Source organism: Uloborus diversus, chromosome 10 (assembly GCF_026930045.1).
Source record: "Uloborus diversus isolate 005 chromosome 10, Udiv.v.3.1, whole genome shotgun sequence".
Classification (NCBI taxonomy): domain Eukaryota; kingdom Metazoa; phylum Arthropoda; class Arachnida; order Araneae; family Uloboridae; genus Uloborus; species Uloborus diversus.
In genome coordinates, this window is record NC_072740.1 from 101,893,276 (window position 1) to 101,965,364 (window position 72,089).

The 72,089-nt window shown below is 32.8% G+C and overlaps 1 protein-coding gene across 1 annotated transcript; it reads left to right on the top strand.

Annotated features, from left to right (window-relative positions):
* Positions 1-15,278: 15,278 nt before the first annotated feature.
* LOC129231454 (ankyrin repeat, SAM and basic leucine zipper domain-containing protein 1-like) lies at positions 15,279-50,386 on the top strand. The gene is made up of 9 exons (XM_054865772.1): positions 15,279-15,397; positions 19,447-19,651; positions 20,995-21,116; positions 22,722-22,803; positions 27,442-27,556; positions 33,529-33,679; positions 35,958-36,096; positions 43,487-43,629; positions 47,782-50,386. Exons 1-9 carry the CDS (start codon positions 15,285-15,287, stop codon positions 47,951-47,953), a joined length of 1,242 nt encoding a protein of 413 aa, XP_054721747.1. The 5' UTR covers positions 15,279-15,284; the 3' UTR covers positions 47,954-50,386.
* The last annotated feature ends 21,703 nt before the right edge of the window (positions 50,387-72,089 follow it).

The following is a 72,089-nucleotide window of genomic DNA, read 5'->3' on the forward strand; positions in this document are numbered from 1 at the left end:
AGTCGATGGTTTTTAATTCAGAGACTCGGATTTGGAATTAGTCATTTTCCCTTAAAGTCCGCCACTCTGCTAATGTTTGCGGAGTTGGAGTCAGACTTATTTTTGGATAAATGAGTCGGAGTTGAATCTCCAAGAGTCGGAGTCAGCCATTTTTCCTCCGTGTATAAATTTTTGCCAAAGCTACGAAGTCAGAGTTGAAGTCGGAGTCCGACTAATTTTCGGGCACAGGAGTCGGATTCAGAGTCATGTGCCCTAAAATTCTCGGCGTGGGAGTTGCGTGTTGGTAGTCAAGAGCAATTTCCAACGAAGTTTGTTTGAAGTAAATCCGCTTTTAAGTTCGTAATCAATATTTACTTTCAGTTTTCCCGTAGGCACTAATGTTAAGGGAATTGAACGGAAAATTGTTCAAATCAAAAAGACATTTTTTGTACGTGTTTTTCATCAAAAGCTTTTTCCTATAAAGTTTGTTTGGAACAAATTCACCTCTAAGTTTCGGATTTATATTTGCCTTGAATTTCCCCGTAGGCGTTAATGTTAATTTTCTCTGAACAGTTCAAAATTGAACGAAAAATTGTTCAAATCATAAATAAAGTATGAGAATGAAGTGTACTCGCCGAGGTCATTCAAAGAAAAAAAAAACTGATCAAATCGGAAGGTTCTCTCAAAAGTTATTGGGGAGGGGGCAGACAGACAGACATTTTCCCCCCATCTCAATACCCTACTTTCCAATTTTTAATTTTTCGATATTAATTCAGTTATTTTATTTATTTTTGACTTTTTCGCGATATTTTCCAGATGCATAACGCCTTCTTTCATGCTTTTTTCCTCTTTCTCTGACTTTTACTGGGAAAGTAGGCTAAAATAAGACTACTATAACTATGAAGGCTGCTTTTACAGGGGTTCTAGGCTTAAAAGAGTAGAGAAATTTCTATTTGCAAGGAGCTGACTATACGAACGAAGTCCCTCTTTAAGGTGGGGTTCATTAAATTGTAACAAGGGGGAGGAAATAAATGACAAGAGGAACACACAATGGGGATCCTTTTTTTGATAAGAACGTTTATGAAAAAGAGTATGAAATGTGGCGAAAGGAGCAGGGGGTATGGTGAAGTGTGAAACTTAGTGACAAAGGGGAGAGGGATCAAAAACTGTGAAAAGTGCATTAGTCAGTTATCCCCTAAACCGTAAACAAATCACAAAGACGATTTTTTAATGAAATTGTACTATTATTGCGACGTCCAGTGCTTTTGAACTGACAATTTTTAATGTAGCAAGTAGGATTCGTTCATTTGACTGTTTGAAATTTTATAGTTCTAAGGGCAGAGTTCAAAGCAACTTACTCAATAATATAAAACTTTTAAAAGAAATATTGTATACTCAGGGGCAAACGATAATATATCTTGCACATAGTTGTAAATAAATCTCCTGTGCTTTCTCAAGAACTGTGTCGTCATTTAAAGAATTTCTTGAAGTGGCTGGACTCGTAACAATATTATTATTTGCACTGATTCATCGAAAGTGTTTTCGTGCCGATAAATACCAAATTTCCTATAAATATGTAGCTGAAACATATTTGTATCAGAGTATAGAAGTAATTTAGCAAATTGAGCAATATATAACAACTCAGGGTCAGTTTCTCAAGTGGTTTATGTTTATTGATCATTCATTTAATTACGTAAAGATGATTTTGGCAATTTTTGACCCCCCCCCCCCCGTAAGGGTACGTAAGATTTTTCGAACACATTACATTCTTACGTAAGATTCCATTTCGTTTTTAAAATAATAAAATAACGGATTTTACAGCACTGAAATCGTTATTAAATTCATTATTAATAAAGTTTTTTTTTTTTTTTTGTGCAAAGAAATATATACTAAAAAGTTGAAATCTAGACTGAATGTTTTTTTCCACATTTTTTTCGTATATGATGTGATGCTAATTAAAAATAAAACATGCCATACATAACGCAATTCTTTTATTACTTTACGCTATTCATTATTTGTAAAACAAATAAAAAGCAGCTCATCCTAATACATTTTTACCTTCCAGACGAAATGGAATATCATTTTGCCAAACCGCGCGATTCCTAAATGTAAAATATCGACTTAGAAGATATTACATAAGAATCGGTTTGCCCCCCCCCCCCCAAAGTAAGGTTATGTAAAGATTTTCCCAACCCCCTCCCCCTCGAAACCCTTACGTAATTAATGAATGGCCCCTTATGTTGCAAAATATTTTCGTATTTCACATTGTCATACTTGGATGAGTAGGATGATTCTGAGTAGTATGAGTGATAAGAAAAGTTTTATTATGATGCTTTTTTCAAATTTATCAGAAAGATTAACGTTAAACATGAGTTTCTGCAAGTATAACAGCTTGAGAGCTTTTCATTCTTGTTCAATAAGTTAAAATATACGAATGACATTTTTTTCTTTTGCTTGAAAAAGTTTAACACACCGAAAAACGAGCAATCGCCATAGTTTTTTCCTATTTAGATTCTCTCGCCAGTTGGCATGTTGGTTACTTTCACTTATGGAGCTTTCACTTTCCACAACTGCAACCCATTTAAACTTTGGAGGTGGAGGCAAAGCCAATTTTTATCGTTTTCTGTTTGAATCAATCAATCAATCAATCGTTTTCTTACGTTCGGTTAGGGATCGACGGTGTCCGGGTGAAATAGTGCAATTACGGAATAGTGCAATCACTCTACCTCCCTGAGATCTTATCTTCGCATTTCTGCTTGATTTTCTTATCGCTCATGCTGCCATCTAGGGGATAGATGTATGAGTATCAACCAATACCCACAATAACGCAGTAGAGCTCAAAAATCCGAGTCTCAAAAGTTCGAGATTCCACCTAATCCGAGGTGCTTCATTTATATTTTAAAAATAAATTTTTAGTCGCTCAAAAATTATTTTCCATTAAAATCTGAAAATAGAAATTTTGCTTCTGTAAAACTAATTAACTTCCAACAGGAAATAAGGAAAAGTCATTGAGAAGTTTGTTTCAACAACTCCCAGAGAGACACGAAATATTCGACTAAAAGATATGTATTACGACTACAAGATGTGTATTCAAAGATGCCTTAGCGATAGTAACCTAAAGAACCACTCTGATAGATACAGAAAACTCACCGAAATAATGGTATCGGGCCCAGTCAAAAGGCATGTTTTGGCTGCTTAACCCTCTCGGCACCCTGAGCCTCATATGAGCCCCTACTTCTTACCTCATTTTTCGGGCAAGTAAATACGTAATTCTTTTTTTTTTTTTCGTCAGTGACTTCACTATTCATATAGATCACATATGAGGCTACTAAATGGTTTGAGAAATCGTTCTTAAATGGCAGCATGGAGTTTTTTTCCTCATAGTATTGATTTCAAGCTTTGCTGTCGTTGAAGATCAACTAAATCAGGATATTAGCTGCTGTGCAACATTTTCAATGGTAAGTAAATATTTTTTTTGTTTTAAAACCTTCCAATATTATGAGCATACCATTTAATTAGTTCTAAACCAAGTATTTTTTGCTAAAATGGAGTAAATGTAACGAGTCTCATATGAGGCTTAACGTTACTTACGGTTGCATTTGTGTGGCTTACATAGCAACTGTTCTGCGCTAGCCTTAGAAGAATAATATGTGTTATAGACGAGTATTATTGTGTTAAATCGGTCATACTTTGAGATTGTGAATCAAAATTTATGAAAAAAATTTTAAATGCATAAAAAAAATTAATTTTATGTGTTTTTATAGACAAATGGATGAAGATACTAATGCTGTACCTGGTACATCCAAGGACACTAATCAGAGAATCACACCAGTAAGTAATAGGTAAATGTTGAACCAGATTGATATTATTAGAATTTTTGATAGAAGTATTATATATAATATAACCGTTAGTTTCGCTTTTTGATCACATTTACTTTATAATTAATTCTTCAAATTTTCAGTAATTCAGCCTTCATTTCAGTATTTTTCATCAAACAACTAAGATTTGAAAAAAGTAAATAACAATCAATTGAAAAATTAGGTTCAGAATTCTAGCTTTTTGGTCATTTTGGCAGTTTTGTAATGTGTGTTTCTATGAATTTTCTATACAAGGTTCCCTATTTCTTTCAGAAAAAAGGCCGCTACACAAGAAGAAATAAATCAAATACTCTTCGGAAGTGACTCTGAAGATGATTTACTATCGGATTCAGAAGATGAGCTTTGGTTACCAGAAACCCAAAAGGTTTCAGAAGCATCGGAGAAGGTTACAGATGAGAGTGAAGAAGAAGACACTGATGATGAAATCAGAAGTACAACTACTCTATCTGTAAAACTAGCAATTCCAAACCAAAGTCGTAAAGTTTTGTGGTTTGCTGAGAAAGATAATGCTTTGAAGGAGAAAATTCCTGACTTTACAGAAAAGAAAAGAGTGAAAGTACAAGCAGCAGTCGAGCTGAGAAAGGATGGTAGCAACCATTACCCTGCAAAAACAGATAAAAAGTATGCAACCAAATGCCACTTGCATAGCTATTTGAAAAAAAACTAGATATATTTGTCAAAAATGTAAAGAGCCTCTATGCCCTGAATGCTTTGCAGCATTTCATTCCAGATAAAAAAAAAATATTTTTTGTTCAATTTTGTTCGATTTCTTTCTCTTTTTACTTGTAATTTTATTTAAGAATAAAAGAATTTTTTGAACCACAAAATATAGACTTTATTTCGAGGATGCAATCAAATTGCATCAGAGTACACATACAACCCTTGAGTACGTTAAGCCTCATATGAGGCTCGTAAAAATAACTAGGAAGGAGTGCAGGTAAGAAAAAAAAATTTTTCAAATTAAATATAGACGCATTTTGTATGTGTTGAGAAGAAGAAATTTTTTTTTTCCACTTTTATTATATTCTGGTGCTGAGAGGGTTAAAACGGAAACGGTAAAGAACATAAATACGCACTGATATCGTGAAAAACTAAAATCATAATTTGTTTAGACGCAATTAAAGCGAAAATTTATGTTGAAATTCGAGCAATAAATTTTGCGTGAAGAAAATACTTCTTTTTCGTTGCACAAGGAAGCAAAACGTGTCCCACCAATGTCGTCCGATTCATGTGAATTTTCAATCTGGAAGAATTTTCCGGACAATCCGAGCTCTCAGTAATCCGAGGTGACATGAGCCCCTTCGCTTTTTTTTTTTTTCGTATTCCTATTCCTTATAAATAGCAAAAATGTAAATATTTGAAAAATTACATAAATTAAATTTGTTGTTTAACGTGGAAAAAAATGAAAAAATAGACTTTTTCATTTACATAAAATTTTATTTACATTAGATAGCGCAATATTATAAAGGAAAGAGAAGAAGCGTGTATTGTAGTTGGTTACACTTGGTGTAAATGGATGAATAAATAAATTTTCAAATTGACTAATATATAAATATGATAGAATTCAAATTGCCTATGGTTGTTAGAAAAATAAAATTATTCAAAGAGACAAGAATAAGGTAGCAATATTAAACGTTTTTTCATTTTTGGGGTTGTTCTAAATAAATACATGGCGCATTCACATGAAATAGACTTGGTATATGTAAGAACTACGATTCTTGTAAGGAGCAATTAAAAATTGGACGAAATAAATAACAAACATTGAACTTTCTTGGGAATAGGTATTTGTTATATTTGGAGGATGTAAAATTGAACTCAAAACCTCCGGAGGACGTAAAAGTTGAAGTAACCTTGACTGAGGAAAGTGTTCATTCAACTTCGCTGAAAAATATTTTAGAAATAAATAAAAAAATGATAAGAGAATTACTTTCGCTTTATTCATTTACTTTTTACAATTAGCATTCATATCACTCAAAGCCAGATGAAAAACAATTAAATGCAATAGAATATAAGTTATTTAACTGGTTTGTTGATAATCATGTCTTTAAAAATTGAAAAGGGTGCTGAAAAATGTCAGTTAATTAAAAGTAATTATCATAAAGTTTTGATTTTTTTTTTTTTTTTTTGAAGTTCATTTACAACAAATTAATTGATGAACACAATAGTTGAAAGGAGGAAAAAATTCAATCTAAAAACAATTTAATTGGAATTTGTATCACATATTTTTTTTAATCTTCAAACATTTGTTGATAATTATTACTTTACATTTATAAACATAATATATTTCCCACAATAGACGAAAATCAATTTTTTAGCTATTTTCACTTAATGAGATTAACTATCCTCATATAAATAATAGCCGATGTTCGAGTAACCCGCGAGTTTCATCAATGAAACTCGCGCTACGGCATGATAATTCGATAATGTGTTTTGGTAACGTTTAACATGCAGGGAAAGGCTTTATTGTGACAAGGCTGAACTCGATCCGGTAACTTAACTGTTTTACTGGTAAGACTGTCATTTCAGGGAAATGAAGAGGAAAAGCGGTCAACTATGAACGCTATCTACTGAAGTTTAAGGTTAATGCACTGGAGTTAGGGTTAAAATTTCGACTATGAAAACATCACCAAACAGGTAATTGCTTCGTTAAAATGTAGAAGAAGAGAAGCAATTTTCACCTGTCATACCTTGACGGTTGACTTTTTAGTGTTTTAGTAATAGGTATATAAAAAACGCCGATAGAGGGCGCTATTGTTGCTGGGGAGAGTTTTTGCAGCTCCTGAGATAAAGTGATTTTTTACTGTAATTGTTTATTTTACTGCTTTAGTTTCAGTATTTTTATTGTATTTTATCATATAATTAAGTGTTTTTGTGCTTTTAAGTCTTATTTTTGATTTACTTGCTTTCTTAAAGTGTTTTTCTATTCTTTGTAGCTAAGCCTAAATTGTGCTGATTTCTTATTGTTAAGCCTGAGTGCTCTGTTAAATGTGTAACTTGTTTATTTTAATTTACTGCTTGTCTTAGGATTTAGTAATATTTGTACCTTTTACTTCCAATGCTTGCTAATTCTAATAATTAGCATTAATTCTTTAATTTTGCATTTTTGTATTGACTTTTTAAGTGCACCATTTTGAGCTAGAATGGGGGTTATATGTATAATGAAGGAGGTTAAAAGTGGTAAATGGGACAAGTGAATTTCTTGTGACTTATGTCAGATGTTCTGCTTGTTTAAGGGGAAGGATGAGTCTGAGAAGGATTTCATTTGCACTAAGTGTGTTGAACTCGCAGAAATCAGAATTAGAATGATTACTTTGGAGGGTGAATTAGCATTAGGATGTAGGATTGTAGATGAGCTAAACACTCCAGAGGGAAAGGGGAAGTTAGTAAAAAGCAGGTGGGCATTAGCTGTGTGTTAGATAGTGGGAATATTCCTGAGATAAAGGGGAAAGTTATTGCTGAGGCGACAGACTGGGAAACAAAGGTTATAATTTTGAGATATTCAGTGGTGCGTGAGGTGGGAAACTTAATAGGCAGAGTTAGACGTAAGGTGGCTAGATGTTGTTTGTCACGGGCTCGGGTGAGAGATGTGAATAATACAAATACAAAAGTGACGACCAGCAACAGGCTCTGGTCCCAGCTAGACTGGTCCTAGCCAATTTACAATCCCCAGTGAAGATCAATGGCCCTCTTAAAACTATCTACTCCCGTGCTCATTACCACCTCTTCCGGTAAGCTGTTCCAAGGTTCCACTATACCCTGCTATAATAATAATTTTTCCTAATATCCATGTTAGCCTGAGATTTAAGTAGCTTAAAACAATGACTCCTTGTCCTGTTTTCAGTGCTAAACTTCAGCCCCATAACATCTTTCATTTTAATAAATTTAAACAACTGAATCATGTCCCCTCGGTTCCCCTCGGTCTCTTCTTTGCTCAAGACCAGGGCCGTATCCAGAGGGGGGGGGGGGGGGCTGACGGGCCCGGCCCCCCCCCCCGAAACCCGAAATGTTTTGTACCGTAAAACAGAAGATTTTTTTTTTCTTTAAATTCCTAATGTCAGAAAAGGAAAATAACAAAGTTTTTTTTTATTCTTGATTTTGCTACTATTCAAAATTTATAATATTTTGCAGAAATGCAGAAAAAGCAGTTCTAGTTCTCATTAGCTGCAAGGCACACTTGTAATTTAGACCTTTAATTAGGACTTCCTGCTCTCTTTCCCAATTCAGTTCAGAGAAGTCCAGGGTTAAAGCAGGCCCTTTGTCAGTTCGGTAGACTTTTCAAGTCTACCGAACTGACTTCTGTGCACTTCTTCCTCCAGGGGCTTGCACAGAAATTTTGGGGCTGTCACAAATGCTTCTTTTGGGCCCCCTCCATATTGTTCACCCATATTTTCAACCCTAGGTTTAAAAATATTAGGCCCCATTTAAGCTCGGGCCCGGGCCAACAGGTGTCACTTCTCCCCTCTGTGCACGACCCTGCCCTCCTCCCCCTAAAACTCTTATAAAACTTACACTGTACAGATTTCGAGCCCCAAAGGCTGGGCCCCTAGTTTCCGATTAGGCGAGTATCATGTTACCAAGATGTGCCAAATTCAGCTCCTTGATACATCCTGAGTAAAAAATGCAAAAATCACGATTCTCGCGTTTTCGTAGCATAATTTTCAAGATCATTTTTGTGACTGATATGTTTCTTGTCTTGCATTTATTTAATGCCGAATTCAGTATCGTGGAAGTTCTTTTGTTATTGCTTGTTTTTTCTCTTACTTCTACTGCATACTGTTAATAGCCAGTTTACCTTTAGTATGAGGAAAAAAATAACGCTTACTCTACTCTCTTTCATTTTCTGCACTACTTGTGATTGAAAAAAAAAAGTTTGTTTCGAGAAATATTTCCTTGCATTTATTTTTAACTTAAAACTTACAAAGTTATAATCATTTTGTAAGACTGTGCAATCAACTTCTGAAAAGTGTAAATAAAGAGCTTCAAATAATTTCAACTGTTCGAGAGTCTTTGAAAATTATTTAAGTTTTTGAAATTCCTTGAAAAGTTCTTCTATTTTGTATCTTATCAAGAAAATAAAGTATGAATTGTCCAGATGGCCAGAATATTACTCTTCCGTTCTTATTTTCTGAATGTCTACACCATTTCTTTTAAACTATTTTGTACAATTTTCATACTGTATGGCATTTAATGAAAAAAAATGGGAGTAGGGTTAGTGATCAAAAACAAACTTCACTAAAAGCCGATATGAGCAGATGACTGGGTGCTTCTCTTTTCTCCTCTCTCATTTTTCCTCTCTGTCCATTAAGTTCCATGATTTGTCGAGCAAGCAATTTTTATTTTGTTTGATCTTTATTTGCAAAAGAATGTAACTTTTAAAAGACTTTGTATGCCTAGTTTTTTTCATATTTTTGTAGTCTCAATTACCTAATATAAGGCCTCAAAATACAGATTTTTTTTTCGAAAATTTCTCGGGGGAAAAACCCCCGGACCCCCTGAAATTATGGGTGTTCTACATCCGACTTAAAGGGACACTCTCCTGTTATCCTTACCACTAAAGGTGAATAAGAAAAATAATAAGAAATTAAAATAACAACGTCCAAACAGTGGAATCATTAAAAATCGGGACAAAAAGTCTTCTAAACATTTTTATGCGTTTGTTGTGTCTATATATACTATATGTGTGTGTGTTAGGGCAATGTGCTAATCCGGGCCCCTCCCAAAAACAATTTCTGGATACGGCCTTGCTCAAGACTACATTTTTAGCCTTCGAAGCCTGTACCTATCATAATTTAAGTGGCAAAGTCCATTTATTAGCCTTGTAGCCCGCCTTTGAACCTTTTCCAATACATTAATGTCTTTTTTAAGATAAGGAGACCAAAACTGAACAGCATACTCCAAATGGGGTCTCACCAAACTTCTATATAAGGGCAGAAGAACTTCTTTAGATTTGTTTGAAATAGATCTATTGATAAACCCAAGCATGTTATTGGCTTTGTTACTAGCTATGCTACACTGTTGGCTGAACTTTAAATCCTGACTTATTAAGACGCCCAAATCAGTAACTTTTTCTGCCTGACTAATGACTGAACCTTACAAATAATAACTTGTACACTTATTTCCATGCCCTAAATGTAGCACTTGACATTTCCCAACATTAACAGCCATACCCCATTTATCAGCCCACTCCGTAATAAGATCTAGATCCTCTTGCAGCTGATTTGCTTGTTCTTCATTTTCTACACTCCCCATAACTTTTACATCATCAGCAAAACAATTCATGTTCCCAGAAATATTTTTATAAATATCGTTCATAAAAACAATGAACAAAACAGGCCCTAACACTAATCCTTGAAGAACCCCGCTTAAAACCTCACTCCGATTAGAATAATTTCCCCTTACAACTACCCTTTGTTTCCTTCCGGGCAGCCAGTTTTTTACCCAAATGAAAGTTTTCCCTCCTATTCCTATATCAGCAAATTTTCCTTAGTAGAGCAACATGCGGTACCTTATCGAAAGCTTTTTGAAAATCAATGTAAATAACATTTACAGGCTTCTTATTGTCCAGAGCCATGGTAACTTTGTCATAGAAATGTAATAAATTAGTTGCACAAGATTTACCTTTCCTGAAACCGTACTGAAAACTAGTCAATAGATTATTAGTCTCTAAAAAATTTACTATCTTAATTTTTATCAATGTTTCAAAAATTTTGCAAACCACCGAAGTTAGACTCACAGGTCTATAATTTCCCGCACTCCCTTTAGGCCCTTTCTTGAAGAGCGGTGTAATGCTAGCCAGCTTCCAGTCCTCTGGCACTGTCCCCGAGTTATTAGACGCATTGAAAATATTTACAATTACATCTGCTAATTCCTTTGCACATTCAACTAAAATTTTTGGATAAATATTATCTGGTCCCGGAGCCTTATAGTCTCTTTAATTTTTTTCAACTGAGGTAAAACGTCATCCCTGGAAAATACAAAGTCCTCAAGCTGTACTATAGCTTGTGTCTTGTTGATGTCAACTGTTGAAATACAGTTATCGTTAAAAACACTCGAAAAAAAGTTATTAAGAGCATTAGCAATATCACTATCGTCCTGAATTAAAATTCCGTGCTCATCAACCAGTGGCCCAATATAACTATTTCGAACTTTCCCTGAATTAGCGTATGCAAAAAACCTCTTGGGATTCCTGTTTATGTTATCTGCCAGTCTTTGCCCCAGCTCTCTTTTCTGAATCCGTACCAAATACTTAAATTTACGCCTTGCCTTACAATATTGGAGCCTGTCTGCACTGTGACCAGTTTCTTTAAACCTATGAAAAGTGGGTTGCTTGTAATTTAGAGCGTCTTTAGTTTCCCTGGAGAACCACGTCGGCGAAATTTTATTGTTGATACCCTTTCTCCTAAAGGGAACAAGGTCCTTAACCGTTTTCGCTACATTTTCCTTAAACTCTCCTCACTGAAGATTCAAATCGCTACTGTCCAATCCGGAAGAAAAAACTGCTTTCAAACTCTGCCTAAGTGCCACAAAATCATTATTTCTGAAATTGGGCACAAACCTGAAATTAAATAGGGATAGAATAAATTGAGTAGGGTTGCTGAAAAGAAGGGGGTATTTACTAAAGAGGATGTAGTTACTTTGTGGGTGGGAATTAACGATGTAGGCCATAGTAACAACAATGAGTTTACAAAGGAATGGGATATGGATGGTCCCCGGAGGGGTTTTGCGAGTTGCTATTGCCCTCATGAGAGCGTCCCAAACATGTTCTATATGGTTGGAGTCTAGAGATATGCTTGCCAATCCATCGAGTGAATATCCTCCCCTTCCAGAAATTTGTCAACCAGAAGAGCTGTATGCGGCCTTGTGTTAACATCTATTAAAAATAACTCAAGGCTAACAGCACCCCTCAAGAGGTGAGCATAGAGCTCCAAGACTACATCCCTATACCTCAAAACTGTCACAGAGCCTCCTGTCAAAGACACAGAGAGGTGTGCGGCCATCCATCCAACATGATGACTGCCCAGACCGTCAAACCACCACCGCCATAATGCTCGATTTCGCCGATATTGGAGGGTAAGTAGCAGGTTCCTAATTCTATCCATGTAAACTTAGGACAAGAATAGCCGTTTAGAATGAAACGGGGATCGCTATTTGCCTTCCAATATCTGTGAAATCGACCATTATGGAGGAGGAAGTTTGACGGTCTGGACAGGAATCATGTTGGATGACCGCACACCCCTCCATGTCTTTGAGAGAGGCTCTGTGAATGTTGCGAGATATAGGGATGTGGTCTTGGAGCCCTATGATACACTCTTGAGGGGCGCTGTTAGCCCCGAGTAAGTTTTAATGGATGTTAACACAAGACCCCATACAGCTCTTCTGGTCGACGAATTTCTGGAAGGGGAGGATATTCACTGGATGGATTGGCCAAGCAGATCTCTAGACTCCAATCCTGTAGAACATGTCTGGAACGCTCTCAGGAGGGTAATAGCAACTCGCAACAAACCTCCGGGGACCATTCATAGCCTGAGAACGACGTTGTTAAACGAGTTGAAATAATTGCTTAAGGATACCATAAACTGCTTTATTTCAAGTATGGAGTCACACTGCGAGGCCTGTATGTCTGTTAGAGGGGAACGTACCCCTTATTAACCCATTTTTTCATTCAATTTTGCAACCGCTGTTTCATGCCATCCAACTTTAACGAGTGTTATTTATGATCATAATTGTGTATTTTAAATTTTAGATGGTCATTTGTTTTGTATTGTTTCAATGTATGTACATACCAAATTTCATTAAAATCGGTCCAGTAGCTCTGAAAATAATTGACAAAGCTGAAAATTCTCTTAATTTCTTACACCAGTGTATGTAATACTCAACGTGTACATAATTTGGAAACGTAGCCACTCTTTCGATTTTATTAATACTTATTGTAAACTGCTTGAGCATTTTACTTAATACTAAGCAGGGGTCGTTGATTTAAATCAGCTTGACTTAAACTATGATTAAAATCATGATTTAAATTAAGTGATTTAACAAAAAAATCACTGATTTGAATCAAATGATTTGTTTACCAAAATCATTGATTTAAATCAAGTGATTTGTTTAACAAAATCATTGATGAAACTCAGTTGATTTTATTTTTATAAGTTGAATATGAATATTTAGAATGTGTTGCTCTAAATTTAACTACACTGCATTATACAATCTTGACTTCAACTGGCTAAACTACATAGATACCTCTTTCTGTGTGTGAAACAGATTTTCAGACTCTTGCAACATTGCTTTTATTTCAAAATTACAGTCCAGAAAAAAAAATAGTAATAATAATAATAATTTGCATTTTTTCTTAGACATCATGATTAATATATTTAAAAAAAGTAATTGTTTAACATATAATTTTACACAAAAATGTACATGATGAAGGAAACTTTTTCATTAAGCAAAGCATAAAACAAAATCACATCTCATCTAAACATAACGTATTTATAAATATTAAGAATTTTTCGAATATTTAGAGAACTTATCCTAATTTTAAGAGTAATCTGAATGGTTCATTAGTTCAGATTAATTTATTATCAAGTTTTAAAAATTGCCTCTTTCACCCCAATGGAATCTATTTCAGAACTTTTGTCGACTCTAAGCTGATCAACATAGAAAACTGCCGAATTTTAAGAATTTTGCTTCTAAAAATTATGAAAAATATAATTTTGGGAAATATTGGTACCACTGTTTCCTAGAATTATATTGAAGGATTACTGCTAGTAGCTGGCGAGAAGGGGGTGGGGGTGGGGGGGGGGGGACTGAGCAGCTACGGCTGAAACCTGGTGGTTGTTTGTCAAAATTTGTACTCTAGCCTTTCCAATTGTCATTGTAAAACTTCTGCCAACATGCGTGATAAATTTCTTTTTATAAAAAGAGAAAATTTTGCTTGAAAATTCACAAAAAAAGGGGAGAAGGGGCTGGGGAAAAATGTAGATAGTTAAATTACTATGCGCATTGTACATACATTTTATGATAGAAATAAACTTTGGACTATCCCTCTGGATTTTCACTAAAAGATCAAAATAAAAATTCTATGAACCTTTTTTTTATTTTAAAAGTTGAATTTAATTTGAATCATGCATTATTTGTAGTAAATCTGGTCTATTTATACCTATCATTAGAACATAGTTATTGTCATTGAATGAAAATAGTTAAAAAAATTGCTTTTTCACCTATTGTGGGAAATATATTATGTTTATAAATGTTAAGTAATTAATATCTACAAATGTTTGAAGATTAAAAAAAATATGAATAAAAAAAATCCGAATTTTTTTATTTAAAATAAATTACAATTACACTGTTTTCATACAGAATTTTCCTATTTTTTTTATTTTTAACTATTGTGTTCATCAATTAATTTGTTGTAAACAAACTTGAAAAAAAAAAAAATTTCAAAATTTTTTGTTGATTACTTTTAATTAACTGCCATTTTTCAGCATCCTTTTCATTCGTTAAAGATATGATGATCAACAAGCTAGTTTTAAAACTTATATTCTATTGTATTTAATTGTTTTTCACCTGGCATAAGTCATGAATGCTAATTGTTAAAAAATAAATAAATAAGAAGAAAATATAATTATGTTAATACTTTTTTATCCATTTCTAAAATATTTTGTAGCGAAGTTGAATGAACACTTTCCTCAGTTGAGGTTTCTTTAACTTTTACGTCTAGAGGATTAATATTACATCCTCCAAATGTAACAAATATACCAATTCCCAAGAAAGTTCAATGTTTATTATTTATTTTGTCCAACTCCTTACTTGAATCGCAGCTCTTACATATCCTAAGTCTATTTCATGTGAATGGGCCATGTGTTTATTCAGAACAACCCAAATGAAAAAAAAAAAGCATTCAAAATTGCTACATTATTCTTGTCTCTTTGAATATTTTTTCCCTAACAGCTATGGGGAATTTGAATTTTATCATATTTATCTATTACTGAATTTGAAACTCAATTTATTCATCCATTTACACCAAGTGTAACCAACTATAATACACGCTTCTTCTCTTTCCTTTATAATATTGCGCTATCTAATGTAAATAATCATGTATGTAAATGAAAAAGTCTGTTTTTGAATTTTTTTTTTCGCAGTAAACAATAAATTTAACCTACGTAATTTTTCAAATATCTATATTTCTGCTAATAATAAAGAATAAATGAATACGAAAAAAAAGCGAACCTTCGTTAAGAGGGCTACGCAACATTATTTTTATAAAAATATTGTCGATTGATACTCATATATCTATCCACTAGATGGCAGCATGAACGATAAGAAAATCAAGCAGAAATGCGAAGATGTTGCACTATTTCACCTGGACACCTTCGGTCCTTAACCGAATGTGATTTCTTTGTCACAGTTTGTTTATGTTCATAATTATTTAAAATGGACCATCAGCAATTTTCTGATTTATTTCCAGACTGCGAAGAATATCTACTTGATTTACATACTTCTGCAAGTATTGGATGTGACGAACGAATTCAAGATATTATTGAAAGGTAAGCTAACATTACTTTTGACTGTGTCAAAATCGCATGAGAAACAAGTTTGTTGAAATATTTTTGTTTTGAAGAATTGTCTTGTATAGCATTAAGTCAGTAGAGTTGGTTTTTAATTTTTGTAATTTTTTCTTTTTTTTCTTGTTTTTTTTTTTTTTAAAGCTTAGAATTGGCTCTTTAGTTACTTTATTTATTTGGTTCAGGGGCGGATCCAGACTATGGATTTGGGAGGGGAACTTTTCTAGCAAGTATGTTTATGGGGGTGGGGGAGTTATATGAAATTACTCATTAAAAAATAACCATAAATATTGAGTTTTACAACGTATCTACTGCTTCTTAATGCCTCTTATGAAAAAAATGTATTCATTACAAATTCTAAAAGTACAATTCTTAAATAATTAGTTTAAAAAGTTCGTTCATTTTTCCATTTGTATGTGCTTAAAGGAAATAATATTTGCACCAGTGGTTCAACCACAAAAGTTTTATAGAGGGTGCACTTTTAAAATTTTCACCATCTGATAGGGCGGTTGTTGAAAAAAAATGTTGAAGTTTTAGTCTTAAGGACGCAGTTTTAGACGGCCTCTGGTGATGTTACGAAAAAGAAAGGTTCGGGGGCCGCCTGCGGAAATTAAAGTTTTAAAAACGCAATTATAGGCGATATTTATTGACGGTAGGGTCAGAGATGGGATTTTTTGGGGGGGCTGCTTCCGTTTTTTTGTAAAATAGATTTAAATCAAAAATCCCTCCGCTAAATTTTCTGAAGTTGAATTTCCAAAAACGCAGTTACAGACTAACTTTGACAATACCTCGAGCAGTACGGTTCTGGGGCTTTTCCCAAAAAATGTTTCGAAATTGAAGTCCTAGAAAACGAAGTTTTTGAGCGATATTCGGTGATAAAGGATTTAAACGCTTTCCTCATTAAATTTTTCAAAACCTTAATTTTTTAATGTTCAGATTTTCTACAGGAGCATTCAGACCCTTGTCCGGAAATTTTTTGTTAACGACATCTTAAAAAAATGACTGTAGACCATATTTGGTAACGTCAGGGTTTGGCAATTTTTCAAAATTGAAGCTCCAAAAAAGCAATTTTAAACGATTCTCGATGTTAATAGAATGCGAGGTGTTAGGTAGTTCTCCCCTTTAAAATTTTCAAAATTGAAGTCCTGAAAACAAGATTTGAGACGCGCTTTAAAGGTATTGGCAGAGGAAGCGGACTTCCGACATTATGAAGACTTTCTTATTTTTAGACCGACTAAAAAAGGCGACTGTTTCCAAGGTACGTTCTATTTTTCTCTTTAATTATAGGAAATGTTTTACAAAAACATTCTACTCGGCCTTCTGGGGGATCACGGATCCTGTCGCCCTGTGTCCCCCCCCCCCCTCCAGCCTCCACCTCTAATAGCGCCACTGAATTGCAGTAGCTTTAAATATAATGATCAATCCTTCACCAAATAAATGCAAAAAACAGTTTAAACAGGTTTGTCTTTATTTATTTATTTATTTTTATGCAGGGAAGAGGGGAACATTCCCCCGTTCTCCTCTTTAGATCCGCTTTTGCAATTATCTCCTATCTTTTTCTTGCACCTTTCTTCAAGCTAAAGTTCTATATAACTGGAGAACTTCGCTGTAATACGTTGTGAAAACTTTTAAGTACACATGAGAATTTAGCGGAAGGGGAACGTTCCCTCAGTTCCCTTCCAGGGATCCGCCTCTGCCATTGTTTGATCGAATTTTCTGGAGCTTCTCCTCGAGTTTAAGTTCTATAAAACAGAAGATTTTTTCTACACTTTATTGTGAAATTTTTTAGGTATATATGGGGGTTTTGAGGGGAGGAGAAGGTTCCCCCAGTTCCCTCCATGGATCCGTTTCTGTTGTTGCCTAATTGCTTTTCCTGTTGCCTTAGTTCACGTTCTAAAGTGTGTGTGTGTGTAGGGGGGGGGACATTCCAGCAGTTCCTCTTTTTAGATCCGCTTTTGAAATTCTCTCCTTACTTTTTCTGGCGCCTTTCTTATTGTTCAAGTTTTGAAAAACGGAATTATTTTCCCGTACTCTCTTTTGAAAATTTTTAGGTACACTTGGAATTTTGGAGGGGGAACGTTCCCCCAGTTCCCCTCCCGTGGATCCGCGCCTGATTTGGTTACCTAAGAAAAAAAAGTCATAAAAGTTGGATTACAAAATGTTTATAAAATGAATAATAGAAAATAAAAACATACAAATTTTGTTCATTCATCTCCACCCGTGGGTCTGAATAGGCCTTTGAAGGCAACGAATGAGCCACTAAATGAATTCAATAAAAGCATGTGGAATCTTTTAAAAAAATTCTCCCAAATAAATTTAAAAAAAGAAAAAAATGTTTATCAATTTCATTACAATTACTTTTGAATTTATACATTTTTTAATAATTAAAACTTTAATTGCTTTTGGTAAAATTTAATGCTATCATTGACAAAGTGTTAATAGTAAATAAGAATTATTATTTAGATTTTCAAATAGACAAGTAATTTTAAAATACATATATTTAAATATACACCAGCCTACAAAAGCAAACAATAGGACCTTTTCAATAAATCATATAAAATCAACAAAGCAAAAAGCATACTATTATACTCTAACCTATTTATTAAATACTGGATGGAATCACTCATATCAAATCCAAAAGGTAAAATACTGGTAGGTGTGGTCAATAACTGGAAAGTTCATCCTAATCTCATTTATAGAATTTCACTTATGTTTCTAAAAAACTGTAAATGTTTCTTACGGTTAAAATGTGCAAATTTTAGAAATTATAATAAACCTATTCTAACAAGACAATAATCTAAATCTATGACAGCTAGTTATATTTAATATTAAAGAGAAAACCAGAAAAAAAGGAAGAAAAATCATATTTTGGAAGCCCATCCATAACCATGAAATAAGTGGCCCATTCAACCCCACCTATACTTCTGGAATATAATCAGGTTTTTTTAATACATGAAATTGAAATAACATCGAAATGCATCTTAAAATTAGTTAACAAATGTGGAAAGACTTGCAAGCACACAGATGTGCAATGCAATAATAGATACTTTTTAGCTAGTAAGTATTTTACTGAAAAGGGAAAAAATTACTTTTCAATCAGATTCTTGATCATCCTACTCACTGGTGGAAAAATGGCTTCTCTCAAACAATTGAAAATTGGATGAGTTTAGTTGATAACAAATAGTTCTATCTCTTCTTGGCATCCAAAATAATTTTATGCAAATATTTTTTCATATTTTGTTAGTGGCCCATTTATCCCCATGGCCCATTCATTACTGCTCTTCCCTATATTCAAGTACTTTCAGTGTTAGCTGTCCAGTTAGGAAGCACAATGACAAATACAAAGTGTTGACAAATACAAAGTGTGTGACAAATACAAAGTGTAATGAAAATGCTCATGTCCATTCCTGTAGAATGAAACTGTTAGGTCTTTAAAAAAACTAGGGAAAGTGTTGCGCTGCAATGGATTCCGAGTCATTGTGACATTTTCGGAAATGAGCAGGCCAATCAACTGGCTAAGGCTGGATCTCTGATGATCCGACCAGATTTTCCTCTGGCTCTGCGCAACATTAAACAAATTGTTTTTAACAAACTGAAAAATAACAATATTTCCATATATTTTGATGCAACTGTGGGAAAAAGTTAAATTTTCTGCTCAATAAAAGTAATAAGACTCCCAATTCATTGCCTCAGTCTGTTGGAATGGCTTGTTTTTGTGTGATCACTGGACATGACTATTTGCATAAACATCTGCATAGAATTGGATTAAGGGATTCGCCATATTGTTCTCCGTGTCGCCAGGGGGAGATGGACAGTGATCTCACGATGGTGATCTCAAGAGCTGCCCCATTATTTGAAAGTTTTTAAACGACAACATTAAGGAAGCTAAATTTTGTTCTTCTTATTGTTCTACTTTTTCATCTTAATGGGCTGCTCGTGGATTAATGGCAGAAATGCTGCAGACTGGCGTTGGATAATTTTTTTTTGTTTTTGTTTTGTACTGTTTAATGTTGTATATATTTCTCTTCTAGTTGTGAAGATAAAGCAATTATTAATCAGCAGAACAAAGAAGGTTGGACACCATTAATGTATGCAACTTCTTGTGCTAACTTGAAAGTAGTTTTATTCTTATTGGAAGAAGGTGCCATTACAAGTACAAAAAATACTTTCGGCTTAACTGCTTTAATGCTTGCTTCCAAGTGTGGGAGTGTCGATGTTGTAAATCTACTTATTGATGTAAGTCTTGAAAACAATTTGCTGTAATTTCTTGTTATAATTTGAGACATGTTTATTAAACTACTTGTAAAACCTTTAAGTAGTTAGATGTCATGCACCAAGTATTCAGTTGGTGTTCAATACTAGAAAATCGCCCATCAAAGTTAATGACAGGTGAAAATTGCTTATACATTTGAACAAAGCGGTTGCCTGTTTGTGATATTTTGATAGTAGAAATTTTAACCGTAACTCTAGTGGATTAATCCTAAACTCCATTTGATAGCATTCATTGTTGACCACTTTTTCGTTTTTTCATTCTCCTTAAATTAGTTTAACCAGTAAAACAGTTAAACTACCAGATCCAGTTCAGTCTTGTCACAATAAAGCCTTTCTATGGAGGATAACGACGTCTAAGGATACATATTATCTGGTAATTTTCATAGAAAGATTCACTTCTTGGGTGAGTGAGAAACAAAAAAAAATAGGAACTAACACATTTTTGACCCTTAAATTTAGGAAAATTGAGTACTTCACAACTGATATAGACTTAATGACAGCAATAAAAAGGTAGCTAACTGGTGTAGAAGATGACATGGTGAAAATTTTCCCACTTTATGTAGAAACTGCAACTTCGGAGCTTAAGAAAGTCTTAGCATTTGTTTGTAAGTTAATGGAGAAAGTAAAACTGTTCTTATATGTGTCCAAATTTGAAAAGTCTTAATAAAACTAAAATATTAAAATGAAAACTGTCTGTGTTATTGCCGATTATGATGTAAAGTAAATTTGGTCTATAATTCTGTTTAAGATCAATGGAATTAAAAACCATAGTTGTATTTTTCTTCCAATTTTGCATACAGGCCCGGATCTGTGCACCAGCACTCCCTGCAGGGAAGGGGGGGGGGAGGACTATGTCCTTAGGGGTTCAACATCCCAAGAAGTTGGGAAAAAAAACATCATAAAAACTAGCAGTAATGCTTATTAACGTTGCAATTACATGCTGCTAGCCTCTGAGGAGGGGCCCCACAGATTTATTTGCTGGGGGGGGGGGGGAGGCAAAATTTATAGATCCAGACCTGGTTGCTTAGATTTTTAGAGCAGTAGACTTTAGTTTTTTTTCCTTAAGATCCAAAACCCAGTGCTTCAGTAAAGAGGGCTAAAAGAGAAAAAGGCTGCTCTTGCTGAATTTCAATTATATGAACATATGTAATGTATCTCATTACAATTTGGTTTTCCTTAATGTAAGTTGTGAAATCCTTGTAAAGATTCATTTTTTACAGACCTTCCAATATTCAATAAACATCATAAAATGTCAATGTGTAATTGTAGTTTTATTTTAATGTACTATCATGTTTTTTCAATTTTAGTTTGGAGCTACTGTTAATGAAAAAGATCAAAATGGTTGGACTGCACTTTTCCATGCTGTAGAATTAGGTCATAGAAGTGTTGTTCAACTCTTGATGGAAAAAGGGGCTAATGTCAATCTTTGGTAAATAGCTCATGTACTACTTTTTGTGATTTATAGTTTAAATTTTTTATTAATTATACATATGGTAAATGAGTAGTTATGGGCATGCTTAAAGTTTGTTTCTTCTTAAATTTAGATACAAATGTTATGTTTCTAGTGTCTGTAAACAGTTAATTGTAATGACTTATGACTTGGACATTGCTCTTTTATAGCTGTGATATTTTCATTAATTTTCAACTAGGATTTATATATATTTTTTGAAATTAATTGTAATACACTGCAGCCCTCAAAATTTACAGTGATCCGCTGGTCCAGAAACATCCATGAAACTAGTAAAGTTTAATTTCTTCCAGTAAGAATAAAAAAAAATGTTTGAATTTATTGAAAGTTTGTACTTTTATTTACAATGTTTAGTATTTTTTGCAAGAAAAGATATGTTAAGAAATTTCTACAGCATTATTATATATTGTTTCTAACTCTTACATTTTGTGTATTGAAAAACTGATAATTGCTTCCATGTATCATGTTTCTTTATTTTGGTTTCTTTTTTTTTGCTATTTGAAAACCAGAATACAAGAAGGGTCTACTAAAAGTTTGTAAGGACCAGTGAAATTTCATAGTTACTGGCCTACTGGACCAGTGTTGTATTTACCTTGATTTCTATCTTTGCACTGGTTTGACCAGTCGTGGTCCAGCTGACTTAGTTATGGTCATACTAAAAACTATTTATAATAGTAAAACTTAAGTTCTTGAGCAAATCCAATTTAAACTTGTTTATTACTTGTGTTACAAAACTAATAGTTGTAATTTTTTTTGACTTATTCTTACTCCAAATTGGGTAATATATATAATGTTCCCAGAATTTAGATATTTTCAATGTGTCATTGTATGATTTTAAGTCTAAATATTTTAACTATTTAAGGTTTAATTTGTTGTAATTGCTCCAGTCTTGTTTCTGCTTGCCACTGTGATAGGATTTTTTTCTATTGTATGCAACATTTCAAATAAATAAATAACGTAAATGAAAAACAACGTAACTAAGAATAAAACCACTATTTTTTTTACTGTTGTTATTTTTAACGTTAGTTTTGCTTTCTGTGTTCATACTTCTGCATCTATGAACTCCTTGCTTTAAAGAAAAGAAAGAAAGAAAAAACAAAAACGTAATAAAGCAAATATTTCTGATGTTTTACATCTTTTAATAATCATTATAAAACACCTTAAAAATCTAAATAGTTTTTTAAGGTGTATAAAATAACCCATTTGAAATATTTCAAAAGGGTTATTTTTTAAAAAGTTTCCAAGCCTCTTCTTCCTCCCTTTTTTAGACTGACTGTTAGCAACAGTATACTAATTGATATTCCAAAGTTTTAGCCATAACAAACATGTATGTTCTTAGCAAATAGTTGAGTATAAAGCATGAGCAGTGTAATTGATAGTTAGTAGCATACAATGTAAATTCTAGCTTTAGGAAATTTAAATGAAAGCAAATAAAATTATACATTATGCACAGAATTCAGTACTGAAAATCCTGTTTCAGCAAGCGTTTACTGTATATATCATTGTTTGTGTGTTTTATGCAGTACAATGCTTTCCAAGTTTTCAAACTACAACTTTTCACTCTAGTGAATATTCAGAAAAATTAACTCCACTGATGGTAGCAGTTTCTGCAGGCCATGAAGTGATTGCTAAAGATCTTTTGAGTTATGTAAGTGCATTTATTTATGTCTTAGATTATCTTGTTTGTTAAACATATTATTGGACACATTGATCTGCTAACAATGTAGAAGCAAAAATATGTAGCAAAAATATGTAAACATGTTGATGTAATTATGAAGTTAATTAAATGTATCTTTTTTACTCTATTTTTTTTTTCAATAATTTATTTGTGCTGTTTTAGAAACAATTAAAGTATTTTACCAATGTTAATGAGATCTTTGGATGCTCAATCTCATGCAAAACTTTGCATGCTTCAACAAAAGTAGGTAACTTTCATTCATTAATTAAAAAAATAAAAAATGTTTAACAACTTTGCTTCATTATGCACCCTTATTTATTCGTAAGCCTTAACAGGAGAGGTGCTGCCTCACAGACTGCTCAAAAGTTCATTTAATCATCCCTGCTTCATTTTCAGTCTGATTGAATGGTTTTTCCCAATAGCTTTTTGTTTTGTGACCTTGAACACCCCCCTTGCTTATCAGTATCTTTAGGCAAGTGCATATGGTTTAAATTTCATTGCATTTTTAGAAGTGATCTGTGAGACCGGACCTGCCCTTCAGTGTTACAATTTTCGGCAGTAGTAGACATGGTTCTTAACGTTAGAAACCGCAGATATAAGTTCATTTAATCTTATCTGCGTTATGTGGAAGAGATGCAAAGTATTCTAGATGAGGTTGAGAGTTGTTTGAAATATTTACAAGCGTTACGCAATGATGGTCTAGGGACAGTGAAGGCTGAAATATTCCTCGAAAGACTAACAAATAAAGATGTGTCAAAAATTTCCTGTAACGTGATCTACCCAATTTTCTGGTACTAAAATGTTCTGTATATATTAAAGAACTAAAATGAAATCATTAATAAATAATAGATTTGTTTTTATTACGAGTAGATATTATTTACTACAACATACGATTTTCTCGTAAAATCTTAATACTCTTGCAAATTTTCCTCCAGAAAGGTATATTTCGATTAAAAATTCGAAAGTATGTTTTCTCCTTGCTAATAAAAGTTCAAACAATGTCTGTGGGAAATTAGAGGAATATATCATAATTACACGATTTTTTAAAAATTTGCAAATAGAGCGGCCTCTGAGACCTCACCCCCCCTGTTACATCCTACTTTTTCACCTCCCCTGTTACGTGCTAATTCACTTCTACTGAAAGATCTGATATAAATAAAAGCAAAACAGTTTTTAAGATTTAGGTACTTGCTTGAAAATGTGTGGACCGAATGAAAAAAAACTTTTCTTAAGAAATTTGAAACTCTATGAAAATGTTATAAAATGTAATTCTTAAAAGTGTAAAAAAGCTTTTAAGAGTTAGTTATTTAATCATCACAGCCTGGATAGATTCATTCAGGCACAGCAAGTCATATTGCTAGATTTTTTTACGAATGAAGTCTTAAACTTAATCAAGAGGAGATATATATTTTCTTTCAATTTTTAACTACTTAGTTTGTTCTAATGTTAAATCTGAGGTCTTATTTTTGCCTGCTGGCATTTTTGGCCTACAACCATTGATCATAGCTAATCACAGTTTTAAAAGTTCCTCATCGATAGGAATTAACATTTTATTTAAACTAGAGATGCACTAAATACCATATTTTGCTGAATACCAAACATTTTGTCATACTTCCAATCAAGTATTCAACCGAATACCAAATCTCAGATTTTAAAAACTTGACTGTAAAATATTTGTATTTTGTGCCAATTTGAAATAGAAAATGCTTATATATTTTGTGTCTTTTGAGTATAATTATTAGTTGAAAAGAAAAAAAATATATAATAAATCATTCCAAAAGCAAATTAATATAGTAAAAGGCTAATTTGACATATTTTTATCTGAAATCCTGTATAAATTCATAATTAGTTTCTTTCCTCACATTGGTACATGAGTTAACTACTAATAAACATGCTAACATGTTCTAAATAAAAATTCTTGTGGAACACTTAATGTTCCATATAATTGGCTATTATTATACTTTGATTGCAATAATTATTTCAACTTCATTGTGTGTTCTAAGTATTAAATGTTTTGCAATGTGTAAAACTTCGAAAATTAAAGTACTGTTATATACACCCAAACCTGTTTTTGTGCATTCTTTTTTTTTTTTTTTTTTTTGCGATTTTTTTTTTTTTTTGCCGTATATGAACATTTCAGTCAGATTGGACTCCATTGAAGAAGTTATTTATAAAACAAGTGGGAGGTAGTATCTTCAAGTGACAACAAGGGCATCCCAATGAGAAGTCACTGTGACCTCCCAAACATTTCCTTATTTGGGAAATTTTGTCAGACTATTCGGCAAAATTATCATCACTTGGTTTATTTTGATTTTGTTTAAAGATAACTTTTTGGGTTATTTGCTATGTGAGACTTTTTTTAATGCTCTCCCTATCCACTGCATAAAAAGAAATATTTTTAAACTGTGTTGCAAAAAACAACTTTTTATAGCTACTCGTGAAGTTTCGAACAATTTTTTTTCATGAGATTTTTTTTATGCAGTCCCTATCCACCACACAAAAACAGATTTGGGTGTATCTATATTATTAATCACCTTTTTTTAAGAATTTGTGATATGAAACTTTTTTAAAGCAGTTTAGTTTTTAAACAATTATTATTTAATTGATTCTGCAAATTTTTGAACACTTAATATTATAACTTTTTTTCCCTGGTTCTTGCTTCATATTTACATGATTTTATGCCAGCAAGGTTAATGTAATGTGTCGTAAGACTCAAGAAAAATTTAAATTTAACATCAGGTATTTTCTCTTACATTAAAATTACTTTGAATGTGTAAATGCTAGTTGTACTTTATTACAACTTTCATTTATTGAGGAAAAGATTAAGTTTTTTCACCAGATGTTAAACATTTAAATTTGTTTACCATTTGGTTGCTGAAAAATAAAGCATTTGGCTAAACCGAATTTTCGGTTTGCCTGCCAGATAGGCAGTATACTGAATATTCGATGCATCTCTTATTTAAACTCTTCATTTGGAATTGGAATCTTAAATTATTATTTTTTTAAAAAGTACATTACAAAATTATTAACCTATAAATCTTGAGAAACTGAGTCGAATTGTGCTTTTAAATGTAATTATTGACTGAAACATTTGAAAAAGATACTAAAGGGTAAAAAAAAAGTGTTTAATAGATTAATACTTAAATATTTTAAGAACCAATTAAAAATGATAAAAATAAATTTTTTCACCCTCAATTAAAATTTTCACTGAAATGTATGATAATATTAAAATTTTTTCATTATTATGATTTACTTTTTTTAGTTTCACTTTTTAATAAACATTTGCACCATCAGCATATACAGTAGCTCTAGCAGCTGTGCTGATTTTAGCAGTGCCGTTGCTAGACTTGAAAAAATGATGCAACTTCCTGGGGCTTTGCTTTCGATGGAGTCATTCATTTTAACTAATCAGTGCTCTAAGCAGGGATGCATCCCAAAATTTCTCCTTATATGAATTCTCTTTTTTGCAATAATAAACCAAAGAGTGTAATAGAAGAAAATATTTCTTCATAAGGGATAACTTTTCGATATTCTCTCACAGAGACTTATAAAAATAGGAGCCAGGAAAAGTTTTACATCGCCAAAGTATCTAAACCCTGGCTTAAGGGCGGTAACTTGCTGCTTAATATTTTTCAAAGTTCATTGTAAAATTCAGTGTAACATATTTTCTAAAAAAATCCTATTCTAAAAGAACTTTTCGCCAAGTTTTCTCGGTTAGCCCAGATGACCTTGTACCCAAGATTTATCGCACCCTGTTCATTCATATAATCTATTATTTTAAAAATCAGGACCACCAAGAGTCAAGTATGACTCCTTGTCAGTTTGGTCACCAGGCTCTTCTCCAACCCTAAAACTTGCCAAATTTATACTACTATTCCGAGCCAGGACCTCATTAAGATCTCAATAAAGTTGAAAGTTCTTTAAGGGAAAATTTTGTATAATAATTTTTTTTAAAAAGCCTTGGTTGTGTGTACTAAATTTGTCCCTTGCTAAATTTTATTTATTTACTATACCATTGTTATAGTGATTCATGCATTAGCCTCAAATTATCACTATAATTAGATAAACTTTCTGGCTAAGATGTTTCTTTCAAGTCATATCTAACAGACTTGAAAGAACTGGAGGAACTCAAGGTAAATTTTTATTTCAAATAATGCACTGAAGAAAATTAAACCTATATTTTTATTCTAAACCAATAAAATAATTTATTAACTTTTATTTATGATTATTTTAAATTAAGTTCTTGGAAATAATTTTTCATGTGCTCAACATAAGACTATTTCTTTTTAATATTCTTGTGTTGTGACATTATGCTTTTTATAAAATTTTAAAGGAAAATTTTTTCTCACCTTTTTTTAAAATTAAAATACAATATTTTTTTGTGTTAAAATTTCATTTTTAAGTGCAATTTAAAAAAGAACAAAATACGCTATTTTCTTCAAAATTATAACCATGAATCGTAAATATTTTTAAGCTCCTCTTGACCAAAAAAGAAAAAATGGCATTTTTTTTTCATGTTCTATATTTCTGTAAGTTAACTTTTAAATTTTAATCAAGATTAAAGAATATTGGATTTGTAATGCATCTATACTTATTTTATTTAAATAGGGTGTAAATCCTGCTTCAGAATCAAAGAAGGGAGAAACTGCTAGTGTAATGGCGCAAAAACATGGCTTTTTCAAACTGAAAAATTTAATTGATGCTCATCTACACTCAAAAAATAGTAAGTAAAGTATTCGCAGGTAGGTTTAAAGGTGCATGATGTTTGCTGATGTGAGATCCATTTTTATCGTTGTGATTCTAATTGAATGTTTATTTATTAGCTGCTTGTAATTTACAAATAGTTCTTATTCTTTTTTCATTATTAACAATTCAGATAAAATTGTGAGAAAAACCAAACACATCAAGCATAAACATTTACAATGCAGAAATACATGGAAAGCTGTATTAGTTAAACAATATTCTGTTACTCTTGAGGGAAATAATTAAAATGTCTATTAGAAATTGCTAATGAATTTGAATTTATTTGAAAAACCACAATAGAGTGAAGCCGGGAATGTCAAAGAGCTAAGTGGTGAGGGACGACTGTATTGTGCACTGTTGAGAGAATAATAAAAAACATTGTTAATCAAATGCAGATGCTAAAAGACTGGTATACAGCAACAGCGAAATTTTCATGTTATGCATGTCACTTCATGTTCAAGGTTGTGGCCTACCTATGGGGACCAGTGCCCCAGATGAACTTGAGGGATCCTCCCCCCCCCCTGCTCACCACCATTTTATAGAAATTCAGTTAAACTTCAATTTGAAACATTAGTAGTGTTTGTTTATGAACAAAAGACAGAATACATTTTTTTCAGTTCTATTTATAACAATTGTTTTTTTACCTTTTTAGAGTATTCATTTCAGAATTGAAGCCCCAAAAAAGTAATTTTGACCAACTTTTTCTATGATGTTAGTGAAATTTTCAGGGGCTGTCTCTCAATTAGAAAATTTCGAAATTGATGCCACAACTTAAGATGGATCTTGAATGTTGTTATTGAGAGAAAGAGAGACGCTCCTCAAAAAATTCTTGAACTAAGTTGCTTTAAACTTGCAGTTTTAGATGATCTTTGGTAATATTTGTGGGAAGTAACGCCGTGATGGGGGGGGGGAGTTGTAGGGGTCAAACCTCTCCTATTGTGGAAAAATATACATATTTTTTTAAATGAAGAAAAGTGCACATCTGGCTTAAAACTAACTTGAATGTTGAAGTTTATGACAGCATTATTTTTTTAAACATTCTTTTTGAAGTCTCTCGGCTATTAACGATTGTCCTCCCTTTATCTATAAAATCATGTGTTGCCAATCTTTGGCTCCCCTCCCTCCATGTAAAGGTACATAAGATTTTCAATCTCCCCCCCTCCCCCCCCAATGCTATTCTTACGTACGATTCCATTTCGTTTTCAAAAATTATAAAATAACAAATCCATGAATCTTGTATCACTGGAATCGTTATTAAAATTCACAATTATTAAATTAAACCTTATGCATCAGGAAATAATTACTAAAAAGTTGAAATCTAGGCTACATGATTTTTCAACATTTTTTTGTGTATGATGTGGTACTAATTAAAAATAAAACATTCCACACATGGTGCAATTTTTTTAAATTTATTTCACACCATTCATTCTTTGTAAAACAAATAAAAAACAGCTCATCCTAATAAGTTTTTTACCTTCCAGATGCAAATGAAATATTATCCCTGCCAAACCACTTGACCGCGCAATTTCTAATGTGAAATATCGACTTGAAAAAGATTACGTAACAATGGGTTTGGAGCCCCCCTTCCCCCAAGTAAGGGCATGTAGAGATTTTTCCACCCCCTCCCTCTTGGGACCTTAGGTAATTAATGAATGTCCCCTTACACGTACTGTACAACCTCATTTATCTGGACTAACTGGGAGCTAAAAGGTGAAAAGGGGCCTTTGAAGGTGGGTGATCAGTGCAGAGTAAGAAATAATATTGAAATTGAGAATATCGTTAAAGGAAAAATATAGTTCGCTTTATAAAAGCCCGCTGTCTTTCATGGCTTGGTCACATTGAGCTAACAGACAATAATTTTAGACTGAAAAAGATCCTGAAATGGAAACCTCTAGGAGCCAGGACCAGAGGATGACCTAGAAAGAGATGGTTGGATGATGTTTTTGCAAACCTGGAAACAATGAAGATCCGCAGATGGAGGGTGAAGGTCAGTCAGAGGGCGGTCTGGAGCAAAATTGTGGATGAGGCCAAGGCCCATAACGGGCTGTTGTGCCACTTGAAGAAGAAGAGGAACTGGTACTTCAAGCAATCCGAATAAAAGAAAATTTCGGATTATTCAAGTAAAAATCAAAAACATTCTCAAATAAGCAGACTTATCTTTTATTACAGCAAAAAACATTACTTTCTCACAAAACTTCATAGTAGGGGAATGTAGGGCTAAGTGAAATCGTGAAATATTTACTCTGCTTTTAGCTCCATCTATCTAGCACTATTTTAATTATGTTGTAACACAGGTAGTCTATTCCAGTCAAGAAAAAATTACCTCTGAAGATCAAAGATATGATAATACAAGCAATTTTCAAAAATTGATACTCATATTGTAATATTTTGATGTAAGTCAATATTCGTTTTTGTTATTATTAAATGATAAAGTTCTTGTTTTTAGCATTTCAAATATTGATTGAGATCTACCAATACTCGGTGCTGTAATTATTCATTTAATATTAAGCATATTTGTATTTTGATTGCGTTGTACAGTTAAGCGCATTCAGGGCAAAGTGGATGGAGCAAAGTGAAATAGTTCATTTCATTTACTTATTCAATCCTTTATCAAATCGCTTACGTATTTCTTTATTAGTTATTTAATTTACATTTTTTTTTAAATTGAGTAATTTCTTTATTTACTCATTCATTCAATTATTTTCTTATTTGTTCAGTATTTCATTCACTCATTTATTTTTTCTCATATTAAACTATTAATTAATTAATTTATTTATTAGTTTATTGTTTTATTTCCTTTTCATGTTTTCACTCATTTTTTTCTTTACTCATTTATTTGATCAAAACTATCTTTAATAATCAAATTGAAAATATTACATTTCAGAAATATTGTATTTTTCTTTTGGCGACGCCCAAAGAAAAAAAAGGGAGCAAATTCCACTTTTTTTTAGAAGTACAAATTTATTGCTAAAAATGAAAAATAATGTTCCAATACAAGTGTTTCTATAAACTATATTGTTCTTTCTTTATATGCTGTAATTTTCAGAAAAAAAAATCCAATTGGTTCCATTCTTGCAATCATAGTTTAAAATAATTGTTTAAGTAAATATCTCTATAAATTTGATCCAGATAAACTAGGTTCTACTGCATAAAAATACAATCATAGAATTGGTAATCCTTTGTATTAACTGCCCCCCCTCCCCACACTAAATCACATATTGTGACCATTTATCAGAAATGAATTTTTTGACCCATTGTTGTATTTTTTTGACAATGCAGCAAAGAATGAAAAAATGTTAAAACCAAAACCCCTCCCTTTATAAAATCCTGGACACGGGCCTTGTGGGAGGAATTTTCTCCCTTTTGAATTGTAGAAGGTAATACATTATATCTTCTTTGAAAAATGCCTCAAAATATATCTTTTCCTATCAAGAGTTAAATTGCTGCCCTCCTACCATAAAAAAAAAAAAAAAAAAGAAAAAAGGAGGGATCATCTGGGACAGAAAGCATCCCAAACACCTCCCAGTTATACCACTGCAGTGTAGAAGCATTAAGATGACTCAGGGAATACGTCACACATTCCCTTATAGCTCTATTCTTACTAATATTTCTGTATAAAGATCTGTAAAGTATTTTTCACAAAAATCATAACATATTTTTGAAATACTCTGAGAAAAATTCCACCCCACTTGCCGTTGAGCCCCTGGGGAGTGCCACTGCCACCAACCCCTTGGTATGCAATTGTCAAAGAAATACCTTAAAATGAGCCGAAGATACAAAATGTTCAACATGTAAAATCCAACTAGGAATGGTTTGTAGTATTTAAATTTGCTACAAATGTTCTAAGTTCTGAAAATAAAAAAAATATAAAAAAAAAATTTTTTTTCTTCTCACAGTGGTGGTTGTTTCATTATTTCTAGAGCAATTATTAGTTTTAAAATATGTCTTTTTTTTTAAAGCAATCTTAGTTCTTGATTGTATCTCAACTTAAATACATAAATATTGATTGTTTTATTTTACTTTGAATATAGTTAACAACAGAAATAGATACACATATAGTACAAGCATGACCAATGTGTAAGGGTTGATAGGCAACCAGTTATCCAGAAAAATCAGCAGTCCAGAATGTGTCTAGCAAACTTTTCCGCATAACTGGTTCCATATCAGACTTTTTCTCTCTTTCGAAAAAAATTAGAACTGCTAGTTTTTTTGGATAATACTTGTTTCCTTTAACACTAGAATTACGGCAGTTTTTGTATACCTAGAAATAGGGCGGGGGTCATTTTGACCCCCGCTAAAGAAATCATTGTAGTTTCCTACATAATGTCATATATTTTTAAAAATGAAGTTAAAATAAACTAATTTATAATAATTACTATTTTTTTAAGGATAGAGAAGTTTTAAATCTGTATAATGAGATATTTAAAAAATATTTTTTTAAGTGAGATTGATATATCTAGCATTATTTCGGTTTCATTAAGAACATATTAGAAATCTACAGTAAATTAAGTGAATAATTTATCAAATTTTTCAGAAAACAGTTTAAAATCCAAATATTTAAGTAGATGAATGATTTTTTTTTTACTAAAAGTACAAATAACAAATAATTGTACTTACAAGGTTATTCTTCTGCGCAGCTTTTTTTGCACGAGCTAATCTTTTTAATTTTCTATGCACAAAATTGACATACAAATATCTTACAGTGACACGAAGTTCAGTTTTCTTTACCCTTACATTCCTTTGTTTGACATTTCTTTTTTTTATTCCACTAAATCTTGCACCTTCATAAATTTACTTACAGCTAGAAAAAGTTTGTTTATACTTGGTATATGTTCTTCTGTGAGTTCTCCTTTTGCTAAACATAATTAAAAAATACTTCCGCTGGTACTTTCTTTTGTGTATGTCCTGAACAAAATTCAGGCATTTAGTCCAAAATATTGTAGAAGATATATAATATACTGGCCAGAGGCATGAAGGAATATCAGGGAGTATATCCTTCCCATTTGATCTAGAGCATCTAGTTCTTGCATCTTTTTTACTATTTCGTCTTGTCTTAACTCTTTATTACAAGAGAAAAATATGCTTTTACAAAAACAAGTCACATAAATAAAACAAACTATTTCATCAAAAATGAATTAAAAAACAAATCATTTAGCTCTGGCAGAACCTACAGTCATTCATCTATGCCTAATATCTTTTCACTGTTCTCTTTCTTTTAGAAAGTATATTTCCAATATTACGAATCACGTGACAGGCTGGTGCAATGTAATGCAGACATCCTTTATTTATTTTTTGTTTTTTGCTTAGTTGGCAAAAACAAATATAGCTTACAGAACAAAAATATACTGCAATGAAATGCATTAGCATTTCTTTTTTCTCAATGGGGTCAAAATGACACTTCCCATAATTCTAGGTATAACATTCCAATTGAGGCTCAAAAAAAAACTTTGTTTTTTCGAATCTATATAGCATCACACAGCACACTGAGTTAGGAAAAATCAAGAAAGGATTAAGAATTTAATAAAAATATAGAAGAGCAGTTAGCAAAAAAAAAGTTTGCATGGGGTCAAAATGACCCCTTCCGTAATTCTAGTGTTAAAACTGCCTGTGTATTTATCTTTTCATGATAGACAGCCTACATATGTTTCTGGTATTTGATTTTCATTAATACATAGTACATATTTTTACTCTAATAGTACTATATATCTTTCAAATTAACAGAAATTTTATTTTATCTTATCAAATTCATATTTTTTTGCATGAACATTACTGTCAAAAACCAAAAATGTTTTAATATATTTACCAAGGATTTCTTTGCTTCACGTTTTATTTTTAATGAGTTTTTTTTTTGCAGTAAAAACTAATATATTCTTTCTGTCTAAGTAAGTTACTTCTTTGAGCATCTGCTACTTTGGCAAACTAGTTAAATTGTTTACATTTTGCATTTTTCAGATCATGTCAGCAGATTAGAATGTACAGATTTACAGACATTTCTTCAAAATCTTCAACTTTCAAAATATTACCATTATTTTGAAAAACAAGGTATTGATTTGAGCTCTTTTTGGATGCTCACAGAAGAAGAATTAAAAGCAATTGGAATTGAGTAAGTTTAAATTAATTTTTTTGACATATAATCTCTCATGTGTTATGAAATCACATGTGTACTCAACAATGTGTACTCAAAATTAATATTTTTGTATTAAAAATAGTAGAGTGAAAACGTTAGCTTAAGTTGGTTGGGTTAAATGTTTTGGTTTAAAAACCCTAACAAACTATTCTGTTTTATAAATTTTTTGAAGGCCTGAGTAGAACCAAGCATTGCAAGAAGTTTTTTAAAATGATGAAAATGCTTAAAAAGAAAATGATGTAATACATCTAGACAGAAAATTGCCAACGTATAGAATTAGAATGTTTTAAATTTTGATAGCAGTGGCTGCTAGATCTGCTGTTCTCAAGAGAATCTTCTCAAGTATCGCATTTGTGTATAATAAATTGAGAAATTGCTTATGTTTTGAAACTGCATCATAAGTAGAGAACAACGTAATATTGGAGTTAGAATGCTGGTCAGGTTGAAAATAATACGTACTTTACATAACATTTAAATGTTTTTCTTATTCATTATCAACACAAGTCAACAAAAAAAATTCTTTTTTCTGTGTTTCTGTTTATTGTATGAATTCTGATACTAACAATTGAAAAACTCTAAAATATCCATCCATAGCTTTTTTGTCTGTTGTTTTAAAGATTTTAACTGATTGGCATAGGAAAAAAAATTGATTTTTGGATCTGCTTTTTGTAAATTTATTAATTGCTGTGTTTTACATTTCATATGTATTTTTTATCGTCTGCAATATTTACATTTCTGTGCGTTATTTAATTTATTTATCATCTGCGATATCTATTATTTTTTGTAATGGAAATGAGTCATTGATGAAATTGTGTATTCCTAAGTTTTAAAATAGGACCCTGACATCTGTGGCTTTGATATGCATGTTTCAAAGTAGGATCATAACTTCTCTCTATTTCAAAAGATGCAACTTGCAGGATATTTTCTGTTGACTAAGTTTGCTCATACAGTAGCCCCTTGTTATATCTCACCTCCATATATCGCTCATTCGGATATATCGCTCTTCTTTTGTCTCCCAGAATGAAATATTAAAACCATTTAAAAAAAACCTTGCTTTTAGCTTGAAACCATTTATCAAAACATTTGTTATTACTCAGAAAAGGTCTCTTTCTTCTTTTTTTTCAATGAACAACACAAAGATTCTCCTAATCTTCTGAATTCTCTTGAAAAGCAGCGGGAATTCCTGTCATCCCAAATTTACATACCCGCAGTATATTTTAGTTTATGATCTAGTAGGGAAACTACTTGACATTTGCGTTTGTATTGACACTTAGCCCCTTACAATGAGAACGAGTGAGAAACAGCAGGCAAGTGTCATACTGGCCCAAGTAGAAAAGAACATACAACCACTTTGACTGTCTTTTAGTTCAGAAAAGATTTGTACTTGGTTGCGCAAATCGGGATTTGCATTGAAGAAAGGTGTGTTCTGTATGGGCGAAAAAGTTTCTGGAAACTATCTGGTTACTATTACTTTTCACATCCTTTCTACTGTAAATCGAAGGGATTAGAAAGTCTATTGGGAATAAGAGGGTATTGGAATGCGTACTCTTATCTCGCGGTAGCTAAGAAAGATCATCTTCATTCCCCAGTTGATATTTGTACCTCTCTAACACTAAAAATTTACTTAAGTTTAAATCTTGTTTAAATTTTAATACATGTGATAGTACATTCATGAATTATATCAAAACCATTTTAAAATCCTGTCAAAAAGAACTAATGCTAATTTACTTGTATGTTGGATGGATAACTATTTTTAATGACCTCGGTTATATCGCACTTTTTCTTTGTCCCCCGAAATGCGCAATATAACGAGGGGTTACTGGATTAATATTCAGTTGTAGCTGGTTATTGGTTTTACAGTCATGCTTGATTCAACTTTTAAAGAAATATTTTGCATATATTGATGTGTAGATTTAGAATATATTCATTTCCATTATGAAATAGGTAATAATTAGCCCAGATGTTAGCCAGTTTTCTAAAATACTATTCATAGTCAGAGGTTAAAATTATATTTTATGAAGTATGTCTTAAACAGAAAGGTATGTGTTCAACATAACAAATAATATAGACTTTAAAAAACCTTCACATATAACTTGAAATATTTTGTGTCATCACCCTTTTCTCCAGGTCCCTAAATATAAATTTTACTACCTTTATTATATGCTATTTTTCATGGTACCAACAGTTTTAGTTAGTTCATTTTTTACCAACATGAAATGTACTAAAATGCTAAAGTGTTTTACTTCTTTTGTAGGCTTCTTGGACCTCGGAAAAAAATGTGTAAATATATTTCACTTCATCAAAACCAAACCCTAAACAGAAATCCAGAAGGTGCAGCATATATTAATCAACTTCTATTTGAAAATAAGAAGCTTTGTGATGAATTATCAAAGGTATTTTAATATCTTACTTGTACTTATCATCATCAAATATATATATATATGCTATATATGCAACATGAGATACATATTTTAAATATGTATCACCTTCCATGTATCACCCATTTTGGGACCTTTACTCTTGCTAAACAGAAAGGGCCTTAAGAACTTAGGGACCAATCCTCTCCTTGAGAAAGTGTTGGTCCCTGGTTCACCTTTTTCATTTGTATGTTCTTGTGTTTTGCATCTTCAATTTTATTTAGATTGTTTATTCATAAATATATATATATATATATATATATATATATATACACAGTCCAGTCACATTAATGTGACCACCACGTACTTTCCACGTCAGAGTTAAATAACCAATCACAGAAGGCAGGTGGCAGCACAGTGCAGTTGAGCGTATATAAAGGGTGTGTGAGGGCTTCGGAAAACATTTTAATCGTTGGTGTAATGCAGAAACGAAGCGATTTATTCGACGTCCAAAAGGGCATGATCATTGGCTTTCGAGCCAAGGGTGGAAGCATTTCCGAAACGGCTGAGTTTGTGAACTGTTCGCGTGCCGCCGTGGTAAAGGTGTACCGTGCATGGCAAAATGAGACTGTCCAAAATCAGCGACATGGCAAATGTGGTGCACCACGGGCCATAGATGACGGTTGCAGAGATGCGTTCGGGCACATAGACGGGCTACCGTTGAGCAAAAGACCACCAAAATGAACCAAGGGGCTACCAAAAGTGTCTCCCAAACTACTATTCAGCGAACATTGCTGCGTCTGGGCCTCCGAAGCAGACGCCTGGTTCGTGCACCTATGCTGACTGCTGTTCATCGACGACGAAGGCTAGAATTTGCACGCCAGTACAGCAGCTGGAAGTCTACTGAGTGGCGACAGGTAGCGTTTTCAGATGAATCGCATTTTATGCTCCATCGGACAGATCGAGGTTGGCGTATAAGGCCTGAAACCTCTGAAAGGAACCACCCTGCAACCATTGCCGGAACCGTCCAAGCTGGAGGCGGGAGCATTATGGTCTGGGGAATGTTTTCCTGGCATTCTCTGGGTTCACTGATCATTGTGGAAGGCACGATGGATCAATTACAAGTACGCATCTGTCCTTGCGGACCATGTCCACCCCTACATGCGCATTGTTTTTCCTGAGGATGATGGCATCTTCCAGCAGGACAATGCGAAGTGCCATACAGCTGCCAATGTACGTGCGTGGTTCGAAGAGCACCAGGATGAGTTTACCCTCCTCCCCTGGCCAGCAAACTCACCTGACTTAAACCCAATCAAGCATCTGTGGGACCATCTCGATTGAGTTGTTCGCGCCTTGGATCCTCAACCCGTAATCTAGCGCAACTGGCCACAGCATTAGAGTCAGCATGGCTCAACATCCCAGAGAACACCTTCAGGGACCTAAGTGACTCTCTTTTTGCACATCTCGCAGCAGTCCGCTCTGCGAAAGGTGGTTATTCTGGCTTTTGACAGATGGTCATGTGTGACCGTGACATAATGTGACTGGACTGTGTGTATATATATATATATATATATATATATATATATATATATATATATATATATATATATATATATAAATATTATTTGAAATGCTATAATCATACTATTGGGTGGTAAGACTTTTCAATTAATGATGAGTTACACAATGTTGCCTATTTAGTGGGTCCATTTCACAGTCTGAGTAGAAGGTTATGTTTTTAAAGAACATGCTCCATAAAAATTTATGTACAGCATATTAAAAATAAAAAACCTCAAGAGATAAGAAAATTTTTAAATGCCAATGTGTTTCTTTGTAAAACAAATCCACACCTTGATCTTACTACTCTTTTTTTTTTTTTTTTTTTTTGTGTGTGTTTCACTGTTGTATGGGGAAAACTTTGAGCATGCTTCGAATGTAGAATCATGTTTTTATTTTTAGTACTATTTTTTCAACAACCTTTTTTTTTGTCAATTTTTCGGTATTTTTTGTTTTGCAGGTGCAACACTTTCCCCCTTGAAAGCTTTTCTGCTGAAAAAATGCCTCTTTAAGTTTTTAATGCTGCAGGTTTTTTTTTAATTTTTAATTCTTTTCAGTAGCACTTAAAACTATGCTAATTATCCAGAGGAATTAGAGGTTGTCCGCAAATTATGTCATGCTTTGAGGGGGAGTGTGTTTCATGAAATAGTAGGTTTTTGACAAAAGAGAGTGTGTGTGTGAGAGAGAGAAGGTAACAATAAGTGCTACATTCTTTCATAACAATACGCCTACGAGAAACTGCATGAGATGTGATGAGGAGAGAGGGTAAAACTGAAGTGTGACACAATGTGACAAAGGGGAAGAAGAGGGTCACATTTGTGGAAAAAAAGTAGTATGACTATTATTAGCCCATCAGCAAGTTCAATAATAATTCTTGACTATACATATAATCGACCCAAGGCTGTATTTGAGGGGTTGGTTTTTAAAGTTCAAACCCCCTCCGAAATTTTTCAAAACTTTTTAAAAAAATGCTTTTTACTGAAAAAAATCATTATTACTATTTTAATTTTTATTTATTTATTTTTCTATTTTACTTTAAAAATGAAATTGACTTGACTTGATTCTCTTAACGCCTAGTGGCGCATGAGGCTGCTAGCTGGCATTCCATTCCAACCGGTTTAATGCCACCTTCCTGCCACTCCTCCAGCTTGGCCAACCAAAGGCATTTCTTTCTGGTATGGCCATCTGATGCCAGGTTAGTTTTGGACGCCCTTGCTTCCTCTTGCCATCAGGGGCCCACGTCAGAGCAGTTCTTGTTGGGTCTATTGCCTGCATTTGAGAACATGTCCTATCCATGACCATCTGCTTTTTTACCAGTGTGGTTATCGGCTTGCACTTTGTACGTTTGTATAGGTCTGTATTCAGTATTTTATTTGGCCAGTATATGTTTAATATTTTTATCAGACTTTTAGTTTAAAAGGCATCAAGCTCTTTTTCTTGCTGTCTCATTAGCTTCCATGTATTGCTGTCATAGGGTAGGACTGCTCTAACTGTTGAATTGAAAATTTGTATTTTGAGTTTTGTGTGTATGTTGTTAGATCTCCATATATTATACAGAGATTTGAAGGTATATTGAGCTTTTTAAATTCTTATTTATGTATCATTATTTGTACCTCCCTCAGATGAAACATATGCCCCAAGTAAATAAATTGTCAATTTCATCTATTTCCTTTCCATTTATGCAAAATTTTTTCATTTTTGTTACTTTTGATTTTCATCATTTTCGTCTTGGCTTCATTTATTTTCAATCCAACTTTTCTTGCATTTTCTTCTAGCTTACTTGTTTTTGACTTCATAGTTTTTAGGTTTGATGACAATAGTAGGATATCATCTGCATAGTCTGAATCAAGATGATCGTGCAAAGTCCATCTTATTTCAGTTTACATTGTTTCAGGGTTTGTGTCTCATTATCCAGTCAATTACTATGTTGAATAACAGTTCTGACAACACGTATCCCAGTCTTACTCCAGTTTTTATTTCAAACTTTTCTAAACTATTTCCATTAATTAAAACGCTGCCCTTTCTTCCCTGGTGTTAGTTTTCAACCATATTAACTAATTTTTGCAAAAGTCTGTAGATCTGAAAAATTTTCTGAAGACACTCTCTATTTATACTATCAAAAGCTTTAGCAAATCAATAAAGTTAATATATAATGTTAAGTTGAATTCAATGCTTCACTCTACTATATTTCAAAGTATGAAGATTTGATTCATTGCACTTCTCTACCGGCTCTAAGGCCTGCCAGTTCGATTCTCAACCTGCCTTCAATACTTTCCTTCATTCTGTTCATTATAAACCTAGTAAAGATCTTACAAGGAACCGATAGGAGCCTAATAAAGATCACCTTTCTCAGGCATACAAACAATCTGGGCTTCTTTTCGCGATTCAGGAATAGTTTCATTTCTCCAGATGTAATTAAATAATTTGTACAGCATGTTTGCACTTGATTCACAATCCATTTTAAAAAGTTCTGCAGTTAAATTATCATTTCCGCTTGCTTTTCCATTCCTTTGCATTTTTATTTCTTTTTTAATATCTTATGTTACTTCATTTATATCCAAGTCCAGTTCATTGATCTCCTCATCAAAATGCAAATCAATGTTCAAACCATCTGAACCCTGATCCAAATTCAAAAATTCTTAGAAATGTTCTCTCCATCTATCCTGTATTTCTTTGTCTTGTGGAAGAAGCTCTCGGTTTTTATTTTTTACTCCGCAGTTACTTTTTCAAAAGCTTCCTCTTAACTGTTTAATAATTTTGTAAACCTCACCAGTGTTACCAACATGATTAGCTATCTGAGCCTCTTCCGCTCTTCTTCGGAAGCGAATTCTCTTGTCGTTTCTTGCAGTATATTTTACCTTACAGTGCGTTTCCCAGTAATTCTTCTGATAGTCAATGCACAACCTTTCAGATTTACAGTTATTAGTCTTTCCCTTCAGCTTCTTTTTTTCATCTATTAACTTTAAGGTATTTACAGTTATCCACTCCTTTTTAGCTGCTTTATCAGATTTTCCAAGTACTTCCTTCGCAGTTGCATTATAGGCTTCACAGCAACTTTGCCACATTGATTCTGTTTTGTCTTCTCTATCAGCCTTATCATCTGACTCTTCAAACACTGAAAACCTGTTTTTTAACTCAAGGACAAAATCCTTCCTATAGTTACTTTCCTTCAGTTTTGGGATATTATACCTGATCTTCTCATTTTTATTTTTTCTTACATTTCTTGCTAATTTTAGTTTGAACGCAGCTATTGCAAGAAAATATTCCATCGCTACATCAGTTCCTCTTTTAACTCTTATATCTTGTAAAGATCTTTTAAAAATTCCATTAATAGCATTATGGTCAATTTGATTCATTGTTTTCCCATTTGAACTGAACCACGTCACTTTATGTATTTATTTATGTTTCAAGTAGCTACCTCCTATAATGAGGTTGTTAATCTCAAAAAAAGATGCAAAAAGCTCGCCGTTTTCATTCCTCACTCCACTTGCCTTATGCCTAACAGCACGTTCCTCTTCAGTTACTCTCTCTCCCATTTTAGCATTCAGATCTCCCATTAAAATTAGGAGATTGTTTAGGGGTTTTATTATTGTTTCCTAAAGTTAATCATAAAATTCTATCTTTGTATCCTCTTCAGCATCATTAGTTGGTGCATAGGTTTGTATGACAGTCAACTTGGCAAATCTAGAATAAAAGTTTGCTTTGATAATGCAGTTGTTTACAGGTTGCCAGTCCAAAAGGCTTTTCTTTGCTTTTTCAGTCAGTATTATGGCAACGCTTTTTTCGTGTAAATTATTATAGTTGTCTGAGGTCCTTTCCTCCGCAAAGAATGTCCATTTTGACTCCGATACTCCTAGCATATCAATGTCATTGTTTCTCATTTCATTTAGTCTACTTGGTATTCTCAACTTGGAACATGGTTCTGACATTCCAGGTCCCAATCTTAAGTTTTATTTTTGGTTGGGTGAGTGTCCTCATCCATGTATGGGCTTCCTTTCAGCTTTACCTCGTATGCATCATGGCCAGTTTCTCAACATCAAATGAATATTCATCTGCTGGGAGACCGCAGGACCCAGTCCATCTCCGTCAAAAGAGAATTCTTTGCTAGCCATTTCTGTAAACATGGGTTTTTTACGTGGATGAGTGTTTAGCCCATCGCCCAACCTCCACTTTTATCCAGGCTTTGGACCGGCATAGGAACAAGACGAACTCCAGCCTATGGCAGAGTTAAAAAATAAATAAATAAATTGCTATTGAAGAATTAAACTCGGTGCTTTATCTGCAGTATAAATTTTTATTGTAGTTATTACAAACATCCTTTCTTACAAAACAATACAGTGTTTTTCTTCAAATTATTAAATACCTGACGCTAATAAAAACATCAAAATTCTTTTAATTTGAAAGTGCCTAACTCTTTATTAACAAATTTTATCACTGTCAAAATTTGAGTTAAAGAATTATTACTTCAAATGTGAGCATATGAGTACATGAATCTATCCTTTTGAGTTGTTGAGAAGACATCAATCATTCAACAGGGGTGAAGTTATTTCGATTTCTTTTCTTCATTTATACATCATTTTTCATATTCGCTCATTTCAATTTCCTTAAAGCAGCGCCCTCTGATTTATGAAGTTGTGTGGATTTATTTTCCAAATTCACGTCATTTTTTATATTTGCTCATTTTAATGTCCTTAAAGCAGTACCCTCTGATTTAAAAAGTCTGATTTTACAAAATCCATAGAATATACAAATGAAATCGAATTTTATTTATCATAAAGACTTAGCGAGAAATATGTTGGCAAAACTCTCCCTGAAATGAAAGTCTAGTTACGGCCGTGAATCCCTCTACATTTATCAAATTGTATTTTTTATTAACTACATAGGTTTCTATCATTTTATCGTAAATTTATATACATTGCTGAATTACATAACAGGATCTCAGTTTTTATTCTGAAAGTAACATTTGGCATTTCACTACCATAACTTCTTTGCCCTACATGCCTTTTTTGTTGCTAAAATTCATGTGTACTGCAAGTTGATGATTGACTGTGTTTCAGGAGACTTGAATTTCATGAAATTACCTACTTTGTGACTGCTGGGATAGCATTGTGATACTTGAACTTTTTGATTATACTAGTTTATTTATTTTGAAAGCTTCTGTGCTTGCTATGGAATTTGGAAAGATTGTGTGGAGTGCTAGGCAAGTGCTGCCTATCTATGTATTTGATTATTACTTGTACTTTTAGGCAGACTGTCATGGATGATAGTGTTTCAGTCAAAAAGTTTTTTTTTTATCTAAAGAAAAAATCTGAAACCTGAAATAACACCCAAGTTACTTGCTGGCATTTTTGTAGGGAATTATTCTAATAACCATGTTTAAGAAACTTAAATATATTACTTTATTTTGACATAATATGGACCTAACCCCAATTTCAAAGACTGGTGGGATAACTTTGTGATAGATAAATACTCACTCAGTGATTTGCTTTTTTTTTTTTTTTAAAGAAATTTTTTGTGAATAGTTGTCCAATCCCAATAAAGATGACTTCTTTGAATGAACAAACAATGAAAATCAAAAAACATTTTCAGCTTAATAATGTAATATCAGATAACTAAAAAGTGTAATAACAGATTCTTTAGTTTCAAAAATGCTATCATAACTTGTGAATATGATTTGTTAGATTTCAAATTACTGGAAATAGCTAGCAACATATCTTCGCCTCAGAGCAACAGTAAGACATCTGATCCCAGGAACAACACTAAGATATCCTACTGTTGTTCTGAGGCAATGATATATATTTTTTTCTTAAAAAGTATTTTGCTTAATTAACTGCATTTTATTCACTAAATAATCTGAATTTTACCATAGGTGAAAAGTATTCTGCATCAGGAAAAGGAATTAAAAGCAGCAGCTGAGAATAATCTTGGTAAAGGGATTCACACATTAAAAACCTTCACTTGTACGGTGAAACGTAGTTTATGCTATACTATGCTTTTGGAAGAAGAGTTAAGGTAAATCAAAGAGCAATTTTCTAAAGCACTATATTTATTTTTCTGGATATTCTTAATTAAATGTTTGTCAGCTTATATTTAAAGTAGTGAAATTTTCATTTTTAAAAATGTCTAAAATAATTATTTTTTGCTGTATTACTTGTTTTGAATATGCAGGTCTCTAAAAGATAAGAAGCTGGCGATATTTTGACAATAACATTTAATACAATTCAGATAAATTCAATAGAACTAAATCATGTACATCCAAACCTGTTTTATGCAGTCTTTTTTTATGCCATTTTTTTCTGTGCAATTTTTTCTGTGCAAATTTTTTTTGTACAGTATATTAAAATTTCAATCAGATTGGGATTCAATTGACAAAATTATTTTAACACTAGAGAGCCAGCGTTTTCCGTATACTTAGAACGACTAGCAGCGGTCATTTTGATCGCCATACTTAAAAGATTGGAAGTTTCTTCTTTTTGCGATTTTTAATCATAGAAATGTTTTATTTCAATGTGTCAGAAATTGATTTAACATTTTAGTCATAAGATAGTCTGCAAATCAGTCTCAGGCTGTTTTTTTTTTTTTTAAATGTTTGATCAAGTGAAATACACATGCTTTATAAAATTGGTATTGAGAAAGAGTAAATTTGTGCAAAATATAGGAACTTTTCCTATCATGTAATAATTAACAAGTATTTTCAACCATGCATGTGTTAGTTTTCAAAATTAGCTATATATCGTATGCAATATATCATACATTACTATCTTTTACAGTAATTTGAAATGCTCATCGTTATCACTTTGCCTGTATATGAGCCATAAACAGTTTCTTTGCAATCAGAAGAAATGTTCATAGATTTATTTCCTCATTCTTTCATTTGACCCTATTTTAACCTTTTTCTTGAGGTAGAATCTTAATTATATCTAGCAAAATTGATCATTGGAGGTGACTTGGAGGAAATAGGAGAAAATGGAGAGTTCTGTTTTTGAATTTTTCTCTTTTTTTTTCGGTTTCAAACCCTTTTCCCTTATTCATTTACTGGTTTTTATATCTTGCACATCAGTTTTTATTAGCGAGGTTTCTTCTGATTCAGACTTTGAAGAACAGTCTTTTTCTGCAAATCTGGGTTCCGAATGCATCCTATATTCAAGTGCTACGGCTAAAAAAAATTGTGATTATGAAGTGACTGAGCACTTCAATATCACCGAAGGAAAGAAAGATCAATGTTTCAAGCAAATCACATGTTTTGGTGCACAAAAGAATTTCAGCACAATTTTTTGGAATCCACCTGTTTATATTTATTTCTTTTCAGACCCAAAGTAATTTTATGTGTCCAGTCACATGTTTTTCAAATTTACCTTTAACAGCATTTCCCATTGTGCAGATAGCAGAAAAATGAAACCATTCAACCAGCAGGCATTTTGCATTTTCCTAACAGTTTACAGAAATAAACCTGACCAGCAGGTGCTACTCAAGCCCAAATGAACATTAGTCATCCTGACAGCTAACAATTACCCATAGTACACACATCTGATTATAGAAAAGTGAAAAAAAGCGGAAGCACAAATAACAGATCATTGAGCAGTCAAAATGACCGCCGTCAGTCTTTCTAGGTATAAACATTTATAGCGGCTGTAATAATGAGCCTAAGGAAATAAAATTTACTTTTGTGAGATCTTAATAAATAGTTATGAATAGTCAATGAAGGAATAAGAGCTTGAAAATTAATTACAGCAAATATGAGTATTTAAAAATAGTTAGCGGTCAAAATGACCGCTTCCGTCTTTCTAGTGTTAAGACGAGTGAGAGATAATATCTTCAAGTGACGACATAGGCACCCCGATGAGAAATCACTGCGACCTCCCAAAAATTTCCTTATTTGGATAATTTAGTACGACTACTCGGCAAAAACCATCATTTGGTTTATTTTGTTTTTTTTAAATATTGCAATTTTGTAAGTTTTTGGGGATTGTTCTATGTGAGACTTTTTTTATGCGGTCTCTATCCACGGCAAAAAAAAAAAAACTTTTATCTGTGTTGTGAAAAAAACTTTTTAAAGCTACTCGTGAAATTTCGAACAACTTTTTAAAGCTACTCAATGAAATTTGGAACAATTTTTGTAATGCGATTTTTTTTAAACATGGTCCCTACTCACCGCATAAAAACAGGTTTGGGTGTAGTATTATACATTTATTTCGTGTAATATGATTTTTTTAAAAATCTATGTCTCATTGAACTGCATATTAAAGATTTTTGGCCCTTGACCTTTAGATTAATTTACTTTTGTGTTGTTTAAATTAATAAAATTATTTTTAAAAATGTAGACTGCACTTTACTCGCTCACTTATCTCTAATCTACTTTTGAACACAAATATTTTTCCATTTTGAAACCTTTTGTTTTCTTTTTTTTAATTCTTACATGAAAGTGTTACCTACTAGAAGGAACCATAAACAATAGCCCAGCTAAGTTCCAATTATTTTACTTATAGATAAAAAAAAAGTTATAAAATGCTTTGTTCACTGAAAAAGAAAAAACTTTTAATATTTAAATATCAAGGCCAATTTAATATCAAAGTAGTAATTTTGTTAATTGTGCGAGCAATCAGCTATTTTAATGATTATGGGAATGTAATATTAAGCTCTGTTAATTAAAGTACAGCTTAATTAGTAGTTTCAAAAATATGTTTAAAAATAGTATATTTAGTAAATTTGAGGATATACTGGCAACTTATAATTTTGGTAGAATTCCTGTAATTGATGTATTTCCCCTCCATCGTTTATTTTCACCTCAGAAATAATGACATTGATAAGGTCTGTCCCGGGGGTGCAATCTGCACATGTTAAGCATATCAAAACATGTTCACTTCTTTTTTACATTAATTTACATCCCTGAAATTCAAGTTAACGGAGGTGAGAAGTCAGAATAACTACACTAAATTTTTTAAGCAAAATCTATCTTCTTGTTTTTCGACAAAAATCTCACAACTTCAACTATGGCCGAAAATATAAACAAGGGTATCCCTTTGTATCATGGAAAATAAAATTGAATGTCATTACTGCCACGTATCAATGAGGAATGGTATTTTGTGTTTAGGTAACGGAGGTGAGAATTTATTGTGTGACATTACTCCTTGTCCTATTAAAATGAACTAAAACACAATATTAAAAAATTAAATATACTTAAACAATTTGTATTTGAGACACTTGTGCAAGGAATAACAAATAAATAAGTATATACTTTTGATTAAGCAAGTTATTAAGCAGCATAAACAGTCAAGCAAGGTGTGTGATGCCACAGATGTGAGACTTCACATGTTGTGAACCAAAAATATACTAAAATAAAAAATTATTATTAAAAAACTGTTGACAGGTTTAAATAGATATATTTTTTTGATGAAATTAAAAATCATTTTTTACTGTAAAAGGCATGTGACAGAAAAGTTACACTTTTTGAAGAATGACCCATATTAGTGTGAGAAATAAGTAGTTTTTAGTCTCATTTTGAAACTAAAAATATTAATTTGATACCTTGATTTGCAAACCTAGGTGCTAAATCTGATGCCTAAAGTTTTGGATCGAACTAAAGCATTACTTAGTAAACTTCTTGTGATTGAGACCTGAATTACATTTGATGTGAAGAATTTTGTAAAGTAATTTCAAAATATAATCAATTTCGTCTTTAAAAAATCGTTCCTCTGCATATTTTAGATATTTTTAAATATTTTACTGAAATGTGTAACATTTCAATTTAATAAAGACATATCTATTTCATTCATCAAAAATGTCACCTAGATGGTTCATTTTGGTGCCTGGAAACTTATCTTAGGCATCTTCAAGATGCCTAAATTTTAATTCTTATTCTGAACACTAAATTATACTACCAAGGGCAGGTAAACGGCAGTAACTGCAGAAATAAGTTTTTGAGATGGTTGAAGAAACACATTTTGGATTCAATGCTAACAATAGGGAAACGTTGAAAGTACTTTTTTTTTCATAATTTTTTTCAGCCGAAACAAAATAAGCCAGATTGTACAATAAGGTTGACGTACTAGAGGTGACAGAAAAGCAAAAAATAAATAAATAAATAAATAAAATTTGCAGTTACTGTCTTTTACCTGCCCAAAGCAATTCTTATGTTTGTACTGATGTTTATTCTTATAAATATAGGAAAAACTTTACTACTCTGAAGACATTTCTTAACAATCTGCCTGGAAAGTACTTGGGAACAAAAAGCAAAACTGATTCACTCTATTTATTACTTGAAAGTATGGACAAATTGATCAATGATATTCAACACCAAACAACAATTGCTTTGAAGCAGACTGATTTCAGACATTAAGTATTGCTTTTTAACAACAATTGTCTTGCATTGATTTGGTATTGTTATATTGAAATACACCAAAGGAACTTTTATGTATGCTTGTGGCGTTTTATATATTTTAGTACTATTAAATAACTTATAAAAATCAATTGTTTAACTTTACCTTTTGAACAGTTGAAAAGGAATCTCACGTTTATAATATATTTTGTAAAGTGATGTGTAGTTGTGTACTATTTTATTATATATATAAGTAGTTATATACTACTAAAAGTATTCATTTCCTTTTGTTTTATAGACTAGCATTTTAAATGCTGCAAGATCAAATGTTTCAAAATAGCTACAGTATTTAAGACTCCCTAATAACCTTCCTACAAATCTTCATTCTGCTTACATTGAAAATGGTAAAATCTTTGTTAATCTCTAGTTTTCGATTTCAATTTCTTGCTTGCGTCCTAAACCATAATACAGCTCCCTCTCTTTAGATACCTCATTACATTTTCACCTTTTATCATACAAAATATTTGGGAGTTCTTTGTACTGTAGTTAAATGTTTAAATTTATTTTTATATACCTATAAGGACATAAGGCAAAAATAAATTCAAAAGTGTTTTTTGTGATTGAAAAATATATTTTATTAATTTTATATTAGTCAAAATTTTTTAGATCTTTTTATGTATTTTGTACATTAAACTTTTTATATTTTGTATAGCATTTATTAGAAATATGTATTTTTGTAGAAAAGAAAATATTTTTGTGCAATATGGAGTCAGAAAGCATAGAAGTTTTAACATGACAAACTAAACTTCAAATAAGTTTATTAACTATTTTAGGATGCTGAAAAAAGCTTGACTGGTCAACTCTTATTCAATTTCATGATTTGGGAAAGATAACGTTTTCCTACGGCTTTAGTACAACTATTGTACAAGTAGAAATTCAGCTTTTGTAACCATGGTGCCTTACTGAATAAATAAGGCATCAAAACAAATTTTCTTTAGAAATGTTAAAGATTTAGTTTTATTGAATATTAAAACTAAAGCCATACATGAACTACCATATAAATGCATGAAGGTGCACCAGCAATGCACTTGCTGCCTTAAGTGCCTGTCATACAGTGAAGGTTTGTATTGCTTAAGTGTTTTGTGAATTAATTTTATAATCTTATATGTAGTTCCAGAGCAAATTATGTTAGAATTGTTTGATGTACCATTGCATATTTTTGCATTTTGAAAATTCATTTAAATGAGCCAATAATTTTATTGTATTTCACATTCATACAATGTCATTGTGAAAATTCTTTACATTTAGTTCATCAAAATGTGAGATATATGTCAGCATTTATTTCAATCATGTTCATATTTGACATACTCTCTGTGATGAGTGATGAGTTATAAACAACAGAAGTCTGACAGTTTTTTGAAAATTGTTATTAGAATGCATGTGTTTAGTTAAATGTTAATTCTTTTATTTTTTTACAAACCTAAAATATTCAAGGAGGAAGCAAGGTTAATTTGATACAAAAAAGACATATTTTCAATAAAATGTTTTGGTGACATAGTTATTACATATCTATTTGTATAATTACTAAATAATAAAATAGTTGAGGAATATTCTAAAATTTTCATTAGTTTTTGGGATAAAATGAGCTATTATCAGCAACCGTCCTTGGACGTCTCAGAAAAAAAAAAAAAAAAAAAAAAAAATCATGGCAATACCCCTCATTACTGTATCATCCGAAATAAAAATTATTTATAAATAGATAAATAAATTTAAAAAAATATTATTTCTTAATAAGTTTCTGCAGGTTCCAATGTCGAATTTTTGTTCTCTTTCAAAATGTTGAAGTACTTCCAAGTAGTCAAATTTTCAGTTCTTTTAAATAAAAAATCAGTGTTTTTACTTCTAAGAACTGTAAAAAAATGGAAAATAAATTGGAAAAAAAAAACTTTTTTATATGACATCTTCCGAAAGTCACTGTCAATGGCTCATTTCTTCATAAAAATTCCACAGAATTTTCTTCAAACACTACTTGATTATGTAGTAATTTAAGAAATAAATATGATATTCACTGTGTTGTCCAAAAAATTAAAAAGATGCCTTTTTATGTCAAAATTATGTCCCCATTTTAAATGAGAAAAAAATGAACTAAATAATATAATTAAAAATTTCCCCTCTTTTTTCCTATCATTTCATCTTTTAAAGAAATAGAAATTCAATGATGTTTTATTTTCAACATAAAGTTATGACAGGCTTCAAAAGCTGTACTTAGGGCTCTTAGACCAGAAAATATACCAGCATTTTGCTTAACTTACTCTCTTCTTATCTTTTAGCTTGTTAAATGTTGTGTCTTTATTCATGGAAAAATGTGATTCATCATTATATGAACACTTGTTTGTGAATAACCTTGATTAAGAAAAAATGTATTGGTCTATTGAATAAAAATTTTAATTGCCTCTTTTAACATGCCATTTGTCTTTCTTTTTTGCAATCTTAAGATGTGGGCTTAAACAATTCTTGTATCTACAGTGGCTGACAAAAAAAAAAAAAAAAAACCTATCCCTTGTGGAAAATTGAAAATGTTTTCATGTTCAAGTTTTATGCAACGATGGTATTGTTTCTTTTAAATATAGTTGTAGGATTAATTTTAACCACATTTTCTTAGGATTAATAAGTTAATTACTCTCTTTTTTTTTCTAAGAATGAAGAAAGGTGAAAATAATGCAATCTCTCTCTCTCTCTCTTTCTTGAAGAAAAATTGGAACAAAGCAGTAGATGCACAAATTCCTGTTCTCAGTATGAATTCTACATAACTGCAATCATATTAAACACTCAGAAATGTAAGCATGTTAGAGATGGCATAAAGCTTTGGCCTGGCTGAATCATGAGCTGTGATTTGACTATTTCAGCCTGAAACAATGTTGCAAATTTTCTTTTACAATTATTCGTCTTTAAAATTCAAAATTTTACCTTATGATAAATCAGAACAGAAATGAATATTTAATTTTGAAATTTGTGTGTATTGAACCCATGGCTCCAGAATTCATTCAACAATTAATAAAATGTTTATTAGCAATATATTCTAATGGAGTTACATTGAACATTCTTCAAATATTTCTAGATTTGAAACTTATAACAATAGTGATATTATTTGTATATACAAAAGCAGATATGCAACTAAAGGGCATCCTTAAGTAACTTGTTTTAAAATTATATTTTATTTAATAGTATAGGTACAATATTTCAGTTTTTTAAATAGATACATTAATTTGTCAACATATTTTAACTTGTGACATAGCTAAATCCTTCTCAAAAATTATTAATAAATAATAAGACTAGTAAGAAAGAATGCATGATATTACTTTTATAAAATCATCAAAAATTGAAACATTTTGCATTAAGAATGTTTAGATATTTACATTAATAAAAAATGCATAACCTAAATAATAGATACTACTTTATTGTTGGATAATTCTATGATTTAATTTCTGATCATATCAGTTGGTTATGATAAACCTAATAGTAGAGCATGCCTTCAATATTCTGAACAATGCTTTACATTACTTATTCTAATGAAGAATTAGGAACATGTACTTTTCTGGTACTACCAGAGCATCGCAAAAGTTAACTGGCGTGCATTTAATGCTAAAACTAAACATACAGAGCAGCCGAAGCTTCTGTATTCGGGGTTTCCGCCGAAAAAAATTGCACTTTGTGCCATGTCTTCAATATTCAGTAGGACCTCTATAAGCTGCAAGAAGAGCTTTGAAGCTGTCCTACATTGAAGATATTGGCTTCTGAACGTACTCCTGATAACTTTAATGAAACTAGAGCCTAATAAAGCCTTCCTATAGTTTTATGCTAGTAGCAGGCTACTTAGCAGCAATTTTCTACCCATTGTATATCAAAAAGTTTCAAAGTCAGGACTGCTCTCAGCCTGATCCAAAACTTGAATGTCAGATCATGAAGATTAAATTTACAGTGCATATTTTAATGGTACTTTTATTTCTTATCTAACTTAAATGATAGGGATTAGTAATCTAGAAATTTTGTATTTAGATAAAGTTTTGCTTTTTAAGTTCATCTATGTTGGCGGTTTTATATTATACAAATACAAATGTGGCGACCAACAATATGCTCCGGGCCCAGCTAGGCTGGTCTTAGTCAATTGATTAGTCCTCAATGAAGATCAATGGCCCTCTTAAAGCTGTCCAACCCCTTGCGCATTACCACCTCTTCCGGTTAGCTGTTCCAATTGCCCACAACCCTACTAAAGTAGTAGTTTATCCTAATTCCCAGGTTAGCCTGAGATTTAAATAACTGAAAACAATGAACCCTCGACTTGCTTTCGGTGCAAAAATTTAATCCATTAACATCTTTCATTTTGATAAATTTAAACAACTGAATCATGTCCCCACTGACTCTCTTTTGCTCCAGGCTATACATATTAAGCCTATTAAGTCGGACATCTAAATCTGAAAGTCCCCTTACTAGTCTAGTTACCCTTCTTTGAACCCTTTCCAATACAGAAACATCTTTCTTCAGATAAGGCGATCGAAACTGAACAGCATATACCAAATGAGGTCTTAACTAAACTCCTATATAAAAAGGCAGAAGAACCTTCTTAGCTTTGTTTGAAAGAGATCTATTGATAAACCCAAGCATTCTGTTGGTTTTGTTACTTGCAATGCTGCACTGTTGACTAAATTTGAAGTCCTGATTTATTAAGGTACCTAGATCAATAACATTTTCTGCTTGACAAATGACTGAACCCTGTTAATGATAACTCGTACGCTTATTTCCGTGAAAAAGTAGCACTTGACCTTTCCCTGCATTGACTGCCATACCCCACCTATCAGCCCACTTCGTAATATGATCTAAATCCTCTTGAAGTTGTTTTACTTTTTCTTCATTTTCTAAAATCCCTATAACTTTTACATAGTCAGCAAAACAATTCATGCTTCCAGAAATATTTTCATTGATGTCATTCATAAAAATAATAAAAAAGCAGGCCCTAAACTGAACCCTGAGGAACCCCGCTTTAAACATCACTCAGTTTACAATGATTTCCCGTCAAAACTACTCTTTGTTTCCTTCCAGTCAGCAGTTTCAAACCCGAAGTAAAGTTTTTCCTCCTATTCCTATATCAGCTTTCGATTAAAGTGCAATTAAATCAATAATATAATTGAAGTGCATTTTTAATGTTTTTCACGTTTAAGGACACGAGCTTTGAAGTCTGAATAGCACAGTGATTAGGGCGTTCGACTTGAAATTAAGTGGTCCTGGGTTCGATACCCATTTCCGCCACATTTCTTTTCTACTAAATGTCAAACTCGAAACATTTTTTTTTTTTAATTATAGATTTATACAAGGAACCAAGTTCTAACATAACTTAATTTCGCTGTCTTTTGACAAAGTGCAATTAAATCCATAATATAATTGAGAAGCGTTTTTTGAATTTTTGAAGTTTAAGACACCGAGCTTCAAATCCCGAAAAGCGCGCTGGTTAGCCGGTCAACTGCAGAGCAACCGGTCTAGAGCTCAAGACCCGATTCGGCCAAATATCCTCTTAGGATAAAAATTCAAAAAACTTTTTTTTAGTCTCTTTTTTTCACAAAATTATAGATTTATACAAGGAACAAAGTTCTAATATAACTTAATTTTGATGTCTTTTGATTAAAGTGCAAATTAAATCAATAATATAATTAAAATATAGTTTTTGAATTTTAAGACCGCGAGCTTCGAAGCCGGAATAGCGCGCTGGTGAGCACGTTCGACTGCAGAGCAAGTGGTCCAGGCATCGATACCCGCTCTTCCACATTATCACTTTCTCTGGTCTGCGCAATGCACTGATTTGTGTTAAAATCGAGCATATCTGGGACCATTTGAGACAGTAAATTGGACAGCCTGTAAGTTTGATTGAATTAGTGGCGCGTTTACAGCAACTGTGGTACGAAAGGACGTAGGACATCGTACTAAACTGCTGTACCTCAATGCCCTACCGTATCGATTCTTACATTCCAGCTAGAGGTTGCGCAACAGGGTACTTAAACCTCCATTCATGTGAGATTTTTCCAGTAATAAATGATCATTTTGTAATTGTTTTCTAGGGTCAATATTGTCATCCCGTGTGCAAAATTTGGTTCCATTCTGACAACTCCTTCATGGTGTAGCAATTTTAATGGCCAGTAGTGTATGTACACTGCTCAAAACGAATAGAGGAGCACATGGTTTTAACAAAATCACGCAAAGATGTATACTAATAAGTAGCATAAAATGAATCATCCATAATTTTAAGTCTACCAGGAAACGGAAGAAGAAAAGTTTATATGCAAATCAGTGTTCATAACGTCAAAAACCAGAAAAAAGAGATAAGGGCAGACATCGGGATGTTGCTGAAACGTCTCTGTTATTGCCGTAACTGTGAAATTTGATTGCGCAGTTTTTTTTTCTTTCTTTTTTTTTTTTGAGACAAGGGTTACTTGAGAATGTCTCAACAACGTGATTTGCCGGAATCCATGACATGGCGTGTTATAGGCAGATTGGAATCCGGGCAAATATAACGTAGTGGCGCGGATGCTGTTGGAATCTCCAGAAGTGTTGTTGCAAGGCTGTGGAATCGATTCCAAGAGGCAGGAAATGCTAGATGTTAACCAGGGCAAGGTCAGCCACACCCACTACAGCAACTGATGACCGGTATATATTGTTAACTAACAGCCCGTAAAAACAGAACAGAGAATGCTACGCAGCTGCAAAGACAGTTACTCTTGGCAACTGGACGAAGGGTGTCCAGACAAACAGAACATAATCGGCTTCGTGAGGGACGGTCGAACCCCGTCACCGTGCGGTCCGAAGAAGATGGGCTGCTGAACATCGAGATTGGGAGCAACATGATTGGAGCCAAGTGCTGCTTACAGACGAGTCTGGAGTGTGACACCCGACGTGTTCTGCTATGGAGGGACAGGGGCACTCGAAATAACCCCGCATTCATTCGTGAAAGGTCACAATACAGATGAGTTGGTTGGATGGTATGGGGTGGAATCAGCGTAGGCGGACGTACGGACCTGCATATCGTTCGGAATGGCACTTTGACGGGCCGAAGGTATGCAGACCAGATACTGCGACCTCATGTCATCCCTTACGCTGGGAGCCATTGGAGATTCCTTTGTTTTCCAGGATGATATTGCCCGACCGCATAGAGCTCGTCTGGTGGAGAACATACTTGAAGCTAAAACAATACAGCGTATAGAAGAGCCAGCGTGCTCTCCTAACCAGAATCCAATCGAACATGTTTGGGACATGCTCGGACGACGCATTGCTGCGCGACCAAGGCCACCTGTTACCGTTCGAGACTACAATATGCAACTTTTAAAAAGCAAAAACAGTTTAAAACTCGTATTGTCCGGATATTTGTATTTCACTATCATGTATCTCATTTTTTCACCGCAGCCTAAAAGACAAGGCGTAATTCTTATTTATATGTAGTATGTATATTCGCGTCTACGAAAATAGTGGTAGTCAACAAGTCATGAATGTCAAAAATGGTTACAACCAGAGGCGCACCCGTAACAAAAGAGGGATAGGGGAGCTTATTTCCCGCAATCAACACCACTTTCAAATTAGAGTCAGAGGCAATTGAATTAAATCAAAAGAAAAATAAAGCGAGAATTTTAAAAATTCCAAGTTTTTTTTGTTTTTTTTCAACAGTAATTATATTTTAAAGCGTTTTTTGTTTTTGTTTTTTTTTGCGAAGGAAAACACACGTGGCTTACAATCTTCGCGGAATAAATAGCTAAAAAGTTTTACTGAAATGTATTTTTGATAATGTATTTTGAAAGGTGAACTTAAAGTTGATGGAAAGAATGTGCTGCCATCTATTGCAAACGTAGTGTACTTAAAGTATTATATTTTTTATGTGACGTTTGACTTTTTATAGCTCGGGCTGGCATCAGAGCTGGCCAGGTCCGTGTCCTGGATTTTATAAAGGGAGAGTTTTTGGTTTCTATGTTTTTTCATCATTTCCTGTATCGTCAGGAAAACACAACATTGTTCCAAATAATTCATTTATATTTAATGGCCACAATGAAGGCAGCGGTGTATCTGGGGGGGGGGGGGGGGGAGAAGATGGTCCAAATTCCCAGAAACCTTGGTTTTAAGTAATATAACCAATTATATTATTTTATTTCATGAATATGTCAGCACCGTTACGAGCCTCATCTCCCAAATGGTAAATTCTGGCTGCTCTATTCATTATACTGCTTCCCAGTAAGCAAAATATCTTGCCTCAGTATTGCATAAAGGTTGACGTGCAAGAAAAATCATCTTGCATTAATGCTGCCTCAATGTTGTTATGTTACTCCATTTATGCTGTCAGCAGGCTGCCACAATATTGACTGACAAGGTGTATGCAGCATAATATCAGGAAAATATCAAGGTATGCTGCTTTTGTAATGTTGCATACGTATTGATATGACAAGATAATATCAAGATGTTGTCATGACAGCATAAAAGCAAGGTCTAGGCAAGATGATCTTGCTTTTGTAATCTTGCATACGTATTGATATGACAGGATAATATCAAGATGTTGTCATGACAGCATGAAATCAAGGTCTATGCAAGATGATCTTGCTTTTGTAACATTGCATACGTATTGATATGACAGGAAAATGTCAGGATACATTGTCATGACAGTATGAAATCAGCACGTTTGCAAGGTGTTTTATCTATTTATTTTATTTATTTATTTTATTTTATTTTTTGTATTATTTTCACTTTAAAGTCGGGAATTAAGTTTCATTCTTTAATTATTTCTGTTATTCTTCAATTTAGTTTTCTAGCCTAAGAATATTTTCTTAAAGCTGACATCTGATCGGAAATTCATATAAATGTATTAATAGTACTCGCAATTTAATTTAAAAAATGAAAGTTTCTTCGTTTTGCGTAATAATTGACTTATTTTTTAAATTCATGCTTCTAATTGTATTATAAATACATAAAATGCCTAGTTAGGAATAATTGCGGAAGTTTTTATAACACATTTAGGAGTAAAGAAAGCAAAATAATAAATAAGTAAATAAATACAATAAAGTACATTTCCAAATGGATGTCAGCATTGAAAATATCCCATGGACAAAACACATGAATTTATCTTAAAGTATAACATAAATAACCATTGAATAAAATTAATCTTACTCATGAGATTGAAGTGATAATACGAAATTCTCGGCTTCATGTCCTTTGTTTCAAAGTCTAGGGACGAAAAAAGTTATTTTCGGCCATTTTTAACATTGATCGCACATCGTCTGCTATATGATTTGTTTAGTACTATATTAATAAACAAATGCAGTTATCAGTCATTCATAAGTTATTCCTAAAACAATACGATTCCACACTAATAACTAAGCCACCAACTTAACGAAGCCTAAAGAAATGCAACGCCACGTGCAGCTCCTCTGAACCGACTGAATCGATCGAATTAGAAAGATGTGCCAGCAAGCAATGCGAGGGACGCTGGGTAGAAAGAACTGTGCGCATGCGCAAGTATCAACGAAGGTCCACCTGTTCTATTGTGTACTAATTACCTTGACGGCGACAGCATGAAATCAATATCATCTTGACGCGTTAACATGTATGCAATGTTGTTATTGTAAGGTAATATCAATATTGATATTTTAAGATGAATGCAATGTTGCATACGTGTTGTTATTTTAAGGTAATATCAATATTGATATTTTAAGATGAATGCAATGTTGCATATGTGTTGTTATTGTAATATTGCTTTTTAATCTTTATGCAAGCTTTATGCAGTATGAAACATGTCAATATTGACGCCGTCAGTATAATATCAAGATCTGTCAAGGTTGATGCAAGAAATTTTGCTAGTAGGGTTGTGTCGATTCAATCCTCATTGTATGGTTGTGCAGTACACTGTAACAAATTCTAAAATAATTCTACAAATTCTTTTATGACATATGTTTTCAGGTTTTGTATCCTATATTTATCTGAAGGTTGTTCATTGCAGATGCAAATTAAATTATTAAACACTATGACTATGCACGTTCATGGCGGTAACACTATTCTCATTTTGTGAAACGCCGAAATCAAGTCAATAGTCATCATAACCTCCTTATAAGACGTAAAACGCAGTGAATGATTTGTATTGATAGCCCATTCAGCGGTTTCAGCACCACTGTTTTTCCAAACTTCAAAGAAAATGGGTTTTTTTTTTAAATTATTTTTTTAAATGCTGTACACAAACTTCAACATTAAAGTTAATGAAATTCAAATGTGCATATCACTTTTTATTATTTTTGCCCAATGGAAGGGTTTTGTTTAACCCCTACAAACCTCCCCTTTCTAACTCTCGTATAATAATCAAATTCACAATAAAACAATTTTTGTTTGATCGGTATAAGTTGGACATTGAGAAGGGGAGGGAAAACGCCAAAATACTTTTAGAAGTAAGGTGTGTTTGTCCTCTTTCGAGCTTGGACGAGCCACCAATGCTAAAATTTAATATTTTATTGATATGTTTCTATAAACCCACTTTCAGAGTTGATACAGAATTTATATGATTCTCTTCTTGAATTTTTTTTTATTTAAATAAAAATTATTAAAAGATAAGTGAAAGGTTTCATACAAGGTCTCCTAAAATAGACTGATTGCTTCGAAAAATTTATAACTACTTACTAAATTTACTAAAAAAAAATTCTTGCAAAAATTCGCGTGATGAGCTTTAGATTCCCCCTTCCCCCCTTGAGTTACAAATTTTAGTTTAAAAGTTTCTCAACAGATGGCGCTTCAGATAGTAAGCCCGTGAATCAAAAATAAAACTGAAATCCATCGAATTTTTCTCCGATTGCGACAAGTGATTGTAGCCAACGGTAGTCATTTTTTAAATATTTTTGTGTAATTTTGTTCATTAAGATCATTTTTTGAAAAAGAATGATGAAAACTTTTATCTTTTATTAATATTTATAGGTTTGTATATATTGTTTATAGGTTGACATTTCAAGCAAGGGGTCAGTCATTATAATGGGAGATTTTAATTTTCCAGGAATTGATTGGAATAATTTTGACTATAGTAATAGCAGAGAAGAGGAATTTTTGAAAGTAATTGGTGACTGTTTTTTAGATCAAATTGTAACTCAGGGTACTCGACAGGACGTGATTTTGGATCTAGTTTTCTGTGATATTGAAGGTTCTGTTCAGGGGTTATGTGTAGGGGAACACATTGGAGACAGTGACCACAACAGTATTAGGTTTGGGATTAAATTTGATACGCACAAAGTAGAGAATTTTAGGTTTGTGCCCAATTTCAGAAATACTGATTTTGTGGCACTTAGGCAGAGTTTGAAAGCAGTTTTTTCTTCTGGATTGGACAATAGCGATGTGAATCTTCAGTGGGCAGAGTTTAAGGAAAAGCTAGCGAAAACGGTTGGGGATCATGTTCCTTTTAGGAGAAAGGATGTCAACACTAAAATTTGGCCAATGTGGTTCTCCAGGCAGTGGCGGATCATGTGATTGTGAGGCCCCAGGCGCAGCCTGATTCTGAGGCCCTCACAACAAAAACGATAGAGTCTTACTAATATTAAGAATGCTGGAAATCATAACTTTTTTTATTTTTTGAATAAACGAACAAGCTTGGGGGGGAGGGACAGTTACATTCTTATATAAAAGGGAAAAAACGACATTTCTGACCCCCCCCCCCCAAAAAAAAAAAACATTACAGTGAAAGATTTTGCTTCCTATCGTAATTTAGTCAGCACAGAGGGAGAGATCCTCCGAGCCCCGCTTTCTGGCATTTACAGGGGTCGGAGTGGTGATTTCAAAAAATTTAGGATAGAATTTCGATAAAATTTTAGGACAACAGATATCAAGTTTTTTTTTTAAACTTAAACGTAATGTATAAGCTTGATTTTCGCAGTGGATGATAAAACGTTTCAAATTCAATCTTGAAATTACAATGCAAGGTATTCAATCTTTTATTCTTTTACACAGTGATTAGTATGAAATGAAGTAAAAATAAATGTACATATTTCCAATTGCGTCTGTCAACTCGCTTTGTTGTTGTTGAAAAAATGTCCTTAAGAAGGAGGGATTTAAAGTAGAGTGCAAGGTGCAAGTCCAAAATTTATTGCATTTTTCTTTTTATCAGATAATCTGATACTTTTTGGTATCTCAGAATCATCAAAAATACCCCTGTAAATTCCAGATAAATCATTTAAAGACGCAAATGAATAATTGTTTTTTATGGCAACTAAAACTATAAGAAAACCTCCGTTTACGAAATTTTTTCTTGGAGTGAATTTGAAACAAAAGCTTTGGATTGCTTCATTATAACCAATATGTTTTCAGTAAAAGACAAAGAACATGGAATTAAAAATACAGCTTGATTTTTCAAGCTACTTGTCAACCTCTTTGTCTCGTCGCATCAGCATGAGACAATACCTGTGAAAATAAAATGCTTTAAATTTATCCCTGTCTGCATGGCACCATGTGCTAATTTTGCATCTATTTCTCTCTGCCTTTTCAACTACAGGGAAGAGAATTTCGTTTCCATGGCATTTAAATATAACAAACTGTTATTCACATTTTTAAAGCAAAAAGTTAGTGACTAAATTTAAAAATTATATGTGCAAGAAATAATCCAACTTCACTGAACAGAAACACAAATAAAAGCAAACTGAGTCTTTGTATTGGAAGAACAAGCTAATGTTCAGACTACAACGCAAGATAAGCATTATAAAAATAAATATTACTTCCCACCTGGGAACAAACCATTTAACTTTTGTTCAAAATAAGCTTTTTGAACCAAGTGCTTACATTTGGGTTCTTATTTTGTTGTACAGCTTTTTTGTAGAAGAGGAATGACTGCAAGATTTAGAAAGTATAGATAAAACAGTTTTATATTGAGCATTTGTTTTTGTTAACTGCACCCCCCCCCCCTTCTCTAGAAAAAAAGTAGCAGCAGATTAGGCTTTTCACTTTCTTAAAAAAAATCTTAAGGTCGACGAAGTTGATTTTGTCTTAAAATACAGGCATATCAGCATGAAAAGTTTTATTTTTCTGCACAAGTAGGGAACATAGTGTGAACATTATAGAAATTTTAGGAATTTTAGGACAATTCCTAACCTTGGGCATTTAGCAAAATCCCAGCTTTCCTCAGTTTACCAATGCAAGTATAATTCAGTTGTGCAATCAGAAAAAAGTCCAAGGAGGACGATGCACTTAGCAAAAAGAAGAGAGAGAAAACTTGTGATCTGATAAGAAAAGGGGGATCCGGGGGCTCTCCCCCGGAAAATTTTTGAAACTTGAAGGTTTAAAAACGCCATTTTAGACTTCCTTTGCTGATGTTTATGGACAAAAAGGTGAACTTGTCTCAGCGGAAAGTGGTAGAAATTGAAACCTTAAAAACGCGATTATAGGCCATTTTATTAACGTTAGGGTAAAGGATGGAGCCCAGGGAGTGCCCCCAATATTTAAAAAAAAAAAAAAAAAAAATCGAAATCAATTCCCTCCCTCCTTCCTAATTTCGAAATTGAACTTTTAAAGAAAAATTTGGAGACAAAATTTACACGATAAACAGTTTTACGGGATAGAGGTGCTGGGGCTCTTCCATGAAATTTTTTTCTCAAAATTATGGTCCTAAAAACTTCAATAACATTTTATATTCAGGGGCTATACCATTTAAATTTTTTCTAAGTGTAGTTTAAAAAACTTTATTTTTTATGGTATTAAAGAAAGTCTGTTCAGGGACCTTTGCTCGAGTATTTTCTGAAATTCAAAGAGTTCATCGGCTTTCGGAGTCCTGGGTGGTAGGTAATCCTAAGGCGTACGCTAAGAAGTGGGGTGATGAGGAGAAAAGTATAATGAGTTCGCAACTATGAACGAATCCAAGTGAAATTCTTACTCTCATATTTTTACTTTTCCTGAAATTAATTACATATTTATGAAATTCAAAATTCGTAATTTAATTTCCTTTAATATTTGAAAATTCTGATTCTTCAGAGGTTTTCAAGCAAATCTTAAAGCATATGTTTTTTATAATCATTACCATCATTTTTTTTTAAAACAGTAAAACATGTTCTTTAGTACATGGCAAATATTGATGTACACTCCTGAAAATAAAACTGAAACACTTCAATAGTTGGGGAGAAACTAACCTGGCAGCATTAAGAAAGCTACGCAGATCTTAATTATAGCATTACGACGCTGTCAGGTTAGGTTTGCCGTTGTTTTTATATAAAGCGTTTGTCTTTAATTAGTAAATCAATCTTAATGAAATTGAAATTGTAAAATATATTACAACAAATGGCACCAGTGAAAGAAGGAGAACACTCAAAATCAACTACTTTCGCAGCAGAGGCATTTAAAATTTTTATTCTAATTTTATAAAGCGTATTTGTAATGAATTGACAAATGGTTCTTTTCTCTGTAATGGAAATATAATTTAAAGAAGAATTAACAGTATATTCTTTTTTTTCAAAAGCAATACCTTTGTACCACTTTGATTGTAGCCTATTATATTTCAAAATTTATCATTTAACACTAAGATTGCAGCATAATTCTAAAGAAAAGTAAAGAAAGAAAACACAGGAAAACACAGCTGTGCGCTGTGCCCAGCGTGTGAAAACGACTTCGATCTGGACCCCCCACAGATCTGTCTTTTCTCCCTTCAGCATTCTAGATAAGGAAAGGGAATATAATTGTCAGTCAAGAAGAGTGACCATTCCAAGAGGTCGAGTTTTACAATCCATGTTGTAAATCCTGCTGCCTGTTCCCCTTATTTAGAAAAACACCGATTCGGGCATAATCGCACAAAGGACGATTGGTATATTTTGAGGACTGATATAATACTGACACAAAAATGACGACTGGTTATCATTTGTTTGTGAAGAGGGGGGGGGGGGTCTCACCCCACTCTATCCCCTCTCGACACTTCCTAGCTATACGGCTATTCCAATTAAAGTAAGTATCTTCATGTGTATATCAATGGTACTTTTTTTTGCATTCTCCTTACTCAGACGAAGGCGACTTGTAAGTGGTCAAAGAACTCATTGGAACGGGAAAAGTTCTTCTGGCAAGTAGGCCCGGATGTATAAATTTTGGGGCCCCCTGCAAAAACTCTGTAGGGCCACTCCCCAGAGACCAACAGTGTGTACATTCGTACAGTTAATAAGAACTTAGTGCTAGTGTTTTTTTATTTATTACTATTTTTCAATTTCTTGGGACATTGGGCCCTTTCAAGTCGTGCCCCCCCCCTGCACTGCGTGGTTTGCGGGTACGCAGATCCGGGCCTGCTGGCAAGACTAACTGTGTATTTTATCAGAATAATTTTGTCGAGTATTTTACAAAGACAATTTTATGCTGAAATTGTGGGAAGAAAAAAGAAAATCCAAACTCTAGGGAAAATCCAAACAAAGGCACCTGAAGCCAGGGGCCCTCTAAGACTCAGGGGGCCCTATTGAAAGCAATCAGCCTGCGCCTTAAATTCATAATTAAATATCAATTTTCATGAGTTTTGAACATTTTCCACTCAAAATTATGATTTTCCACGACAAATTCTCAACACAAAAATTTAGGTTTTGAGGATAGGCCAGTTCGCAGCTCCGAGGCCCCCTGCTTTTCTGGAGGCCCCAGCTAGCACCTCATGCGCCTATGCGGTGATCCGCCACTGTCTCCAGGGAAACTAAAGACGCTCTAAATTACAAGCAAGCTGCTTTTCATAGGTTTAGAGAAACTGGTCACAGTGCAGATAGGCTCCAATATTGTAAGGCAAGGCGTAAATTTAAGTATTTGGTACGGATTCAGAAAAGAGAGTTGGAGCAAAGACTGGCAGATAACATAAACAGGAATCCCAAGAGGTTTTTTGCATACGCTAATTCGGGGAAAGTTCGAAATAGTCATATTGGGCCACTGGTTGATGAGCACGGAATTTTAATTCAGGATGATAGTGATATTGCTAATCTTCTTAATAACTTTTTTTCGAGTGTTTTTAACGATAACTGTATCTCAACAGTTGACACCAACAAGACACAAGCTATAGTACAGCTTGAGGACTTTGTATTTTCCAGGGATGACGTTTTACTTCATTTGAAAAAAATTAAAGAGACTAAGGCTCCGGGACCTGATAATATTTATCCAAAAATTTTAGTTGAATGTGCGGAGGAATTAGCAGATGTAATCGTAAATATTTTCAATGCTTCTTATAACTCGGGGACAGTGCCAGAGGACTGGAAGCTGGCTAACATTACACCGCTCTTCAAGAAAGGGTCTAAAGGGAGTGTGGGAAATTATACCCTACTAGCAAAATTTCTTGCATCAACCTTGACAGATCTTGATATTATACTGACGGCGTCAATATTGACGTGTTTCATACTGCATAAAGCTTGCATAAAGATTAAAAAGCAATATTACAATAACAACACGTATGCAACATTGCATTCATCTTAAAATATCAACTGATATTACCTTAAAATAACAACACGTATGCAACATTGCATTCATCTTAAAATAGCAATATTGATATTACCTTAAAATAACAACACGTATGCAACATTGCATTCATCTTAAAATATCAATATTGATATTACCTTACAATAACAACATTGCATACATGTTGACGCCATCAAGATGATATTGATTTCATGCTGTCGCCGTCAAGGTAATTAGTACACAATAGAACAGGTGGAGCTTCGTTGATACTTGCGCATGCGCACAGTTCTTTCTACTCAGCGTCCCTCGCATTGCTTGGTGGCACATCTTTCTAATTTGATTCAGTCGGTTCAGAGGAGCTGCACGTGGCGTTGCATTTCTTTAGGCTTCGTTAAGTTGGTTGCTTAGTTATTAGTGTGGAATCGTATAGTTTTAGGAATAACTTATGAATGACTTATAACTGCATTTGTTTATTAATATAGTACTAAACAAATCATATCGCAGACGATGTGTGATCAACGTTAAAAATGGCCGAAAATAACTTTTTTCGTCCCTAGACTTTGAAACAAAGGACATGAAGCCCAGAATTTCGTATTATCACTTCAATCTCATGAGTAAGATTAATTTTATTCAATGGTTATTTATGTTATTCTTTAAGATAAATTCATGTGTTTTGTCCATGGTATGTTTTCAATGCTGACATCCATTTGGAAATGTACTTTATTGTATTTATTTACTTATTTATTATTTTGCTTTATATACTCCTAAATGTGTTAAAAAACTTCCGCAATTATTCCTAACTAGGCATTTTATGTCTTTATAATACAATTAGAAGCATGAATTTAAAAAATAAGTCAAGTATTACGCAAAACGAAGAAACTTTCATTTTTTAAATTAAATTGCGAGTACTATTAATACATTTTTATGAATTTCCGATCAGATGTCAGCTTTAAGAAAATATTCTTAGGCTAGAACACTAAATTGAAGAATAACAGAAATAATTAAAGAATGAAATTTAATTCTGGACTTCAAAGTGAAAATAATACAAAAAATAAAATAAAATAAATAAATAAAATAAATAGATAAAACACCTTGCAAACGTGCTGATTTCATACTGTCATGACAATGTATCCTGACATTTTCCTGTCATATCAATACGTATGCAATGTTACAAAAGCAAGATCATCTTGCCTAGACCTTGATTTCATGCTGTCATGACAACATCTTGATATTATCCTGTCATATCAATACGTATGCAAGATTACAAAAGCAAGATCATCTTGCCTAGACCTTGCTTTCATGCTGTCATGACAACATCTTGATATTATCCTGTCATATCAATACGTATGCAACATTACAAAAGCAGCATACCTTGATATTTTCCTGATATTATGCTGCATACACCTTGTCAGTCAATATTGCGGCAGCATGCTGACAGCATAAATGGAGTAACATAACAACATTGAGGCAGCATTAATGCAAGATGATTTTTCTTGCACGTCAACCTTTATGCAATACTGAGGCAAGATATTTTGCTTACTGGGTAGACCTGTGAGTCTAACTTCGGTGGTTTGCAAAATTTTTGAAACATTGATAAAAAATTAAGATAGTAAATTTTCTAGAGACTAATAATCTATTGACTAGTTTTCAGTACGGTTTCAGGAAAGGCAAATCTTGTGCAACTAATTTATTACATTTCTATGACAAAGTTACCATGGCTTTGGACACTAAGAAGCCTGTAGATGTTGTTTACATTGATTTTCAAAAAGCTTTCGATAAGGTACCGCATGTTGCTCTACTTAGCAAATTAGCTGATATAGGAATAGGAGGGAAAACTTTCATTTGGGTAAAAAACTGGCTGACCGGAAGGAAACAAAGGGTAGTTGTAAGGGGAAATTATTCTAATTGGAGTGAGGTTTTAAGCGGGGTTCCTCAAGGATCAGTGTTAGGGCCTGTTTTGTTCATTGTTTTTATGAACGATACTCACAAAAATATTTCTGGGAACATGAATCGTTTTGCTGATGATGTAAAAGTTATGGGGAGTGTAGAAAATGAAGAACAAGCAAATCAGCTGCAAGAGGATCTAGATCTTATTACGGAGTTGGCTGATAAATGGGGTATGGCTGCTAATGTTGGGAAATGTCAAGTGCTACATTTAGGGCATGGAAATAAGTGTACAAGTTATTATTTGTGAGGTTCAGTCATTAGTCAGGCAGACAAAGTTACTGATCTGGGGGTCTTAATAAGTCAGGATTTAAAGTTTAGCCAACAGTGCAGCATTGCTAGTAACAAGGCCAATAAGATGCTTGGGTTTATCAATAGATCTATTTCAAACAAATCTAAAGAAGTTCTTCTGCCCTTATATAGAAGTTTGGTAAGACCTCATTTGGAGTATGCTGTTCAGTTTTGGTCTCCTTATCTTAAGAAAGACATTAATATATTGGAAAGGGTTCAAAGGTGAGCTACAAGGCTAATAAATGGACTTTCTCACTTAGACTATGATTCCAGGCTTAGAAGGTTAAAAATGTACAGTCTTGAGCAAAGAAGAGACCGAGGGGACATGATTCAGTTGTTTAAATTTATTAAAATGAAAGATGTTACGGGGCTGAAGTTTAGCACTGAAAACAGGACAAGGGGTCATTGTTTTAAGCTATTTAAATCTCAGGCTAACATGGATATTAGGAAAAATTATTATTATAGCAGGGTAGTGGAACCTTGGAACAGTTTACCGGAAGAGGTGGTAATGAGCAAGGGAGTAGATAGTTTTAAGAGGGCCATTGATCTTCACTGGGGATTGTAAATTGACTAGGACCAGTCTAGCTGGGCCCAGAGCCTGTTGCTGGTCGTCACTTTTGTATTTGTATTTGTTATCTACAGCGCCATCTATTGGAAAACTTTTGAGCTAAAATTTTCAACTCTGAACAGGAAAACTTACAGCTCACCATATGAATTTTCTGAAGGATTTTTTTTTTTTTTTTTTTATCATTAACCGTTATCCTGTTACGAATTTTTGAAAACAGTCCGTCTATTTCAGGACACTCTCTCTATGATAAAAGAACAGTAGTCCCGAAAAGTAGCCAAGGCACTCCGATATAAGATCAATGTGATTTTCCGAAAATTTCCTTCTTCAGCAAATTTTGTCTAACGCTGCGACAAAATTATCATGTTTCAGCGAAATTTAGCGTTCCATTAGATAAAATTTAGAGTTTCGTTCGGCAAATATTGGAATTAAATTTCTTGGCAAAATTGTTTTCTTTTCAATTTTTAATTTTTTTATATACATTCAACTCTCGATAACTCGAAGCTCCAAGGATTCGGCTAAAACCTTCGGGTAATCGGTAATTCGAGTTTTCGAAAATTCTTCTCTCAGCCTTCTACAATTCTCATTTACTTTTCCATAAATAGTGCATAATAGATAGATAGTAACACTTATAGTTAGGATGAAATTAATTATTAGTACTATATAAAACTTACATTACAGAAAACGAATTTTATCAAGATACTTCGAAAAAGGAAAAATTATTTTTCACTGCTGACAGTTTTCTGCGTAACTTAAAACGTCATTAAGTTTGTTGTCGTAGGCCCGAATTCTTTTCTCATGATTTCAGTTCGTATTGCTTTTAAACGTCTTTTTGTAACAAAATCAGATTATATGAGTCAACCAAAAAACTAGTATGTAGTGGCCATTACGAAACTTTCTTCTATATATTTCTTACAATTCTGATCCCTCCCCATGCTTGACGAGGAAGAAATATTTTCAACAAAAACAAAATTATACAAGCCAAAACTTGCCGACCATACCAAGTCCCGATTTATCTCAAAAACAAAGTAAAGAAAATTGAAAATTATTTTAAAAGCCTTGCTTAAAATAATTACAAACATTTATTTCTTAACAAACACAAGATGGCAACAGTTAAAAATTTTGAATCATTGAAATAATATTTCCGATACAATTAAAATCACGAAAAATACGCAGACGATTCAGACGAGACAGTCTGTTACGATTTATTTTTCTTATTTTTGCATTAATAAAGCGATTTTTATTCGCAAAAAAAAAAAAAAAAAAAAAAAAAAAAAAAAAAAAAAAAAAACGCACCTCTTGGAGCGATTTGCCCAGAAATTGAACCAACTTTTGTTTACATATAGGTTCACATTTGTTCTAAATTTCATCCAGAACGTAGCATTACTTTTTGAGGTATGGTACTCGCAATGAAAGAGAAAGAACGTTCTTGAGATACAGCAGTCACAAGTGATGATGAAAACCCAGACAGCACAGATCTTCCAATATTCGTCGTTATATCGTTGAACTGGTGCAAAACTCATGACATATCACGAACGGATATCGACGCGATGTAGATTTCCTCACGTAGTTGGGCATTTCCAAATATGGTTGACAAAAGTACGAAATTGGCACAAGTTTCAAAATAAATCCAAAATATGTTTGAAAGTTTATATTTATAGTATATACCGTATCTCTAATTTTTGTAATCATTTTGACGAGTTTTTACATGTCTGAAAACTAATCTGCTCATGCGCAACAATTTCAGTTTAGAAAAATGGCTGACTGTAGTATGTTTCCACGTTGTCTGTTGTCGGCTTGTGTATTGTTGCGAGCGCGAGTGTGTAAATGAATTAGCGATTTCTTGTATTAACGTGAAGTAAGTATATTGCCTGCTTTTTAAGTTCTTTTAAATTATGTTTTCTAAATTCAAGAGACAATGTTCTGATCGTCAAGAACGACGTAGAGATAGCTTTGAATTAAAAAGTCTCATATTATTATTGTTATTATTATTGTTATTATTATTATTATTATTATTATTATTTTGTTTTTTTGTTCAGATTATTGCTGGAATAAAATTTGTGAATTGTGCATACAAAAGAAACGGTTTATTGTCTATTTAAATATGAACACAAAATAGGTTATCAATGATTCATAGATTACTGACATGTTTCTTGGAAGTCTTAAATCTTTAAAATTACTTTTTAAAACGCTAAAAATAGTTAACATTAGCCATTTTTTCTTAAATTCTTTAAAAAATATATGCATATTTATTTATATTTGAAATCAATTTAAAAATTATTTCATTTTTCTTGTCTTTCTTAATTATTTTATTGAGTTATATTCCAAATTTGAATTTTATTCAAATGATTTTTTAAAAAATCTTAAGTATATTACTGTTTTAAAAAGTTTGAGGGTAAAAAAGTTTTTAAGACTTTCAAAAAGTGTGTAAACAGTCTATGAATTATTGGTAATTAATTTACCAAGATGCAATTTATGTAGATATTTCGTGACACAAACACATGAGAAAATCGTTGATAAATCCTCTGAAACCGGTTGTTAGTTCATCTAATATTAGTAGATAAATCCATTTAACCTCTAAAATCCGTTGAAAACTCCTCCAGAGCACAATATAACCAACATAGAAATATCGTTGATATTTTGTAAGCATCCAAAAAACGTTGATAATTGCTCCCAAAAATGTTGAAAGTCATATCATATCTACAGCGATTTCACGTAAAATCGCTGTGCTGGGCGGACATTTTGCTGTTTTATCAACCAGTTCTCTACGAATTTAAGAGGATTTCGGTACATGTGATCACGTTGATGTTAGATTACTTCTACGATTTTGGGACGATTTGTGCTGTTTGGAAACGTTCTATAGCTCAGCCCCTTTTAAAGCTATTGACACCAAAATTGAATCAGCACCTGCACCTGTTACATGGGGCAACATATGGACCAAATTTTGTTTGATTCCGCCAGTTACTTCTTTGGGAATAGCAGGCATGCATTACTCAAGAAACTCCCATTGCTCCACCCCCCTTGAAGGGATTCGCGCCAAAAACAAATGGGCAGAAGTTCACATAGGGGCACATATGTGTACCGAATTTCATTCCATTTCTTACGGTAGTTTTTGCTGTAGAGCGGCCACAAAAAACTGGTCACACACAGACGTGACATACACACACAGACAGACATTTTCCAAAAATGGTCAAAATGAACTCAGCACACCTCAAAACGTTTGAATCCTTCGAAATTCGAAAATTCACACGAATCCAATGCTTTCTTCTATATATTAGATATAGAAAAAAGTAATAAAGGCAACTATTTTCACTTTTTTCCAAAACTGGAAGTCTTTCAAAGATGAGCCAGCAATAAAATTTTAGATCTTCAGCCATGGCAAAAAAAAGAGCTTAATCGGCTTCTTCTCATTTAATCTTGCAACACTGTTATTCAGAAGCACTGTTGTAAATAAATTATCTCCCTCACACAAGCTCAAGGTCGGAGTGGTGATTTCAAACATTCGAGGACGCAGTTTTGATAAAATTTTAGGACATTTTTAGGACAACAAATATCAAGTTTTGATAACTTAAATGTAATTTATAAGCTTGATTTTTGCAGTGGGTGATCAAAAGTTTCAATGTCAATATTGAAAACTACAATAGAATCCGAGTTAATCTAACTAGGCAAAGTAAAGGAAAATCTTCTAATGAATTTGAATTCATAATAAGTACACAAATAAACATTTTATTACAGAAATAGACTTTTCTGTCTCCCACTACTTTAGATTTCATGAACTTTAAAAATATACTTATAATCAGTTCGCTCAATTTTAGGTACCAAATATGAACTGGGCTCTGTTTCTATAAAAGTAGTGCATATTTTTTTAGCAGGTCAGAGAGAAATGAGACAAAATGTAAGTGTGCAAGTGTAAATGAATCTTTCAATAAACTTGCAGTTTTATTATATCTATCCAAAATGTCACGCTCATACTAAATAGATGGATAAATTTTAAGAAATATTGCTCAATAACTAAAAAAAAAGTTTAAAAAACTGTATCCCGACTACGGCAAAAAGCACTAAAAGGTGATGATGAGGCTGTTTGATATCATTTAATTGAGTAGTACAAGTCATTTGATATGTTAGATATTCCTATTTATTTAGTTCTATTGAAATCCTCTCTTACTTCTCCATTCATAACATTATAATTCAATTTAAATGCCGTAGTCGTGCATTTTTAAGCACACTTATGTTTAAAAAATGTAGTTGACTTCGCACGACTACGACATTTTAATGGAGAAATGATAGAGAGGATTTCAATAGAACCAAATAAATAGGAACATCTAACATATCAAATGACTTGCACTACTCAATGAAATGATATCAAACAGTCTCATCATCACCTTTTAGTGCTTTTTGCCGTAGTCGGGTTTCAGTTTTTTAAACTTTTTTTAAATTTCAATGTTTTCTGATTTAACCAATGGTGTGACAACAAAACGACGAGAGATATAACAGCATGAATAATACATACGTAATAATGAAACATCATAGACCAGAAAGGTTGACATGCAAGAAAAATCATCTTGCATTAATGTTGCCTCAATGTTGTTATGTTACTCCATTTATGCTGTCTGCAGGCTGCCACAATATTGACTGACAAGGTGTATGCAGCATAATATCAGGAAAATATCAAGGTAGGCTGCTTTTGTAATATTGCATACGTATTGATATGACAGGATAATATCAAGATGTTGTCATGACAGCATGAAATCAAGGTCTAGGCAAGATGATCTTGCTTTTGTAATATTGCATACGTATTGATATGACAGGAAAATGTCAAGATACATTGACATGACAGTATGAAATCAGCACGTTTGCAAGGTGTTTAATCTATTTATTTATTTGTATTATTTTCACTTTAAACTCGAGAATTAAATTTCATTT

Excerpts from the sequence above, each read along its gene's own strand:
- LOC129231454 (XM_054865772.1), top strand. The coding sequence starts at position 15,285 with ATGGACCATCAGCAATTTTCTGATTTATTTCCAGACTGCGAAGAATAT. Across the intron at positions 33,680-35,957 it reads TTAAAAGCAATTGGAATTGA|GCTTCTTGGACCTCGGAAAA; the intron begins GTAAGTTTAAAT and ends CTTCTTTTGTAG. Across the intron at positions 43,630-47,781 it reads CTTTTGGAAGAAGAGTTAAG|GAAAAACTTTACTACTCTGA; the intron begins GTAAATCAAAGA and ends TTATAAATATAG.